Genomic DNA, 72,089 nt, shown 5'->3' with positions numbered 1-72,089 from the left:
TTTGCTCATATTTCATCTTCTTAAGTATGCATATCTTTTAAAGATTTATTTATTTATTTATTTTTAGGGAAGGGAAATGGAGAGAAAAAGAGAGGGAGAGAAACATCAATGTGTGGTTGCCTCTTGAGTTCCCCCTACTGGGGATAGAGGACCTGGCCCACAACCCAGGCATGTGCACTAGACTGGGAATCGAACCAGTGACCCTTTGTTTCACAGGCTGGAGCTCAGTCTGCTGAGCCACACCAGCCAGGGCAAGGCTCTATTTATAAATAAAGTCACATTTACGTTCTGAGTGGATGTAAATTACGGAGACAACATTTTATCCCACTGTGATGTCTAAAATCTACATGGATAAAAATTGTAAACCATGTCTGTTGTATTATCCCTCATGATTTGTGTCTCTTGAATGTTCAATTTTGAAATTTTGCAGCCTTTGAATTGTTTGCCTGCTTTCTTATTTGTCTTTCTCTTTTTACTGGGAGATGCACCAAGCATACCACTTATAAAACTACCCTAAAAAAATAGTTCCCAAAGGTATGAAGATATATGGCAAATAGATATTTTTGTTCTGACTGATACAAAAGCACGTAAATTTTCACAAATGATCAATTGCACAAAGAGATATGAGACCCGAGTTGACACAGACACCGTCATATAACTGCAGGTAGAATGTTTGGATAATTTGACCCTCTCTAGGTAACCTTTGTTCAAGAGGTTATGTACTATGTGGGCACATAATTTTGCAATTTCCAGGGTTTACAAGTTACACATTTGTGGAGCCCTTCCCTGACTTTCCACAATGACAAACACCTGTTCAATACTGAGCTTTGCTAATGCTGTGTCTGGGGCTGAGTGACAAACAGAACCCTCCCACAGAAAGGGCCAGTCACAGACCCCGACAGGGAACTGGAGTTAAAACCTCACTCACATACCCTGCAAAGCAAACCAGTGGGGATGGGTTTTGTGAATATGCAAATCAATAGGGACATATCCATAGGATAATGAATATATACACTTGAATGATTATGTCACAGATGTGTAACATTTTCTTGTGTAGAGATTCAGAATAGGCCTCCCCAAAATGTACTACTTTGGTGTGTAAATTATTCTGAGCTGAAGGCAATTCAAATTCTATGTGTCCATGAGAAACTTTAAGCCCTCCTAGGAAATATTTAAATTAGGGGCCTTGCCTATAATAAGAGTAGTCACCAAAAAACAACACTTTATGACCCTTCTATAGAGCAGGGCAAACTTCTAATTACTGAATATCTGCTCTTATCATCCTGAAACAATCTGCCTCCTCTCTGAAGGCCCAAAGCACCTCACCTCATTCTCAGCTCAGAATGTCATCAAAATCCATTATTTGCCTGTTCTCTCGCTGGACCTCTCGTGTGTGGAGAGTTTCCATAACATATGCATGTCATTAAATTTGGTCATTTTCTCTTGTTAACCTGTTTCATGACTATTTGACAATGACACCAGCTGAGGGAATCTTGAGGGAAAAGGGACATGGTTTTCTCCCTGCAGTGGGTGCTGTGAGCAGGCTATGTTACCAATGGGCACTGCTTCTGCAGTGAAAAGACCCCTAGCACGAGCTGGCAAAAGCAGAAATTCTTGCCAAGACAGACTCTGGATCTCTGCTTGCAGAATCCGGTGGAAGCAGAGTGGCGAGTCTCCCCCACCCCCAACTTTTCTCAATTTAGATTAGAAGGAGAAAATATTTATAAAACTAGTTACTTGGGCTTAGCAACTTTTGGGTATTTGTTATGGGTACTCATGGGTTTTGTTAATTCTGTGGTTCCCTCTCTGTCTGGTGTCTCTTCAACTTGTAATATGTCCTGAGAGCTTGGCCTTACGACCAGTGAGAATATTTTCTCTCCTGCTTTCATCATCCGGACGATGCACTTACCAGGATGCACTTTGCTCTCTGCCTGCCTGTGCCAAGCCCTCAAAGGAGTTTCCTGTGTCTATCCATTTCCTCTTGAAGATGGTGAAAACAGGGCCTTCTGTTGTCGTTTTCCACCTATCAGAGGATGCATATGCGTATGTATCTTGCAGGCGTCCAAGTGGGCTGTAGACCTAAGCTTAAGGAATCTAAACGGCTCATTCAAAAGGTAGGAAAACATGCTTTTCCTGCGTTTTGGAATGGCTCTTTTTAACTCTGGGAGTGAACTTTTTTTTCACGAGGGTTGTGCCTTTTAGCACTCTCTTTTGGGAATGCCTCTGGCTTCCAGAGTTAAGTCATAAAAAGGCTTATTGGTTTGAGTCAATATTAAGATTCTACTCGTTAAGGCCGGATGATGCGTCCTTTGAACCTGAAAGACTTCTAAATTGAAAAGAAAGTAAAGAAAGAAAAGAAAGAGAGAGAGAGGAAAGAAAGAGAGAGAGAGGGAGGGAGGGAGGGAGGGAGAGAAGGAAGGAAGGAAGGAAGGAAGGAAGGAAGGAAGGAAGGAAGGAAGGAAGGAAGGAAGGAAGGAAAGAAAGAAAGAAAGAAAGAAAGAAAGAAAGAAAGAAAGAAAGAAAGAAAGAAAGAAAGAAAGAAAGAAAGAAAAGAAAGGAAGAAAGGAAAGAAAGGAAGAAAGGAAGGAAAGAAAGAAAGGAGGTCTGGCTTTCGCATTGTTATAATAGCTAGTCATTAAGATTCCCTTAAAAAATGGAAGGATAGAAATTAGAAGAAAAATCAAAGTCCACTCAGACCCCTTCCTATTTTCCTTCAAACATTTGGAGAATTATAAAAGATCAGGACATCAGAAGTACAATTGTCTTGCACTTAAGGAGAAAAAGGGGAAAATAAAAAAGAATGGTGAAATCTTACTAAAAGACAACCTAAATTTTCAAGTCCTAAGAACTGAACACAGTAACTGTCAGGTTGGAAGTTCCACAATATGACCAGACAGAAATATGGGCTAAATTCCATTTATGGCTAGTGTCCTGCTAATGCGTTGCCAGTCCTCAAGGAAACTATAATGTTTATTACAAGCAATGTTTCCAGTTAGACTTGATCACTGAAAGTTCACTCAAAAGCAAGGGCTTCTAAATCAAATACAATAGAATGGTATACCTTGTTCTAAATATCGGTGAGGGCAAAACAAAGAAAAGAATCACAGTACTCATCCCAACAGGGTGAAAATATGTAAATGGTTGTTCAAAAAACAGGGGCAGGTGGACAAATAAAAGGGGCATTTTTGCAGTTAAAACAAAATTTTAACAGCACTGCTGAAGGCTGTATGAGCCAAAATGACCCCTTGTGAGTCTGCCAACATTGAAGGGCCCCAAGCTCGGCTCACACTGGCTTGGAGAAATTTAAAAAGCTGAAAGGCAGAGCTTACTATGAGAAAACTGATCAGCAGGCTCTTAGGTCAGTGGGCAGGCCAGTTTATTAAATTAAAGGTTAACCAAAGGCTATGTCCCTTGACTTGAAGCCTGAGCCCTGGCTGGAGACCTGGAGCCTTTTGTTTGTTCATTTGTCCACACAAAAGTGGTAAAATGGTCAGGCAATAAGAAAGAGAAAGAAAGAAAAATGTCCAGAACTCGATGTGGGCATTCTGTGAACTGAGGTGCCAAAACCCTTTGGTGAATAACTGACTCAGGCTATAATTTGAAAAAAAAATCTTAATAATTCAAAATAATCTTATAATTCAAAAAAATCTTTACAAGTAAAGATTGATAAAATTATAAAAATTGGAAAGTTTATGCAAACTTTATGTTAAGATGTCATGTTGCCTTTTCCTGAATGTTTTATAGGAATGTATGTTAAGTCTGGCCAAGAACAGTTTTTTACCCAGCATTGTAAAACCAGCAAAATGGAGGCTATAGATAGAAACGTAAGAGTTGTTGGAATTAAGGTAAAAGTTTATGGGCAAAGTAGTACATTCGGAATAGGCTTCGTATGAAGTGACCAAGTTTCTTTTAGCTGATTTACCTGACTGTATTGTACATGTGTCACTGGGGAGCGTTCCCTACCTACTATTATAAAACAGAATGCATATATATCCATCCTTAATGGATTTATTAATTAGATATACTCAAGAAAATAATTTTTATAGCATTGTGAAAAGATTTGTTGCAAAAGCCTAAAGAAAATGTAAGAAAATAAGAGGTACCTAAAATAAAACTATTTTATTTGTAACTATTTTATTTATTAAGACTAGGTATGCAGAGGGAAGGAAACAAATTGAGGTTGGGTGTAGCTGGGCAAGTAGGTCAGGGTATGACATCATTTGGGAAATTTGTAGAACTTGTCTTTATCTTTCAAATCTTTGCAAAACCAGAAATGCAGCTCTCAAAGACACCCTCGATCCCTGGGACCGAAGGGGGAAAAAAGAATAAAGAAGTATTTTTAGAAAGTACAAACAACTGTGGAAGCGCTCTTACCCGAAATCTGCAACATCTCCCATAATAGTGTCTTCTCTGTAAATATTAAGGAAAAGCTTTAGCCATCTAAGCAGGTAACATTAACTTACTCCACCTGCCAGAAACACCGTTTGGATCTGACTGTTCTTTATTTAAATCCTTGAAATATCTTAGTTTGCTTCCATATGAGATTAGTTTCAATTTAGAACACTGAATGACCAAGTAACCACACGTAAAAAATACATATGAAGGGTTAGTGGTTATATACTTACAAAACCACCCTGGTAACTCTTAAGCTGAAATAGGAATGCATGCAATTCCTGACTTTGGCCAGGAGATGGTATTGTTAATACACAATAAGGCAGATTCTCCACTTTGTAATTTAATATAAAAATTCTAGTAATTCCTCAAAAAAAGTGTCAGTATGAACACATGCTTGGCCTTTGTGTTTTATTGAATTTATATGCAGTTATCAATCATCTCTTCTTGTGGAGTTATTTTCTGGTGTGTTTTTTGGGTCCTTTTTATTGATTACTATTTCTGTTTTGAAACTGCTTCCTGTTAGTAAAAAACCTTCACTGGGAAGACATCTTTACACTCAAGATTTCATTTCAACTGCATTTGGATTTGAACTTGTGTACAGAGAGTTAGAATAAAAGCCTAGGAGACTGCCAAGTGGGTCCATTAGTGTCTGCTAGCCAGGTCAGGGATACTTGAAAACCACGGATAAATATCTGTGGTTTGTCTCTAATTCTGTGAAAATGGTTCCCTAATTCTATGTCGGAGGGTTGTACTGTATAATAGTCGATCCTCCGTTCATAAACGCATATAGCTGGCTCTGCCAGTATTCTTGGTTTGCCGATTATATGTTTTCTGAGGCAAAACATAGCAACACAAACATTTAAATTGCCCCCACGTGTTCACAGCCTCAACCGCTATATTTAATACAAAGCCCACAAAAGGGACACGGTTACCGATGAGACCTGGACATACCCCAAGGACTCCTGCTCACTGAAATCACAGATGGAGCAGACCAGAGAAATCTAAAGTCCATGCTGAGAAAGGTGGGTCAAGGGTGAACTCCTCAGAACAGTTACGATGTTCATTTCCAAAGGTTAAAAATTCACAAAGGGAATGAGGGATTTTTTAAAATTTGGGAAATGTGCTTTCTGATATTTACTTGAGTATAACCCAAGTAATAGAGTTTTGATTTTTTAGAAATAATGTACATGAGGGCATCAAAAATAATTGTAAAAATATTACTGTATACTAGGATCTTTTTGTAGTCATTTTATTTTGATAGTGGTTGTATTTTTTGAAAGGGGTTTCTTTTTATCAAGTACCTACCAGTTTTATTTTTAAAATACAGCAAGATTTATTTGATGTTCCCTGAACTGTTTCTGTAAAGACCAGCGTTCAACGCAAGGGCCATTTGCCCTAATCCCATGGTGTGTACTGCTGTCAGGGAAACAAGAAGTTTCCTGATTCTTCGGCAGATGGGCTGTTTACTAAACCAATCCTAACCTTTTTCCCAGGAGTACATCATCTTGCTTCTTCTCTATTTACCTCAACATTTTTAAAAGTTCTTTAAAAACCCTAGCCAAGAACGGAGGATACTCTAGTACAGCTGAAGCAATGGTCAAAACGCAGATCTATAATGAAGGAGCTAATTTTTGACAGAGGAAGTTGAGACACATGTATTTTTCAGGGTAATGCTTGCAGCCACCTGTGGACCAGTTGCTGGTTCCCACCTCACTCTTCCCTTTCTAACAGCTTCGCTCCCTGTGGTAGGGGGACTGCCAGGCACCTGGGGACTAAGTTGTCCTTCTACTCTCTGTATGTGTGTGCAACAATGCACAAAAGGCCATTATTACACTTATTTTGCTAATGAATAATAATAATAATGTTTTGGATATTTCTGATTTTTGCCCTGGAACTATGCCAATTATACTATGTATGTATCTATATGTGTGTATATACATAGATGTATATGCATATACATATGTGCATGTGTGTATGCATACATATATTATATATAAATATACTCTATATATCCACATGTATATGTATATATATCCTAATTTGATATAAAAACATAAGTGAGGATACTCTAAAGTTTAGTCAAAATTCAAACTGCTCAGAGTTCCTTAGAAAATATTCATTTATGTATTATCATATATCCATGGCTTAAGCTTAACTAATTGATTGGAGACCACGAAGTATTAATAATGATTTAATGATGAGTAACAGTTGAAACCTATTAGTAGTTTATTAGTGCTGATCAGTTGACAGAAATAATACTTGCTGAATTAAAACAAAAGATATAAAAGTTAATTCAATGTAATTATAAGCAATTGTGAGACCATTAAGAACTAATTTTTTTTAATTTTTAAAGATTTTATTCATTTATCTTTGGAGGGGGAGGAAAGGAGAGAGGGAGAGAAATAATGAATGCATGGTTGCCTCTCGTGTGTCCTCCGCTGGGAACTGGCCTGCAACCCAGGCATGTGCCCTGACTGGGAATTGAACCTCTGATCCTCTGATTGAGGCCCGCACTCAATCTACTGAGCTACACCAACCAGGGCAAGAACTCATTTCTTAAATAAAAATTTTAGTGGTTGAGAATCCCTGAATATGTTATCGTTTACCACATCACAACTAAATTTACAGAATGACAAAAATAGCTAGTATCAAGGGCTTGCCATACATGGTCCAGGTAATGTGCCACGTCGTTCTCAGGTGTTAGTTAGCGCTCACAACACGCTCATGTGGCAGGGACTCTGCTCCCATGGGGCAGTCAGGGACAAAGTATTGGAAAGTCCAAGAAACTTGAGGAAAGTCCCACAGATGACCAGAGGTGAGGCCTGGACCAGAAACCAGATCTTTCCATTCCTAAGGCCATCTCATCCTCTGAACCATATTGAAGCTTTCTCTTAGCAAAAGAATTCTGTACATCTTCTACAGAAAAAATAAAATCAAATTAAACCAAAAGAGAATTTTCAACATGTTATACATTGTCGTAAAATGTTTAGGGCCACCTTTACTGGGTTCTTCTCAATCAATATCAATAAGCATGATTTGATTGGTTATTGGTAAGCTGGAAAGGATTAATTCTCTTTCTAAAGAGGTAGAAAATAGATTGCTTAACTAATAGTACAACTTCAAAGATTCTAGCTGAATAAACCACTGAAATAAAATAGGTGGGTCCCAAAGCACGTGAATCTATGGATGCTTCATCCAATCATACGATACACCACCGTGGGACACAGATTGCGTTTTAGCTCCACTTACAACTCTCAGAAGAATCAGCCTGGTTTTGTTCATGGCATCCAAGGGACTTTGTGATTCTTCCGAAAGAGTATTTTAAAAATTAAGCTACTTTCTGAAAGATCATGTGTTGTAAGCAACCTAGAGAAGGTGGGTTGATTTAGAAATATTGAGGAGCCTGGAAATAGTATGATGGCACTTGAACATTTGCATTAAGGAGAAGTATTCCAGGAGCAGCTTTAGTATATTCCCCTTCCACCCACGCAGTCAGCACTGCTATCTCCTGATTCCTGAATAGACCATGCAACTCAGGACGAAATTTATGTATTATAACTAAAAAGAGTGACCAGTTTAAATTTATGTGAATTGCCTTTTTTTTACAGAGACTATTAAGGTTTCCTAACCCATTACTTTTTTATTTTATTTTATGGACAAAATCTTAAGGACTCTTGGGAAGGATAAAGCTCTGCCTTTCAAAGAAACCACTGCCATCTCCCACTGACCGAAAGAAGTTTGACCATGACTTTGCCATCTCTACTTCCTTCCATGGGGTTCATAATATTGTTCGGAACCAGAGCAAAATCCGCAAGGTGATCTGGCTGGTGGTGGTCTTGAGCTCAGTCTCAGTGGTGGTGTGGCAGGTCTACAGTCGCTTGGTCAACTACTTCTCCTGGCCGACCACAACGTCTGTAGAGGTTCAGTATGTGGAAAGGATAGAGTTCCCAGCTGTGACGTTTTGTAATTTGAACAGGTAAAAATTACTTTTTTAATAATAATAAGTCTCTACAACTTTAGTAGGGCAACCTTTCTTGGATGACTGAAATCAAGTTTTATTAAGCATTATTTAACATGGGAAACAATCTAAGTTCTTAAATTGTACTTACAGAAATTTAGGGAGCAAAAAAAGCTTATTGGTTTTTTCTTTCATTTATTTTTCTTCTTTTCTTTCTTCCATATTTACATGTTATGCATTGCAAAAAAAAACCCCCTATCTTTAAATAGATGTAAACATCTTGATTCTTGTACTTTAAAAGTTTAATTAGTAAAAAAGAGAGAAACATGCAATCGCAATGTATGTATGTATGGTGATTGTACAATTCACTAAAGGTATTCTGAGGGCACAGCAGACACCAGTCTCCTTCTAGGATGTTATGAAGTCTGACTATTAAAGGATGACCAGGCATTTTCTAGGTCGAGATGAGGATAACTTGAAGAGAGAACTACTATGCAAAAGTTGAGACATATGACATGCCCTAATGTGTATATGACAAGATATTTAATGAAATGGAGGCAGGGCTATCTTCATGGATGAGTAATCTGTTCAGCCACACGAGGCTCTGACACTTGGCTTAATAGTGTGCTGTCACTGTCTTAAGTCCTTGAGTACAACTTCTTCCAGAAAACTGCAATCCCCCAACTGTGTACCAAGTCTGCTGTAGAAGGGTATCTCCCCAGGAGGCCTTCCAGGCAACGCCCTGCTTCTGGCCATGGTCAAGCCTGAAAGATCACACATAAAATTTTCACCTGGCAGGGGGTGTGGAGGTGGGAGAGGGTGGGGATTCTTTAAGATTAACCCCCCTACCTATCAGCTGTTTGACCATGGACAAATCACTTAACTTCTTAGCTTCAATTTTTGTATGTATAAAACGATAATATATTATCTACTTCACATGTTTGCCGTTATATTAGATGAGGTAACATGTATCACTTGGTCTCATTCCTGAAGCATTCTTCGGACAGGTACTCAATATAAAGTAGATAGATATTATAGCAAGTTTTATAAGAATTCAAGACATATATCAAGGTCCCCAAAAGTTAAAACAAATCAAGCCCCTCCAAAAGATTTCAATACTATTGCCTCATACTGCTTTAAATTGTGTGTGTTCTAACAAAAGTAAAGATTGGTGCAGGTACCTAAGAATTAATAAGGTTTCCCTGAGTCAAGCTACAGTTTAATTATGCCTCTGTTAAGGGCCCTGAGATTGTTACACACCAGCATGCATTATATGCTAAGCTTTGTAGGAGGCAAAAGGTAAAAAACTATCTCATAAATTGTAGGATAAATCCTGTGAATGCAGGTGCTTTATTAAGAGTAGAGGATCTAGAAACATATTCCCTTCAAATTCTTTGTTTGTGGGTACTCGCAGGCACATGCCCATTTCAGTCTGAAGACCATTGCTCTAAGGGGCATTGCCTTCAATTCACAGAGATCAAGTAAGGTTTAATTGACACTGCAATTTGCTTAAAGTTACCATCTAGGGACTGGACAGACTGTTTACAGACCCCTATCATCACACTCCTTGTGCTGATGTGTCTCGACAGCAGGAATAGATCCCCAAGACGAGAAAATTTTGCCAAGGGACTTCTCATCATTAGGAAGAGTTCACCTTTTACCAAGGACCTATCCGGTGTACATGAAACTCAGAGTGGACCGTTTGTTAATAGCGCCTTATTCTCTATGACAAAATTATTTTCAGTAACAATCATGAAAATAAATAATAATAATAACCTCTATATTAATTCCAATAGGAATGAATGATAAGAATTAATAAATATAAGAGAAAATACCAATGCAAAATAAAATTGAAAGAAAAAGTTTAACACTTGGCGTGATTTTCAAATGTCTGTGTCAAAAATTTCCACTAAAATATCTTTACCATAAAATTCAACATGCATTTCCAGTATATGTACTAAAAACTACTCCTGTTTTTAAAGAAAACAACAACCTGTTTTCTTCCACTAATATCAGAGAAAATGACGAGATGTAGTCACTACTGATTTTATTTTATCCATTATTTTAAAACAAGTAACTCACTGTTAGGGGTGGGCTGGGATGGAAGTAAAACACAGAAAACTGTGCTTGAACAACCATTAAAATAAAATAAAAAGAACCCCCCCCCCAAAAGTAATAAGCATGTATTTTTATCTTGCCCACAATACAACTTATTTGTAAAATCACTAATATTTACTTGATGATCATTTAAAAAATTAAATAAAATATTTAAAAAACCCAAGTAACTTAAGTTCTGTTTCTTCATTTTTACAATAATCACTGTACTTATTTGTTTATTACAAATCTGCATTTAAATGCAAAAATGTATTAAAAGATTTTAAATAAATGACAAAATCATGACTCTCTTACAAATACAAAATAATTATGTCAAAGTTTTCATTGATGAGTGAGAGAACTATAAGGTGTTAGAATTAGTTCATAGGAGAGTGCAAGAAGCAGACATTCTTTCATATTTTCCTCTCAATAAAAGTATTTTTAAAAATATAAATTTCTTGTTAATACATGCAAGATTTAGGTTTGTTTTAGTGGAACTCAGTGAAGGACTGAATTAGGCATCAGCTTGGACTTAATATTCATTTGGTTCATATAATTTGGGGAAGTGTAGTTAGGGACATTAATATATATAAAAAAGACTGCTTTACCAAATAGTTATTGGTTATTCAGTTGTTCAAATAAGTCAATGTACTTTTATTATTTTCTGCTACTAGCTTCTTACCAGTATGCTAAACAAAAGAGTAAAGCAAACTATAACTAAGTGAGATTTCTAAAAGAATATTCTTGGAAGAATTTCGAAGCTTGAGTTAAAGTTGAATATAAACTCAGAAGCAAAACATCTTGGTTTTACGCTGAACAATACACCTCACAAAAGTTTTCATTTCCTTTGTTCCAAATATTCTTACATTTTATTTATTAAGTTGAAATCATCTACTTAAATTACCATCATGGTCTCAACTATTACTAGTGTGATAAAAAACATTTTAAAGACATTTAAAATTGCATCCCCCTCTAACCTTTTTATCCATCATAATTGTACCTCCTACATGTGTGGCAATTCCTTTATTTCTCTGCACAATCATCTTGAAAAGAATCTAATGAATGTAGCATGAGGTGGTATTGACTCAGCTTGTGTGGGATTCCAAAGTCACAGGAATTTGGAGCAGATTCTGTGAGTCAACGAGACTGAGAAAACCAAAGTAGACTAAAGGTCCACAGCTCAGTTTATGGCTAACACCATTGTTCACGTCAACATCTGCAGCTAATGGCTACCTCCTCAAAAAGTCACTAGGAACGCTTTTGAATAGGAAAGCAATGTTTTTGGATACACTGTAATTAGGTAGAAAACCCCCATGATGGAGGCTTGAGAGTCTCTCTAAAAAAAAAAGGCAAAGTCAGAGGACGGTATTTATAAAGGTCTTAGGACCTGGGCTGGTGGTTTTCAGACAGGTCTTGCAAAAGTGTTATATGAGAATCTGGTTAGCTAAAGTGTTATATTAGAGATTGTTCACAAAAGTAGTTTGTCTTTTTAATCTCTAAAAGTCTATACGATGTTTGCTTTTTTTCCCATTTTTGGTTTGGTTTTGCGTATGCCCTACTTTGACTGAGAAAGGATCTAATGTGGATTGTCTGAGAAAGGAAAAATTACATAAAGGATAATATAAAAGAAAGCAAAAATAAAATATAAAATCTGGGACAGGAGTGAGGTTATACACTAGTCACATGGCCCTGTACACTTATTAAGAGTAACACATTTCATTCCATGCCTTCTAGCAGTCAATTTGAAAAAGGTTTGTTCAGCTTCAAGATTTATAGCACCAAAACACTAATCACATTTTGAAAGGAATATAAGGCATGCAATTAAAGAACCACACATTACACAAGGCAGAAATTTCTCAGCAAAATAGGAGAATTACAAATTACTTATAGTAGAGCAAATAGATTACTTCTGCTTTGATTGTCAGGAAACCACTTTGCAATAATGAAGTATTTATTTAGTGACTATTTACCTGACATTGACTACATTTCAGGTGCTTTACTCGATGGTTGAGGAAAGATAATTTGTTCATGAAAATAACCTTCTGAACTAGGTGATACTAACATATATCAACTTTAGAAAAGCCACAGGGACTTGAAACTTGCCTACGTCACATCGTTAAGTGGCTACAACAATCATGGCTACACCACAGAAACAGAATCAGCCCGAGTGACATAAAACATGAGTGACAAAAAGGTAGTAGTATAGGGATTAAGGCCCACTGAATCACAGGGGCAGGGCCTGAAGTCAGCAACCAGAAAGAAAGATAAATAGGAAAGACATGGATGCCAGCTGGAGATGTGGTTCTCTCTTTTTCACTACCACCCATCTTGTTGGTGATCTACCAGATAAGTTGACACATTTTCCAAGTTGCACTGTCACTGACCCAAGATTTGAAGAAACCAGAGGAAGAAACTGAACAAGAGCGGAAGGAAATGTCATCCTGGCTGTTGTCCCATGTCACGAGTTGAGTGAGTGCGAGTGGCCATGGCTTCTGGCCAACGGTGAGCTTCAGGCTGTAACCAGCCACACACAAGGAAGGGGATGTTGGGAAATACAGCTCCAGCATAGCCGTGCAAACACGGCACAAAGCCACCACGGTGGCAAAGGAAATCTGGCGTCAAAGTCTATCTTCCTAACAACTACACATTTCTACCTCTCCTTGCATATTAGGTTGTGAATATCTATCAAGATGATCCACATCAAGGCCTGGAAGGTATTCTAGGTAAACGAAACTATATGTACAAATACAAGGTAATACAGGATGTGACAAAGACCTCTTAGGACTGCAATTTTGTTTGGCTGTATTATGAATGAGGGGAAGTATAGGAGAGAAGCTGGAGAAGCTGAGAGGGTCCAGATGTTTTGTCTGTGTCCTCTAGATAATAACAAGTTATCATTATTCTAAACATTGTCTTTATTTCTACTGATAGGTTCCAAACTGATGCCGTGGCCAAATTTGGTTTTATTTTTTTCTTATGGCATATTGTATCCAAAGTCCTCCATCTCCAGGAAATCAATGCCAATTCCACTGGTTTCAAAGAGGCTATTGATTTTCTTGAAGGTCAACAAAACTTCAGCATTACAGAGTTTGTCAAGAAAAATGGCTTTTCTCTCAACAATAGCACTTTTTTGGCATGTGACTTCTTTGGAAAGCCATGTAGCCCCCAGGTAATGGTTGTTTCTTTGAAAATCACCCATAGTACAAGCTACTTTACTATACTGTTCCACACTGAGATGAAGCTTACTCCCATGGGCAATCTACTTTTCTAAAAAAGAACTTGTTATTAAGTTTATTACTTTTCATTAAGTTGGCCTTATGATAACTGGGGGTGTAGAATATATATAAGACATATTTTCTTTGTAAAATAATTAGGTAAGAAAAGATAAAGAACAGAAATCTTTGGTTACTTTTCTTGCAGGATAGTCCTTTCAAAAGAAAAACACATTTGACATAAAAGGATATTTAAGTTTTTCCCATTTATCACCAAACAAGGTCTTCCAAGATCACATTTTTATTATCACTAAGCAATGAACATTCGGTTTTTATGCTTGTGGAATTGCATTAGAGGTTATAGAAAATGAGAAGACCCCAGCAGTTAACTATAAAAATTATATGTATTTCTCTAATCACTCACAACATCTCGTTTTTGTTTGTATAGCTACTCTACATTTAAGATAAAGTGATTGACATATCTGGAATCCGTTAGCAAAAGGAGATGCAGGCAATTTGACGCTTTACTTCCTGCATCAGCAATTCCGTGTCATGTGTTGTTAGGGGAGTCACAAATTCATGGTTCTGGCACACAAGTCCTTATCTTCGTGATAGACTTCCTTAGCTCCCGGGAAGCAGAAAAGCAGTGCCTGACGGACTGCTGACAGAGATGAAGCCCTGCTCTGAATTCAGCTTAGGCAAGAAGCTCTTCTGTGTTGCTTTTTATTTACAAATACATTGAAACTTATCACCAAGGAATTTTGTATTAGACATGACTTTTTCAGTTACAAATTATAGAAACCCATCTCCGATAAGTTAAGGAGTGAAAGGAGTGAACTGAGTTAATCGAGTGGGAGCTAGCTCTCAGAGTGGAACTAGCTTCAGAAAGGCTCAGCAAGGGCCTCTGGGGCTACCACTAACGTTCTGTTTCAGTTTCCATCTAATGACTCGGCCTGGCTTCTTTCTGCACCAGCCCTCCTCCCACAGAGCCAGGATGGCTGCTGACAGCTCTGTCCCTGATTATCATAGTTACCTAGGTCATCCAGTCCTGTATCCACTTACTAATCCCATGGGAGACTCGAGTTAGTTCTACTTGGGAAACATATTAATTCCTGAATCAATCCCTGACACGAGGCAGTGGGGTATTAAGATTGACCCATCTGCTTGGGCTGGGGTAGCTCCGTTGGTTGGAGCATCGTCCTGTAGACCTCAGGGTAAGAGGGTTTGATTCTGGTCAGGGCACACAACAGGGTAGTGAGTTTGGTCCCAGGTCAGACCAAAAGGGTATACCAAATGGTTGAGCCAGAGGCAGCCAATGGGTATTTCTCTCTCCTGTCTATGTTTATTTCCCTCTCTCTCTCCCTCCTTTCCCCTCTCTAAGCATGCCCTCCAGTGAGGATTAAAAAAAATATTGGCCCAGTTTGGGTCATATGTGCACCTCCACAGTGGAGGTGGTGGTGGGAGGAGGGTCAGAGGAGCAGAGCCATGTGGTAACTGCCCCACTGTGACCATGCATGGTGGGAGAGGGGTGGCCCCTTAAAAAAGGATGCTGCAGGGGTTTCCCATAGGTAAAATATATTTTCATGAATAATTAGTAAATATAAAACAAATAATTTTTAAATGTTTTAACATATGCTAAATTATATACAAATCTGTCTTAATTAGATAACCACATACAAATTGACTAGTGCGTAGTACAAATTAATGAAAACATAGAATATGAGCATAAATCATTTGACTGTTTATTCTTTCTGGTATTTCTGCTTTCTCATTTAGACATCTGTGATTTAAGAAAAAAAGTTATAGCAATTTAAACTTTAGAAATTATCCTAATACCCAACTGATTGTGTTTTATTTGGTTCATTTTCATATTGAAGGATTTTGCACATGTCTTCACAGAATATGGAAATTGCTTTACTTTTAATCATGGTGAAAATATCAAAGCAAGAAGAAGAGTGAGTGTCTCTGGCAGAGGTTTAAACTTGCTCTTCAATGTCAATCAGGTATTGCATTCCCTTAAACCCAGCCCAAGCTGAAGACACACAGTAACAAACATGGGTTTCTAAGGGTTTGATTAGGGTATTCTGCCCTGTCAAATTGTGCCTACCAGCTGAATATAATTTTTAATTAACTTTGGTTTAGAGGCCTATGGGTACAACTATTGACTTAGAGATGTAATGACAAAATTTAGAGGCATAACCTGGACATTTTTAGCTATACCACTGACTACTCTTACCATGACTCCAGGAAATAGTCATGCCACAAAACTTTAAAAAATTATAACTCAAAATATATAGCTAATTAAAGATGATGCTATGAATTTAAAAGCACTTAGACTTACACATAATTAAGCCTACTTTCTGTAACTGTGTAAATTGTCTAAAAAATTCTAAGTATTTAGGTTTTAAGTGTCCAGAGCCCTAAGAAATGCAGTGTTGCTACCTTCAAGAGTACCTGATGGAGCTCTTGCCCAAGTTAATTCCTCACCTTCTTACCTTGCCCAACAAATTTAGTATTAAACACTTAGAGGTATTTGACTCCATTATTATGGTTTTATAAATGCTATGATGGAATGCTGATGAATTAACTATCCAAAATCACATAACTAATGACAAGGAGGAGAAGTAAACTTACTCTCTCCCAAACAGCATTAAATTACCCCACCTCCCAATCCAAGTGAATGAGACCATTGGCTACTTTCAATTTGAGACGTACTCTTCAAGGACGTCTCATAACTTCTTCTTGTATTGCATTCAAAGGACTTTATGTCTAAACACAGCAGTGGACAGCACAATGCATATATCCCTACTTGTATATCTATTTGGTTAACAATTTCAAATAATTCAAATACTAACCATACGGTCATTTCAAATATAGTATAAATTTTATGAGCTAGAATTTCCTAAATACTATTAGAATACAATTAAAACATGCAAATTCAATACAACATTCCATAAGTAAATGATGCTGAAAGATTTCTCCGTGATTCTTACAGTGTCATCACAGTCCCTGGAGAAATAGTGTTCTGAGTTACAAATGGAAGACTAAGCATGTTTATTAAGTGTAATTCCATAATGCAGTTGACCCATTCAAAAGAAAAATTATCATGTTTCTAAATCCATTCCTTCACCTTATAGCCTGAAATTAAAACTAACAGTCTCCAGACCTTTAGTCTTAAATTTCTTCCTCTGACATAAGATTGATAAAAGAAGAGCACTGGGTTAGACAACGTGGTGTATCTTCCCTCTTCTGGGAAAACGAATTTGAAATAAGGCAAAGATTTTCATTAGAACAAGAAAAAGAATGCCAAAAAATTTTCTAAGACAAATGAAGCAAAGAGAAGAGCCAAGGAGAGAGCAACTAAGAGGCCGGTAGGTAAAGGGAGAGCCAGAGGAAATCAGGTGACGAAAATTTGTGCAATATATGGTCTCCATCTTAGGTGAAAATGGTCCACACGAAGCCAACAAAGACTTAAAATGTCACTCGACTCTAAAAAGTATGCCTGAGGTTTTTCATTTTCACATCTTGTCTATCAAAAGAGGTTAAAGAGTGCTAAGAAATATTTGATTTCCAGTAAGTCAAATTCTATCATGTGATAAAACCAAATCTCAAACTTGTGTGGAATTGATATAAATATGTAAACGAGAGGGGTGGATTTTTGTTTCAGGCGGAATTCACTGATGACCCAACCCTAGGTTTTGTTGACGCTGGGATCATCTTTGTCATCCATTCGCCAAAGAAGGTGCTACAGTTTGATGGTTTAGGCTTGTCATCACCTGTGGGGACGCACGCACGGGTAACAATCTGCCAGGTGAAGGTAAATATTATCAAAATGTGTATTCTGAGGGAACTCGAGGGGGTAGTGAATGCATATATGCGGACATAATATTTTTCACTAGAAATCCCTTTATTTCATTTCTTTAGAACATCTCTGAAATTCCACAGTTTCATTTCAGATACTTTCCTTTGTTAATAGGCACACATTTCGTAACAACAGTGAATTTGCATGTTCAATGTAACCGAAAGCTGGCAAGCCTGGCAAATCCAAGGTAGCTTTAAAACTCAACCGAGTGGGAAAGGCTCAGTGAGCATGAGGAGACACCTACTGAACTGTGCATTTTCTTAATGGGACATCCTGTGAAGGAGAAAAATAAGTGGGGAAAGCAGAAATGTTGGAGTCAGACACGTTTGCCAGGTTTCCATTTGCCAGCCACTTGCTCTGTGACTTCTTTAGTTAGCTCCCTGAATTTCCTTCTCTTTATATACTGCGAGAAGAGGGTGTCTAGGAGGAGGTAACGTTTCCTTTTTCACAGTTATTATGAAGTTTAAGTGAACTCACATATAGAAGCACTTACCTTATTGCCTGGGACCTAATAGGTGCTCAATAAAAAATTTTGGTATGAGTTTGGTAAACTTTGTGGGTAAGTTGATTAATATACTAACACTATTTCCATACATGATAATATATTTTTATGTGAATCCATGTTTACACCAATCAGTCTGTCTGATTTTATCAACTGACTACAGGTACAGAACATTTGGGATACGCACTGAAAGACCACTATTATTCTTACCTTCAGAGATTTTTCAGGTCGATAGAGTAGCCCAAAGAGGCTGACGTGGTCAAGTGAAAATAAAATCGAAATGGTCTGAGAGAAAAGTAAAAATGTGCATCAACCTCTCGGAGTGTAAAGGGGTGGATTGCCTCGGAAAAATATCCTGAACCAGGTGTTTACATTATCTCAAGACAGTTCATCAAGAATACCCTTGGGGGGAATGCAACCCTAACACCAAGCTGCAGAATTTTGCCCTGTACAGCACTGCTGGTTGCTTGAGGGAGTGTAAAGTGCAGCACATAAAGAAGCAGTGTGGATGTCTGCCTTTTCTGCTTCCTGGTGAGTGAGGGACGGCAACCTTCCCCTTGTCTGTCTGATTCTATTTACTTCCACTTGACAAATACAACCTCAACTAACAGGTTTTAATTCAAGGAGTCACAGAGATGTGTGGAAATTTTTTTAAAAAATCTGTTATTGGGGCCAGTGGCCAATTCTTATTTTCAAAATACAAAATTGGGTAGTGTCATACATCTGGAATTGTTCATTAGAGTTTTCTCAATTTGAGGGAAAATTAGACCATCTATATAAATTTTATTGACCCTGAAAACGTCACTATGAGTGTCACTGATTGTCACTTTGTGGCTAGAAAAGAGATTCCATGCTGTCTCTGCACACAATATGAAACATTTCCAGAGTCCTGGTAATTTGAGGTAAGTGTTGCAGGAGACAGAGAGCAGGGTGGATAAGGGCCGCCTCTGACCGAAGCTGCTCATCTCAGCTGCACAACTCCTCATCTATGTGACCTTGGCACTTAACCTTCATGTATTCCCTGTGCAATGGAGAAAATAATAACGCCTTACCTTATAGAGTTGTGATAAGGACATAAGTGGTTTTTAAAAGCCCTTGGGACAGTCCCCAACCTGTATGTGAGTGGTTTTAAAAAGCCCCTGCGACAGTCCCCAACCTGTATGACGGTGGGGTGTAGTTCTGCAAAACCAAAGGTCACTGGTTCCATTCCATGCCTCCATCATGGGCACGTACCAGAGGCAACCGATGGATATTTCTCACTCACACCAATGCTTCTCTCCCTCCCCGTTTCCATCCCTATCCCTCTCCATACAATAACTAACTAATTAATTAAGTAGAATAAATTAATTAGTGGCAGGCACACAATACATTCTATAGAAGGCTATTGTATAGAAGGCTATTGGCTATTCTTATTCAGATGTCCTTCATTCTTGTTCTCCAGCACATTTATAAAGAAAATGTAGTGTGCATCAAAAGCACAAGAACTTTGGCTGTATAAGTTTGCCACTGTGGCCTGTCACACACACACACACACACACACACACACACACTCTCCACACTACACTACCCCCCACACAGAGGTATACTAATGCTGTCTCTCCTCTTGTAACAGCAGTCTCTACTTGGCAAACCACTTCTTAAAATGTTTAAGAATCATTACTTCCTTGTTTCTAAAATTCTGATGAATGGTTTCTGAGCTCTCCAAAAACTGTTATAGAACTCTTAGTTCCGGTTCTAATCTTTTCAAAGCTACTGGGAAAAAGTCTGAATTGATAGGTGGAAAATAATGTTTATATTAAAAAGTATTACTTCTTACAAACAGAATAACTGGTATAAACCAGAATCTAGACAAGGTGAAATGTAAAACACAAAGCATGGGATATGCACAAACTTTAGGATATACCAACTGCTTTCAGGATAATATTTTTATTTGGTTTTATCTTCATACATTCTTTTAAGTGTGTGTATAGATGAGGAAAATTTGAGACTTAGAGACTTTAAACAAAATAGCTAAAATAATTCCACTAACAGTTGGTTGAGGTTGTCCCTGAAACCCACTTTACAGATATGGGTTGTTTCTAGAATTTTATTGTTCTTTGTAATGGGAGAAATATCACTGTAAGAAGTAAGGCACACTTTGGAAAGTGGTTTGTTCCCTAATATTGGAGGTAGTTTCTTTCTCTTTTGTTTGGAATTCTCTCAATTCCTTCACAAAGAGAACTTCCTAATGATTAGCCCTGAATTTATCCCCAAATTTTTAGTGTACAATCTCTTTTGCTTATTATCAGGACTACTGACTAAATGTTGAGGCTAACCCCAGAGACCACACGGTTATAGCAATAAACAGGGTGCCCAGACGCAAAGATGAAGGCTGGAGAATCAGCCTGAGATTACACCAGCTCTGATGCATGCAGATTTTACAATCTGGCTCAAGGCCTACAGCACATGCTTAACAAATATTGGCACTTACCTGTCCCATCTTACTACTTGAAAGTCAGCCTGCCAGGTGAGGGGTGTGGGTATGTGTGGCTACACACACACACACACACGCATACATACATGAATCAACGGGTAGAGAGAGCAAGAGAGAAAGTGAAGAGCGGGAGCCATGAATCCCCCTCCTCCAATGGCTCAGGCAAGCCACATTCTGAACCTTAGTGTCTTCTTTGGTGAAACGATGATTCCCAAATCACAGGATTAGAGTGAAAGATTAGGAAGAAATGAGATGACAAATGTGAAAACAATTTTAAATTTAAAAGCCACCAACATTTTCAAATTATTATCCACTTCAGTACATTTAGAATGATAGACACAGATGGAGTGAAACATGGAAAGAACCAAAAACATTCTTCTTCTCCTTACCGATGTATATTTTCATAGAGTATTAGCATGTTTCATACTTTTTTGCAAAAGAATAAATGTACAGATGGATAGATTGGTGGATGCATGGATGGATGGATGGAAGGAAGGTATTTTTTGTCATCATGTCATTTATTTTATAAAATGTGAAATCTCTGTATTTATGCCTATTCTTTTTAAGGAAATGGGATAGAGTGTGACCTACAAAAGTTTTACAACTGCGTTTCTCCTGCACTTGGTATGTGACTTAACATATTTTTTTCTTTTTAAGATTTACATGAAAGCTGTTCACAGTAACACAAGACATTCAATTATACTATGAATAGCCCATAAAAGAAAGAAAAGAAAGACTATAAGAGGGCGTTTCTAATGTTCTTGAAATTAAGAACATTAGTATCTTACACAGGCTTAGTGAAATAAAACAATGTCTAATATTTTATAAAAATAAGCACAGATACTTTCTGGAAAGAATTTCCTTTTTTTTTCCTAACAAGTATCTGAATCCAGTGACTCAACTAATTTAAGAATAACAAATTCCTATGTTTCATGTTTTGTTTCCTTTGCTGTATATATACTAAAAATAAATAAAATATAAATATTTTTGTTAAGAAAGTAGTGATAAAATTTGCTAACCATTTTTTTTAGCATTAAAAGTAAAATAATAAAAGTTTTAAAGCTCTGCCTTCCCCCCGTGAAATAGTCCTCTTCTCTGAATGTTCTGGTTTTCATTTTAGACCACATCGAAGTTGAGGGATTATGTACGGTGGGAACACACAATTCTAGCTGCCCTGTTCCTTGTGAAGAAACAGAATACCCAGCTACTATTTCTTATTCCACTTTTCCAAGTCAAAAAGCTTTGAAATACCTTTCTAAGAAGTTGAATCAAAGCCAAAAATACATCAGGTAACCTTTTTAATCTTGTCAATTATTTGTTATTGACATGAATAGTTTCTTTATTCAAAACTTGCAAAGTCTCAGGAAATGAATTCTCCTCCATCAGAGGTAATAGTTTCCATCACTGAATTAACAATGAAACGCTAGAATTTTAAGAGTAAATATGATCACATCTTTCAATTCTTTAAGTTAATTGTATGAAAAGTAAAATAAGGCCAACTTGAGTAATTTGTTCACGATCTTACTGACTCAACTTGGAAAACTAATACTGTTTTAATATCAGTTAATCTTTAAATGCTTTAAAATACCAAAATTCTTTACCTGAATATTATGTAGTTTGAGTCTCCTAATGACTGTACAAGGTAGATGGAGCTCAAATCATAATTCTTGTTTTCTAGATGAAAAAACTGAAGTACTGTATTTCAAGTAATGCTTTTCTGAAGGTGCTTAGTGGCACAGAAAGAAGTTATGCCCAAGACCTTGAGAGCTTGTTTGGAGGTTCTAGCAGGGGAGCGCAGCTACTCCTATACCCTTGACCAAAGACCGGTCCTCTCCTCTAGTTGGGAAGGTCGTCCTCTTCGACGGAGCGCGCAGCTTCGGGAGGGACGCACATGGATCGGTGAGGGAGGAAGGGGACACCCGCCTAGCCAGCCAGATCAGCCGAATCAACCCTGGCGATCAATGGGGTGACAGATGTCGCAGCCAGATCGCCCTCACATCCATGCCCAAGACCTAATAGGGTTTGGGACTTTATATATTTTCCACAGAGATATATAATTCTAATTTCATTAACTGTGGATTAAATTAGGTCTCTTTATGTTACCCCATGCTGCCTCGTAGAAATTACAAGTCAAACTTCATAAAGAATGCCTTTTTTAAAAAAATCAGGAAGCAGACTTAATATTTGTCTGCTTTTTATTTATATTTTTAAACAGAGGACTTAAAATAGTAATATAGTACATTAGTGTTTATACTTACATTTGTTATAATAAAAATAAGCTGATATACTTTTGCACAGCCTAGTACCAAACTTTGGAAACATTTAAATTCTAATTTTAGCCTGGAATTTATTTTAATCTAATAAGAAATGCTCTTTCTCTGTAAATATTTAGATAGTAAAGTGATCTTTGCAAATCAGGAAGAAAAATTGTTTTCATCTAGACAGGGTCAATAGGGTATGATTTCGAACGTGTAGCAGAGAAAAAGAAGCCAAGCTAGAAAATGTGCATTTATATTTTTAACACTGTTTCTCCTGTTTATATCCAATTTTAATATGGGGAACTGATTTGCTTAAAGTGTTGTTTCTATTATATACTTACATATGAACTAGGAAGAGCATTTTGTTGGACTTTTGGCTGATAGAGATCTGAGTTTCAAAATTATTGAATATTGCAGAGAATGTAGGTGTGATTTTGGAAGCACATTGGTGAGTAAGAAAAGAAACTCATGCATAAACAAGAAGGTCCTAGAAGACATCATTTTCTTTTCTCTTGTTTTTTCTAAAACTTACGTTACTGTTGTAGGTGAAAAAAACTTCTCCCTTCTTCTTTGAGGTTCTTCGGCTAGTCTAACAATTACATTGGTATAAGACAGATTAAAAGGAGAAAACAAATTTAATATCATATATTTAGGAGCCCATAAAAACTATGAGACTCAAAGAAGTGACCAATGAAGGCAACTCCTATACCTTTTAGACAAAGAAACAATACATTTGTTAAAATTGACGAGACAAAGAGTTTGGAGCTTGGAGTCGTATTAGTAAAGAAGTGACAAGGTTTATTTATACAGCCTTCTTGCCCCAAATTCCGTCTTTGGTACAGGAAGAGCACATTTCATACGGGATTTAGTTTTACTTTCAGGAGGGCAAACAAAGGTTACAATGTCCTCTTTCATGGGCTCTTTGTAAATTAAGTAATTTTAATTTAAAATAATCAGTATTCCAAAACAGTATTCTGCTCCCCTTCTTGATAAATTGTTCTGCAATTAATCTTATCACATAATTGACATGTAGTCACTCTACATTGTTGTGAATATTGGAGATCATTACCATGAAAACTAAGGCGAGTAGCTGAACAAATACAGCTGAACTCTACAAATCCTACATAGAGTTGGTGGATAGTAGTCACACATATAACTAAGAAACTGGTTTGTGAACAGGTACCAGAAATCAAAGAGTAATAAATCAGAAACCAGAAATGTAGTTTGGAGAGAAGATGTGAAACCTGAGCAGCAATAAGATTGTTTTTTAAAGCAATCTGTAACTTAATCATGAACCCCATACGTGTTTCTTCCTAGAGCACAAAGCTATTCCATACTTTGACCAGTCTTGGGCCTTCTTGTGGAAGCTGATGAACCCCGTTGAGAAGGTGATAAAAAGCTTCCCTTTACTGAAGCAGACAGCACGAAAGTGAATATAAGGGCAGGCAAATGTTGGCTGAATTTAAGCCAACTCTATTAGCAAAAACAAACAAACAAACAAAAAACAACAAAAACTTTGTAAATGTTTTGTTTTAGTTTGATACATTTTCAAGTAAAAATGTATAAAATCATCTACTTTGTTCAAAACCTTTAAAACAGCGTCATCCTCAAGCACCTGGATCATTTCTTTAGTGTTTTTATATATACAAAATCACTCAATTTTTCATTAATATCATAACCCTTATTAAAGTACAGATTTTATTTTATAAGCATGCATTTCCTGATACAAACAAATATTCTTTGACTTAAATCCTCAACAATTTTATGGTCATTGAGACGCATAGATTCAATGAGAGCCAAATCACTGGGCATCTCACCTCCCTCAGAGAAGCTGAGTAAATATCACAATATTTTTGTAGGGGATAGATTTATCTTCTCTCAAAAACACAGAGGAGTAATGTTTGAAAATGATTATGAGTTTTGTGTTTGGGAAGTTAAACATTATTATCAGTGTGCACACAAATTAGGAACACAATGAATGATAAGAAGATTGCACTATTACTAAAATTTCTAGACTTCCAAGACAACTTTATTATTTCCATCAATTTTTAAATTGTTTTATTATTTGCAAATATTATAATACCCCCTTCATTATCGATTTAAATATAGTACATTGTCTTGTTACCCAGGGCTAAACCAATGAAAATTAAGTAAATATATTAATGATATATTTTGAATTAAGTATATTTGGGAACATTGATTTCTAAGACTGTAAACAATAAGGAGAGTGATTCATAGTTGTCTTGCTTAGATATTTTAAAGAACAGCATGTAATTCCAGGAAACAATGCTAACAGAATCTATTCTTAATGACAATTATTATTGCTAACTAAAAATCACCAGGTGGTTAGTTCCCACCTTATAAGGCAGACAAGTTAATATTTATCCATTTATTCATTGGTTTCATCTGCAGTTTTTCCCCTTATTTGTCCATATCATAGCTCCTATTAAGTGTCAAGATTCAGGAATGTTGTCGGCTTTAGGGATACCCTGTGTACAAAAGACAAAAGCCCTGCATTATTTCATTTATTTCCATTGGGGTGGAGATGGGCAATAAACACAAACAGCCATCTCAGATAATGCTAAGTGCGGTGGAAGGAAAAGAAGCAGAAAAAGAGGCTGACGGAGCCAGCGTAACGGAGGGTTATTCTCAGGGTTGAAGACTGTGATCAAATAAGATCACCCTGGGAAAGTGACAAATGAACAAAGACCTAAAGCAGTGGGGCTGCACTTTCGGTTTTAAGTCCCTTTGTAGTCTTAAGACTTTGCCTTATGGGGTAGGACTTGCATGAGAGATTCCAAAGGTGGGCTAGAGGTTGTGTGGTTTAACCTTCCCTGGTGCCAGTGGAGAAAGTGTGCATGGGCTTTCTTACCAGCTTATGTCTCCTGGGACAAGAAGAGGAAATGGTGACATTTCAAAGCTGTCAGAGGTGAAATGTCAAAACATATCAATGAATTTTTCATTCTCTATCATATTAATATCCTTTGATACTGAACTTTCAATGGCTCTTTTAACCATGCATATTTTAACATCATTTATTGGTCATTAAAAAAATTCTCCGAGTTAGGTGGATCTCCCAAATATTGATTCATTTTATTATATAATACACATTTAATTTTAGTATCATTTAATATTATTGCTTAGTAAAAGTTTAAAAAAATTTGATGTTGTCAAGCTCAATAGCAGACAGAAATTTTTCAAAATTTTAACTTTAGCATAAAAGCTCAGCTTAAAATTTATCCTTAATCATTCAAATCTTATTAATTATTTTTCCTGAAGGGACAGGCCCGTTTTGTTCACTTTTGTGAAAATGTCTGCAAATGTCAGAGTCTGAGTAAGCAAAGTTTGTGTTATATTTTTAAATAAAAATGATGTTTCCTGTCAAAAGTGGCAACTGCCGCTCTCTTGAAATACTAATCACAATGAAAATGTCAAATAATATGTTAGTATACTATGAAAATAAATTTAACCCCATGAGCCTTCAAAAAAGATACTGGGTACCCCTAGGGGTCTGTGACCAAACCTTGGAAATGGCTAACCTAAAAGAGATATAAGAGCTGGTCTTGATATTCTTTGAAGGAATTACATCCCAAAAGGAGGGAAAATGAAATGCAGAGGAAAACGCTAGGCCAACAGCATGCTTGCTGGATGGATAGATTAGAATGGAGGTTAATGTGGCAGGAAGCAGAGTATGTGGATGTGCTAAGAGGTGGTTGGATTCTGGGTATATGTGTATGTTAATGGTAAAACAAATGTTTACTGCTGGATTGGCTTGCAATGGTATTAAATTATAAGTGGAAAAAAATTAAGAGTTTAATCTGGACTATGTTGAACTTGTAATATGAATTACACATCCAAGTAGCAATACCAGGAGGCAGTTGGATATGTTATAGAAGTTTGAGATAGAAGCGGCAGCTTTTCATGCACTGTGTCTTGTGCAGAGATTTCTGGTGAAACATCAAATCACCCAGGTGACTCAACGACACTACAGCCCATATTTGGCTCCCTGCAATTTCTGGCTTTTCCCAAAACTAGAATCACCTTTGAAGGGAAGGTGATTTCAGACCATCAATAAGATTCAGGAAAATACGACAGGGCAGTTGATGGCAACTGGCAGAACTGTGTGAGGTCCCGAGGTGCCTACTTTGAAGGGGACTCAGGTGTCCTTGTCCTATGTACAATGTTGCTTGTATCTTCTTCAATAATGTCTCTATGTTTCATATTACATGGCTGGATAATTTCTGGAAATTTAAATGATGTACTTTTCCATATTCTAAGGAAAGAGGCATAGAAAAATTAGTGGGTAGGAAAAAAATTATTTTCCCTATATATCAACATGATGAGAGCAGCCTCCGAATGAAGGTGTCGTGATAAGTATTAAATACAATGACCATGGGTCTCATTTCATGTTAAATAACTTCTGAACCAAAAATGGGCTTTACTTTTGTCAAATAGGAATTAAGAGGAGCATTGACAATCTTGATTAAGCTGAATTCTGTTTTTATCCCCAGGGATAATCTTGTAAACATTGAAATAAACTATCGTGACCTAAACTATAATATAACCCAAGAGCAAAAAGCAGTGAGTGTGTCTGAATTACTTGGTAAGTGTTATCTAATTACTCCTCAATTTAACAAAATATTTCTATCAGATTTTTTTTCCCTCTGTATGTAAAGGTTGGCATATTAATGGAGGAAAAGAAGCAATGGTGCTTGTCATTCCCCTGGCATTTAAATCTGACACTTTTCTACTCCCTGGACACACCTCCAGCAAACCTCACCTGGGCTTTCACACACAGCATCTCGCTTTCCCTTCGGATAGCCCCTCGCCCCTCAGCAACAGAGTGTTCAGCAATCTGACGTCGGGGTAGAATGTTGGGCATCTCAGCCCTTCCCATAAAACTACCCAGAATGAGTTGAGAAGAAGATCCTGGGGAAGCACAATTTAGCATTTGAGTTGCGACCACTCTGTACTCACTCTCCTTCATCGTACGTCCTTAATAAACCGAGTCACTGATTTCCTAGATCTCCCTGGACGTCCGAGGGGAGTCCCGTAAGAGATAGCAGAACGTATGAGAGTCAGGCACAATAACAGTCGTCAGACACTGGCAGCCAAGCCCCTGGATGAGGAGGAACTTCCTCGGAGCTCCTGCGCTAGCCTATACTGTCATTATCACACTTTACAAAAATTGTGTGGTCCTGAGTATGGCCACACGGCAATGCGTAAAAGATAAATGATGTGATTTATTTTAAAAGACAGTGCGAAGTAGTCAGATTCATGAAGACAAAAAAAAAAAAGAATGATGGTTGCCGAGGCCTGGGGGAAGGAAGAAGAACGAGGATTTTATTGTTTAACGGATGCCGAGTTTCCGTCGGACAGATGGAAACACTACAGAGGTGGATGGTGAGGACGGTCGCACAACAGTGTTGATGCGCTCAGTGACACAGAGCTGTACACTTAAACCCAGACAAAACAGAAAAATGCATGTTATGCAGATTTGATCACATTTATAAAGCACGTACCATAAAGATAGATATGGATTTACAAAACTTCTCAAGAAAATGGAAGTGCTGTGTTAATATATCTTAATGAAATATTACAAATGCTTAAGAAGAAATAGTTGGGACACTTGAAGTCACAAATTGCTTAGAAATGTATGTTGATGGAAAAAATCATCACCTAATAATGACATCTGAATGTCCCATTGCTACCCTTCATTCAGCATATGGAAATGAACTTGTAATTGTCAAAGAGATTTTATGAAAGAATTAACAGTCTCCAAAGTCTCTGAGTTCTATTTGGGATATGAATTTATGTTCACCTTTTCTCTCTCCTTTTTGAGATGATTTATATGAATATCATTCTTAATACACCACTACTTGCTATTACTTTATACCAAACTCAAAGTAATACAATCAACTCATCTTCCTATACCAGTTTAGGAAGAATGATAGTTCTAATTAACTTATTAGCTTTGAATCACTTAAATTCTAGTATTACTTAATTTCCTTTTTATGAAAAAAGCATGCTTTATTCAATGTATCGGTTTCATCACAGCAGATGTCGGAGGCCAACTAGGCCTGTTTTGTGGAGCCAGCATGATTACAGTGATAGAAGTTATGGAGTACCTATTCACCAATTTCTACTGGATATGCATTTTGGTTTTGCTGAAGATACCTGCAATGAGCCCAGGGGCGCATTCCCCTCAGGACCACCTGGGGAATAAAAATAACGTAGAAGAGTGCTGATGTTCACTTAGGATGAAGACTTTTGCTCTTGTTCTCCAATGTATTTTTCTTATTCATTCATGACTAACTCAATGTTATGTAATTTCACATTATAGTTTTGGGGAGTCAATAAAACCCATTGTACATATCTACCTCCCTACACATATTTTTATCTCAGTCTGTATTTATATATATGTAAATTTATGCATAAAAGAAAACCACCGTCTTGTCTTATATATACCATTGAATTCATAGCACCTGGAACAGTGGAGATTATGTAAGCATTTCACAAATTTTCTTTAAATGAATGGATGTTTTTATAATGGAAAAAGACATTCTTTATAATGAAATATGTAAATTAGACCTAATTGAAAGAAAACTGAGTATGAGACAAGATCCTTCTTTATTCAGGAAATAATATACACAATTTGTGAATTATAAAATTTCAGAGATTTTTATTTTCACTAAAATTCAACATTTTATTTATAATTTTGTCCTGAGAGTTCTATTATATAATAGAACTCCCTGAGCTTTTACTTTCTGTTAGGTTTGGTTTTTTTTGTCTAACCATAGTAAGGCATTTAATTAGTACAACATTTTTTCTTGAGTTCCTTAAATATTGTAATAAAGCAGTACTTAAACAAAACAATTGAACACTATATGTGGGTATTAAAATACAAAATTAGATATATGCAATTGATACTTTTTCTTTTTGATTAGTGATAAAAAATTGGAGAATTTGAGAAAATAACAGAATAATGTACCTCCCATTCAGATTTACCATAACTATTAAATTTTGCCATATTTCTCTCAGATTTTACATATTTTGAAACATGCTGTATGTATTAGTCTGAAACTTGCTTTTTCACTTCATATGTTTACTGTGTATTCACACTAACACACACACGCGAAGATACAGTTTATTTGAGTGCTGCACAAAACACTGAATAGATCATGGTTTATTTACTCATTTTCCCCCAAATACTGCATATTTACATTATTCCAATAGCATATCTACAGCAAAGATATTACAGTGAAACTGTACACAGATTCTTTTGGTTTTGTTCCTAGAAGTGACATTGCTGGATTTTTTTAATGTATGCATTTTCACCTTGCCTATATACTGCCAAATCGCTCTCTGGTATAACTGTACCCATTTATACAGCCAATGGTAGCATATGAGAATTTGTATTTCCCCATTATATTTTCTACTAGATTACAATTGAGACTTTCCCCTAATCTGATGTATATGCTTAGGTATTTTATTTTTGCTGTAAGAATTCTGTGGACAGGAAGCATCAGGGTGGAAGTTAACGTGCCCTAGACAACAAGAAACATCAGAAAAGTAAGGAGAAGCTACAGCAGAATCATAACCAAGTATGTGCGTAGCTTTGATTGGACTCAGAAAACACTAAAGCTGCCAGGGACATTGAGATGCCAAAAGTCAATAGAGTGGGCCAGAGCCCTGCTTAAACTCTGTCCCTTTTGACATGATGGAGCTTGTATGACATGGCTCATAGGTAGACTTAAGTACATACAAATGTCAGCCAACTTTGGGGGTTATTAGTTGTGGTGTGAGAAGAGTTGTTAAAGAAAATGTGACACTTACTGGGGGAAGTGTTCTAAGTCAGAATATACCCCAGGAAGCTGAATTTATTCAGCTTTATTAGATGAACTAATAAATTCATTTATTCAGCAAGAAATGAAGCGTTGGCTTAGGAAAAGATATCTGATGTAGGGACTGTTTGGTAACGTATTTTACTAAGTCATCTCACTACTAAAATTCTGAAAATCCACAGAAGCATCACTCTTCCTCTGAAGGCACAGTGAATGCTAACATGTGAGTAATTACTTTCAGATTTAAGGTGATAGAAAATTTACTACCAAAACTTAACAAGAATAGAAATGACCTCATTACAATGTGTATATCCAAAATTGAAATAGAGGTTGAGTAATAGCAGAAACACAAGTTTGAAGAGAAGGGATTTAAATTTCCAAGTCCAATTATTATCAGTTGAGACATTTTTCTAGAATTAGGGGGTATGAGTAAATAAGAAAGAAGACTAAGCACCTTAAAAATTTTCAACAGTCCTGGCTGTTGTAGCTCAGTGGACTGAACGTGGGACTGTGAACCAGAGGATGATGGTTCGATCCCCAGTCAGGGCACATGCCTGGGTTGCAGGCCAGTTCCCAGCAGGGGATGCATGAGAGGCAACTATACATTGGTATTTCTCTCCTTCTCTTTTTCCCTTCCCCTCTAAAGATAAATAAATAAAATCTTTTAAAAAATTGTTCAACAATTTCCACAATGCCCTCAGTTATTCTCCCCATGGTAGTATCTGGCAAATTTTATGCAAATTCATTATTTCATCAGGTCTTACACATCTGCATTAATTAAAACATATAGAAAGGAGACTGAAGCACACAAAGGATTAGCTCAGATGACTCAAACATTCACTTTAAAGCATAGTTAAAATTTGCATATGCTGACACACCAGAATTTACTGTTTAATTAAATATTATTTCTATCAGAGACCATTCAAATGTCCTGAATGTATTTGTGTATCTTTCTAGTGCACGGGTAAAATGTCTGTCCATATTTCAAGCATGAAAGAACGTGCAGTCTCTGCTGTGAGGTTTTCACAGTTCCTTGAACAAAAAGACAAGTCATCAAAATTGTATCAGGTAGAAGAATACCAACTGGTTATGGCAGCACAGACATAACTTAAAACGGGAAATCAGGGATATTTCTTCGGTATTTCTGGGACACCTTGCTAGAAGTCTTAGAAAAACCATTTTTAAGTTCCCCTGATTAGTAGCCTCCATAAATAAGTGAAAATGCTAGCCACTGCAGGCAGGGTGCAACAAAGAGACACGGACCCAAGGGCTCTCTCCACATCCAGAGAGCCAGAACATTTAGCCGATGACTTAATGGAAGGAGACAGTCCGTGGCATTCTTTCCCTGTTTCTGCAGCCCATCAGCGCTCACTATTGGAATCAATCAGTCCCACACCTGAATCTACATTGTAGAGACAACCTAGTTTTTAGGCAGCCTATAACCATTTCATACTTAGACATCTCTCCACTGCAATACCGTATGGCTTCCCTTGTTCTGTCCTTATGATTGCTGCCACCACAGAAAGTTTTATTATGTTCCCTTGGCCAGAGCTGTTTTGGCTCTCTATCTGTGCCCGAGGCCTCCAATCTTGGTCAGTGTTTGTCATGAGAATTAGGGCCCAACCCGCCTCTCATATCTTCTTCATAATTTTGGTCATTTGTCTAACTAGAATTTTGTTACCTGGCGCTCCATCATCTTCTGTCAAAACACTCACCAGAAGTTCATTTTTCCAAGCGCTTTGCTTGCATGGATTTTGAGAAATCAGAACACACTGTCTGGGAGCCTAGGCTCTGGCATTCATTGAATGTATAGTGAGTTCCTGGCTCTTGGACTCATCCTCTGACTTTTGACGAGTCACCCAAACTTTTTGTGCTATAGTTGACCTTTCATGTAAAATGGAGGAGATAATGACAGTATTTACTCAGTGGGTTGCTGCAAGGGTTAAGTACATGCAAAATGTTCCAAACAATGTTGGGCACATCGGGGCGCTGGGTGGCTTTAGTATTGTTCCCCGATTGCCATCTGGTAGTACAGATTTTGTTGTGAGTTTGAGAGGCAGTAGGGGTTCCTACCACCTCTGATCTCAAGTTTTCCATGCCCACAAAGTTTGATTAGCAGTTACAATGCAACACAACATTTCAAGAGATGTACATTTTAAAATGGAGTTTGAAACTTTCATAGTAGTGTCAACACAATTTTTAAAATAACTCTTTTGTAGAAGGCCTTTACATGTTAAGAAATACAAAGGGGCCCCAGCTGGTGTAGCTCAGTGGATTGAGTGCAGGCCTGTGAACCAAAGGGTCACCGGTTTCATTCCCAGTCCAGCCACATGCCCAGGGTTGTGGGCCAGGTCCCCGGTAGGTGGCGCACGAGAAGCAAGCACACATTGATATTATGTTTCCCTCTCTTTCTTCTTCCCTTCCTCTCTCTCTAAAAATAAATAAATAAAATCTTAGAAATGCAAAGAAGTTTATTAAAGAGTTTTAAATCTCAAGAGTTCATAAATTAGAAGTAACTTTTGGTAACCTGACAGAGAAGGGCATGTAATCTGTACAATAGAAACATCTCTTTCCACCAACTTCTGGGACATTCTGTTAAGCACAAATCAAGTAAAAATCACTCATGAGTTCACAAGTGTATAGCAACTCCAAACAATCACCTTTTGCGTAATTCTTTTTTAGTTAATATTTTTCTGATATTCTTGTCAAGGGTAGACATAGTAGGTTGAGTGAACAGAGAAAGAACAATGTTTAACAAATTTACAAATGACAAAGAAAAATGGAATGTGGGTGGTAACTGAATGATGCATTAGAGCTTTTTTATAAAGAGTTTTAGATTTGTCAAAAGATAATAAGTGCTGCTTAAGGCTTTATAATTGCTTCTTATGTAAAATTTGCAAAAGAATTGTCAAGTGGAAATGCAAGGTCTTTTTTTATCTCAAAACTTCAAGTTGGTAATATTAGTTACTTATTAAAAAGGCCCACTTTCTTTTTCTTAAATATATTGTTATAAATCCCTGAAAACTCATTTTCTTTATTACTCTTCTTATCACCATCTATATATAGGTACACAGTGTTTCAGTTCAAAAGAAATGCTTTATTCAAAACTATATATTATCCACTAAAATAAAAAGTATAAGCATATACTTTCTGTTTTTTTATTGAATGACCATTTTTCCTTTGTACTATTGAGATACTTGTTTTGTGTTTGGAAATAACAAGGCATGATTCAACGTACTGACAGGAGGAAACAAAACAATAAGGAGTCTAAGATGATGACGCACTTTTAGGTAAGATCTACTCAGCTTCCTGTATATCTAGACGTGGACTATCCAATGACAGCCACCAGCCTCATGTGACCACTGAGCACTAGTAAAGGAGCCAATGTCAAATTAATTAAACAAGGAGGCCACTAGACTGATGTGGCTCTAATGCCTCAATGGCTTACACCCACTACCCCGAACCTATACACGTAAATGCCTCTGGATTAGGAAATAGACACATAAGAAGAACCAATCACAAACAGCCTAGGTTTTTATTTAATTTTTTTAGAGGAATAGTTTTTTTTATTGTTTCTGCTCTTATAATTGTCCTAATTTTCTTCCCTTCAATGCCTCCACCCAGTGCCCCCACCTCCACAGGCATTCTCCACATGGTTGTCCACGTCCAGGGGTCCTTCATACGTGTTCTTTGACTAATCTCTTCCCCTTCTTTCAAATAGTCTCCATCTCCCTCCTTTCCTCTTATAGTCATCAGTCTGTTCCAGGTTTCCATGCCTCGGGTTCTATTTTGCTCATTAGTGTATTGTGTTCATAAGACTCCAGTTACAAGTGAGGTCACATGGTATCTATCTTTTACTTACTGGCTTATTTCCCTTAGCATAATATTCTCCAGTTCCACCCATGCTGTTGAAAAATGTAGGAGCTCCTTCTTTTTTCCTGCTGTGTAGTATTCCCTTGTATCAATATACCAGTTTTTTAATCCACTCATCTACTGATGGGCACTTAGAACAGACTAGGTTTTTAAACTATAACCAATCAGTACTTTCCTAATTCTAGAAAAGTCTTTCCCTGCACTCCTGTTGGTAGAACCACTTCCTATATGGTGCTGCCCAATTGGAATGGATTTTCGCTCAAATAAACTCATTTTTAAAAATATTTATTTATCAGTGGTAGAAAGAGAAGAACGGGGAAGACAAAGAAAGAGAGAGAAACATCAATTTATTGATTTGTTGCTCCATTCACCAATGTATATGCCCACAACCTTGGCATATCAGGGTGATGCTCTAACCAACTGACCTACCTGGCCAGGGCTCAAATAAACTCTTAAATTATTTAACATGCCTCATTTTATCTTTTAACACTTGTCTGAACTGAGATGTATATTAGATATTAAATACACACTGGATTCCCAAGTCTTAGTATAAAATAAAAATGTAAAATGATTCGTTCATTAATAATGTTTTATGTCAATTGCATGTGGAAAAATAGTATTTTAGATATATTAGGTTAAATAAAATATATTTTTTAAATCAATTTCACCTGTTTCTTTGCGGCTCCTAGATGTTTTTAAACTCAAAACTTTATGCCATATGTGACTTGCATTTATGTCCGACATTGTATTTCTAGTCAACCATGGTGTAAAACCATCTTGCAATTTTCTAAATAGCCTTAAAAATATCATGCTTTAAATGAAAGCATAGTTATCCCAATGCATCAAGGAATTACAACCACCCCATTACTTAATATCCTTTCCGATACTTAAGATTGAGGATATAAAATCATTAAACAGATATGTTCCAAGAACACCTTTGCACACACAAACCAGCATCCTGCAAAAGATTTTGAACCTGGGACATGTCACTCCCAAATCTTTCCCTAATTCTCTAAGTGACTGGCTTGTTTTGACAGACATCTAGGTTTTCTTGGCAGGTTGTAGATTTAATTCTATGCACTTCCTAAGACTAGTGATACTTCCTTCAGACCTTGCATTTACCTTGTCTCAGTTCCCAGAGTATGATTGCCTCACTCCTTGTGGACCACCTTGCCACTCTGATTCAGAGTCCCAATGACCTAGGAGCAGAACAATCAGTAGCTGTCTTAGCCTGTGCCATATCTCAGGTTTTTTTTATTTCTTAGAGGTTAGCTTTAAATTCCTCATTTGATCTACCCCGTGTTCCTGGACTATTACACAGAGTACAGTTAAGAGGTCAAATTGTGTTTCTAAGTATAACCAGAAAGGCCAGGCCAAAGTCATAGCATCAATGCACTGGAATTTTTACCAAAGAAATAATGCAATTTTGAAGCAAAAATTAACTTTAGATAACATCTTGTCCAGCTCGTTTTTTACAGATTAAGAAACTGAATTTTAAGAAAGTAAATGACTTGTCAAAACTTCAGGACTAGCCTTACAGGAACTAGACTCATGCCCTTGGCTCTCTGTCCAGTGTTTTTTGTTTTGTTTTGTTTTTAAATCTACGCTATGCTATTTCCTCTCTCTAATATGGTAGAAGTAGCAAGGAAAAATCATTTAAATGCATTTTTTACTTTTTGTATATTTTTTTATTGTTGTTCAAGGACAGTTGTCTCCATTTTCCTCCCACCACTCCCCCAACCCCAGCCATCCCCACCTCCCACACTTGACCCCACCCCCCCTTGGTTTCATCCATGTGTCCTTTATACATGTTCCTGAAGACCCTTCCCTCTTTTCCCCTATTCTCCCCTCTCACCTCCCCTCTGGTTACTGTCAGTTTGTTCTTAATTTCAATGTCTCTGGTTATATTTTGCTTGCTTGTTTAAGTGCATTTTTAGTAATGCAAAATAAGGGGTTTTTCCATTTTTTCCTTGTAAATAAACAATACTTTCTTCCTTGTATTTCATAGCTTTGAACATGAACTAGCTACAACTTTGTTTGCCTGCAATAATTCTGGACAATTAGCTTTTGTCACAATTTGACTCTTTTAACCAATTTCCGTAGCTTCCTACAGATTTTACAGGAAATATTTGAGTGAAATTCCAAAGAAGATAGGTGCAAACAAATTTCATGTAACACAAATGGTCATAATGAGGTAGAAATAATTATCTTTATGACATTCCTTAGAGCCAAGGGGCTGGTGAAAGAGGTGACCTCAAGGCTGCACACAGGAAGTGGTGGTCGATTGGGAACCAAGAAGGTGAAACGCACATCTCTGAGACATCTTGTGTGTTTTTCAGACTGGCATTCTGAGCAGCATTCTCTGCTGTCATCCAGAGGTTCGAAGAGCCTTAGAGAGGGTGACAAAAAGAGGAACATACTTGCGGGTAAGCAGCTAAGTCATTATGCTTCCCTCCCTAAGAATTCTGCACCCATTTACAGTGTGGGTGTCCCCGCTGACCCACACCACAAAACAATTCTCTGGACACCAGCTGAGTTCACTACAGTTCAACTCGATTCTGACACCATTTTCCAGGGCAATAATGTTCAACCTTTTCATCTCCTGGCCGACATAGGCTGATCACTAAAATTCTACAGCATGCCAAAAGTATATTGTTTGCTGATCTGACAAAAATAGGTGTAATTTTAATTCATTCACACTAGACAGCTACTGGTGTGTTGGTTGTTGTCATTTTTTTACCTGACAGACAGAGGCAAAAGAAGGCAGAGGCCCTGACGAAATAGTCAGGTATTGCATGTCTTAAAAATTCTCGCAGCATTCTGGTTGAAAAATCACTCTTCTAGGAGATAGAATCAGATTCCGCGGGTTTGAAGCTGTCACGTATGACTGTCCCCTCTCGGAGTGACTGCAAATCCAGGTCACCACCTGTGCTCTGACCCACTAGGTGTAGACACAAGAGTCCCACAGCCCCCGATTTGGGATGGATTATGTGCTAGATTGGCACACAAACTCAGAAATATTTTACTTTCCTAAGAGGATGTAACTCAGGAACAGCCAGAGGGAAGAGATGCGTGGGACAAGGCATGTAGACAGGGCACAGAGCTTCTGCACCTTCTCCAGCCTTCCCTCTCTCTAGGCACACTTCTCTGGGCATGTCAAACTGAAAGCTCTCCAACTTGGTCTTTTAGATTTTTTTATGAATATATCATTGCAGAGATGTGGCTGATCAGATCACTGGTCATTGGTCATGGTTCTAACCTCCAGCTTTTCTCTCTTCCCTGGAGGTTGGAGGTGGGGGATGGAGGGACTAAAAGTTCCGACCGTCTCTACTCAGGTTGACTTCACAGGAAACCAGGCCCCATCCTTAGGTTTATGATATATTCCTAAAGTCATCATTAACATAACAAAGAAATCTTTGTCATTTTCATCACTTAAGAAATTCCAGAAATTTGTGCCAGAAACTGGGACCAAAAGGAAGACCAAATCTAGAGTAATTCTTTAGTATAAATCACAATATCACTATAGAAAGTGTTCAGAACAGGTAAATCTTTAGGGACAGAAAGTGGATTAATGGGTGTCAGGGGCTGAGAGAAGCAGTTAATTTGGAGTAACTGCCAATGGTAGTTAACTGCCAATGGTAGTTATAGGATGTCTTTCTGAAGTAATGAAAATATTCTGCAATTAGGTGATTGTACAATCTTGTGAATATGCTAAAACCATTGCATTGGATACCTTAAACAAGTTAATTTTTTAGTATGTGAATTGCATCTCAAAAAATTCAATCCTGCAGAGTACAGAGTGCTAGAAAATGAATTTGTCAGAATACAGTACATTTTTAATCATTATAAAATCTAGGTGTAGATGTATGGTTATACCCTGTACAATTCCGTCAACATTTCTTTATTTTTTTAAAAACCAAAAAATGTTGGGGAAATTCACATAAGCAATAACAAGAGAATAACAATAATAATTTTGTAAAGCCTACATAAAGCAGTCATCAGGGCCAATAAAAGAGAATGATGAATGTTCACTAAATTTAGAAATGAGAAGGATAACTTCATGCCAAGCAGACCTGATGCACACAACACATGCCGCCTACGAGGGTTAAACAAGAGAGAAACTAGAGACACTGCGTGCAGGCTGCAGGGACGAAAGAATGCCCAGCCCAAGGAAAAGTCTTCTAAGAGTTTATTAGAGTCCAAACGACCATAAGTGCCGAGAAGTGAAATCTCAGCAAATGGAGAAAATACTCTAGCGAATGGCAGTTTGTAGTTCATTTTTACATGAGAGTCCAAGGAGGAGACTCAAGAGAGTTACCTGAAATCCGTTGGTGGGAGATTACAGGGGTGAGAAGAAGCAAAGCAGGGATACTCTGGGGTTGAATAAAAAGTAAAATGGAGAGACAGTTCTTTTACCTCCGTGGGTACAGGGTAGTTAATAATTAACATTCACATCAATTCTGTGGCCTCTTGGATAGATGGGAGTGCCCTGGGGATCTGGAAGAGGAGATCACTCTGACATTTGAGAGGTTTGTTATCTCAGAGGCAAAACACACAACTGGCTCTCTGAAGGTAGAGAGTGACCTTTGTCCAAGAAGCCACTGGCCTAGGACGTGACTACTTGCCATCACCCGCTTTTAGTTAGGAATTTTTATGTTCCGACCACTCTAAGTGGCCAGTTTCTGTCTCTGAGTTTAGGAAGCCATAGCCACGCCTCCCCTGGACTTGGTAGGTTTGGGCTGCAGCCCCTTTCTTGTCCACAGCTACTAGAGCAGATGCAGATCCTTGCTTCCATGGTATTAATTCATATTTAAACTAGATCATCGTAAAATCCGACTGGTCTCCCTGTCTCCTCCGTTTCTCACCCCACGTTGTGCTCCTTCTCATGTCTCATTTTATAAGTGGCCGTTCTGTCATGTTGAATACATTTTGTCACTACGAATGTCATATAAATTTTTATTATTTGTGTATGTTCTTTCATGTCTGAAAGACTGGGAGCACTTCAAGAGCTGATGCTATTGCTTGTTTATCCGTGTATTCCTTCCCCACACTCTTCACCTTGTCTAGTCTTATCTCTCTCATTTTGTTGGTCTAAAGAAAAATAGCATTTGAGACTATGTCTGAGAGGAGCCATTAAACTTTCTAACAGCAATGAGTCTAAATTAATTTAAAGCTCATAATAGGTAAAATCCTAAAATGCATTTATAAAAATAGCATTAATAAAATGACAAATAACATATCATTTTTATGTAAGTAAAAAATGTCAAGAGGCAAGTGGAAAAAATAATTTATTGCAGATTCTTTTACACATTAACATAGAACATTTATACATATATCGATGTGTTAATATGAAATACTAAATTGGCAAACATTTTTACACAAAAGTAGCTGCATATTTTATAAAGATAGATATTAATAAATTATTGAGACATTTAAGAACAACAGGTCAATTATTCCAATAGGAATGCATTCTATGTTGTAATTAAACTAAGTTTTCTGAACATGATGCCCTGGATATAATCCCATTCTTCTAAGTTAAGAAAAAAAGCTCATTTCTGGGAATAAAAGGCCAGGGATGGCTCTGATTAACAGTGTCCCAGCTTTACTCTTGGAAGCGGTTAGACACCCTAACACATATCCAACACTAATGTAGTAGTTTAATGACTGCAGCTTTCCAGAACAGCTGAATGTAGTTAATGAGATTCAATACAAAGGACACACTGCAAATGATAGCATTTTAGAGGAATTATAATTTGCCACATGATTTGAATGAGCAACCAAATATTTTACTAACAGAAATGCGTGCTCTATATTTCTTCAGAGAAATTGACATACCTCAAAATAGTCACTATTTTCCTAGCGTAGTAAGTTAATTCTTACTTTGGGAGTCTGAAAATAAATCCCTTTTTTTCCCTCTAAAACTTACAGTTCACTCCTTTAGAAAATGAATTCTACAACGATATACACCAACATGATATAAAGTTTGTTATATGTTATAGTCATTAAAATATACATATATATATATACATATATGTGGAATGCGAAACAGATTTGGGACACCATGGTCTGTATATACAATGCCAAATACTGTTCAGTTTCATTTAATTAAATTCAACAGATATCTTTTGGGTGCCTACTGCATACGAATTACCATGTTTGGTAATGCTTGTAGTCGATTTTACGACAAATGAAGCGCATATCATCCACCTCTAAAGCCGAACTTTAGATAATATATTAAACCTGGAAAAGAATCAAAAGCAGAGCTCAAGTTGAATAATGAATAAAGATATGCCTAGGAGAAAGGTCTGGGGGAACTGAGAAAGACAAAGCAAGGATCTGGATCCGTAGGGCACAGCTGCTGCTAGGCTCGCCGCATGTTAGAGGGTAACTGGAACTGATCACGCCCGGCCTTCTTCCTCTCACAGCTCATGATTCAGTTATCATCCTGCTTTGTTTCCTTAGCAAAGTGTAAGGAAAAAATGGGTTAGTTTTCAGTAATAATAAATCTCACAGTAGTCCAGAGTTAAATCGCTTTCGGTAAGAGTGTGACCTGCATTCATACCTTCAGTTTTTCGAAGGCATTCCCCCGTAACTCCGCCTGAAAGAGGGCCAACCCAACCCCAGGGACAACACTGGAGGTAAAGTTGAACTTCTCAGAAAACATCGCTAAGCGTACCAACCCCAGGAGTAAATTATTTAGTGAAAACAGCTGAAAGAGGATAAAAGTCAATATTTTAAAACTTGACGTTCCATTCCTTTTAGGACTCGGGGCACTTTAAAAGCATTTTTAGGGAGCGTACACATACGGGGAAACAAATGGAACCAAGTAGTCTCACCCTCTTTAGAGAACAAATGCATCAATAAGGGAACAAGGTGGCAAACTTGTCTCGGCCGCAGTGCACTGGGAGTGGGAGAGGGCGGGGCCTGACCTTCGTGTGTACCGCCCACTGGCAGTCACAGGACTCCTCTGCGGGGGCCAGTGTCGTGAGAGCCCCTCAGGCCCATGGGTTCCGGCTGGAACACAACCACAGCTCTGCCATGAACCCAGAGCTTCCCGATAAAACCACTCATAATAGACTCTGGAAAACTATAAGTCACTCTTCTTCTCCCCAGGACAAACACACGAAGGATCAGGATTTCCGAAGATTCTCGAACGACTACAGTTGGAGATAGCTCGGCCCTTCCGAAGATCTGAAACCTCGTAGTTAAGAAACTCTGATGCTGTTCTCACGATAACTAGGGGCTGGGGGAACAAGGTCGGGGGCTCCCCTCACAGCCCACCGCCTCAGTCACGTCTGAACCAGACTGCAGAGGAAGAATAAAAGAACAGGTCTTCTCCATCTAGTGCTTTCGGTTTTAGATTCCAAAGCCAGCAACCAAAAGTATCCCCTAAGAAGTATTTATTATTCTAACTGGCTCTTGAATGGCACAATATTTCTGCTGCTTTACTTGAAAGCTCATTTCTGTAACTAATAATTCTTTTCAAATGACGTGTATTCTTGGTGATTATGATTCAACTTGCCATATGTAGAGACTGCCTTGGAAAAAAAACAAAAACAAACAGGGCTCTGACTAGTCATACCTCTGTTCCTGTATTTTTTCTTGAGAGAAACCAAACTTGCATTGGTTCTTTTTTGCCCTTCATGGACACGGGGCCCCTGTGCTCCAAGTGGAACTGTGGATCTGAGTTGTCTGGGGTCATGAGGCATCTGAAAGACGGGGCGGGGAGCAAGGAGAGAATTATGGAACACGGTTGCCCTGAGACAGCGACATGTACCACGGTTAGGAATAAAGACAGGGCAAGGACACTCACTAAAGTCGTACATAAAGGTAACTCAAGGTTTTCAGAACAATGACCACATCAGGGATTTCCGAGAGGGTATGAAATGACTTAAAGTGGAAATAATGACACAATCTGTTCAAGTACAAAATAAACGATCCTGAGAGTGACTGCTTAAAAGGAAACAAAATCCCTCGGAGAGTTAAACCACATGCAGGTGGACATTTTCCTTTCGAATCCATAAACGCCAAGGCACGTTCTCTTACCTGTACGTATATTCAGACACATTTATTTTCCCCTTTTCTCCAGTGGTTTCTGTTCTGCTTGTGAGGTTGACAGTATTTCCAAAAAGACAGTAACGAGGCATCCTCTGTCCTATGACACCTGTGACGACCTCTCCAGTGTGTATCCCTATTGTTATCTGCAGAAATCAAAACTTTGCTTCAACAACTTCAACCGCTAACACACTAATATTTGCTCATTTTATATTACAGAATAATGAGGAGTCCTTGTACAAAAAAGTGTGAGAATTCCCTAGAAAACTCAAATGTGTGACAGGCAAAATCAAAATCCTCACAAAATCTGGCTGCCATTCCTTTTCTAAAGTCTGAAGATTTCAAAGATGTGAACCTGGCAAATTACATGGGATACAGGAAACAGTTTGAAAAAAAAACACAAGACATTAAACCCAGAAGGGACAGAAGGTTTTTCCAGTACCCGGGGTTGACTAAGTGGCTTTAGACAGGGGAAGAGACTTGCCATCTCTGAACGAATGTAATGCCGTGGAATCTTTGAAATATTTCAGTCTTTGTTGTGAAGATGCCTTTCCTTATAAGTAGTTACTGACTGCCTGGTCAAGCATGTGAATTATCTGTCTACAAGGGTCTATGACTACTCTTTTGATATCTATCTTATTTACTAACCTGAACAGATTCGCCATCAACTTGAACCTGGCCAGCAATCTCCAACATGTCCAAGGCCAGGTGGCAAATGGATCGTGCGTGGTGGATGCAGGGCTCTGGTAAACCACTCACTGTCATGTACTTATCACCAACAGTCTCCACCTAATGTAACACCCGTGGTGAGATGTTGACTGGTTAGCATAAACATGACTGTTTTATTTGCTCCTCCTGTACAAAAAATACTTGCCAAGGCTATCGGTAACTTCAAACTTTCCTCCACCTTAGTTCTTTAAAAATTCTAACAACTCCAACAACATAAAACTTTGTAGTTATTTGAAATGTCCACACATAGCATTTGAGGTGTCTGATTACGGGAAGGTGTAGTCTCAGCATTATTTTTCCACTTGTAAGTTTTGGTTTCTCACCTCAGACACCCTTAGAATTCAGTAGAACAATGTACTGCCTTATTTTTCCTAAAATGGTGACGGTTTGATGGCATAAGACCTGAAATTCAATGATTTATCATAGTCATTGCCTATTTATTTTTATGATATGCTCACTGAGTGTCACACTATACCTCAGAAAACAACTATAAAATAAATAGTTCTGGTGGCACTTATATTACCCCAGATGCCTGGGGATAATGTAGTTACCATTCTTTCCTTTATGAAGCAATGTTCCACTGACTCCATTTTTCCAATACTATACTTGTTTGTCATTGAAACCAAGGGCAGAAATGCTTTATGCCCCTTTATCTTCTCATGCTCCATGACTTCTTTACCATACAAAGCATTTACACATTTCAATAACAATGTCTCTTATAAACTGCTAATATAAAAGCTATGCTTATACTGTGTGTGATAAATAACATGCACAGATCTGTTAATGCAAATGCAAAAAAGCTGCTGAACATTTCATTTTAACTATGGAATCACCCACTCCATTTATTTCAGTTACAAGAAAGAGAGTGGTAGCAAAAGGCGACTAAATTGATAATACTGGCCACACGGAGGCTTAATTCGTACCATGGCTCTGTACCAGAGAACTGACCACAGTGCTTCTGCAGGGATGGTCTGAGCAGCACTGAGTCACAATGTGGTCAGGACTTGCCTTATACACAAATGGATTTTTCCGGGAGTCGGTCAGTGTGTCAAATCTGGTATAGAGATCGTTGAGAAGGTTGACAATCTTCATGGCCCCTTCGCCAGATGCATGTTTGCTACAGAAAGCGTTGAAGCCCACAATGCCACTGAAGAGGATTGTCACATTGTCATATCTCTTAGCAGGCACGGGACGCTTGTGTCTCAGCTCATTGGCAACAGATGGAGGAAGAACAGAGTATAGCAACCTGTTTAGCGGAATTAGGAAACAGCCACGGTAAGAAATGCTGGGCTAGGTTTTGTGCATCTATAGGCCATTTCATAGAATGTCAAGGCCATTTGCACTGTAAAGGCCTAGATTCTTGTAGGACAACCTCTAAAACTAGTTTCAAATATTACTCATATTTATAGGTAAAAACAGAATGCCCCCGAGGCAAAACCAAGTCAAACCAAATCAAAACAGCCAAACATTAGACAAAACAAAAAAAATCAAAGTTTTCATTTGTAGCCCTGTACTCTGACCCTGCCGTTGTAATAGTCACAGTAGGGAAGTTGTCATTACCGCTCTGAGACACTATGAATAGCATGCTTACATCTGTGGAACAAGGAACTGATCTCAATGATTGCCAAGTAATATTGAAAGAAGCAGATTTCTCTCCAGTCTCATTCCTGCCTCACTCTCCTGTGGAAGAAACCAGTAAGACAGGTGGACAGTGGTTTAGAGGACGTGTTGTTTCTCCAGTCAATACTGAGACTGCAATAGCATCAGAGACCATGGTGAGGGGACAAGTAAGGTAAACACAACAGGGGAAGGATCACTGCTGATGGATTTACGTGGAGGGAAGCAGGAACCAGGGAGATGTTGGGGCTCTCGGCACAAGGGCTCAGAGGAACAAACGAAGGCTCCTCCCTTTTCCTTCTCCTTAGTCAGAGGGCATTCTGTGCTAAATTCAATGTACAACGTGGAACTGAGCGCTCCTCATTTTTCCTAACTTTAGTGGGATTTCCCTGGTCTTTCATTTTAACTTTGAAACAGAAAATTTTCTGAAATATTTTAAAGCTGTAGTTGAATATTAAATGTGAACAGAACTACTGAGTTTCCAAGGAAACAGAGTCTACGGCCATACCACCCTGAACGCGCCCGATCTCGTCTGATCTTGGAAGCTAAGCAGGGTCGGGCCTGGTTAGTACTTGGATGGGAAGAAACAGATAGTAAAGGGTTTATAATTACATCACCTTGAGAAATAAATATCTACAAAACATAAAACAAAACTTGAACCTAGTTGTTGTTTTGTTATAAATGTTAGAGCAGAATACTAGTCAAACTTACAAACCCATATGACTTTGAACCTCAGTTATTAGACGTGTATTATAAGCCCCACAAAATGTGATATTTTTCATGGAAGTTGTACCACATACCAATAAAACATATTGAGTTGTTTGTCAAGCAGTGGAAGGTATTCTAGCTGCCTGTCCCATATACTTTCTGAAATTTTCAAAATATCTGAATGCAATTAAGGAGTTCAATAGGACTATAGGAAATGTTAAGTGGTCTCGAAAAAAAACGAAACACGGCTTTCACCTTCATTATACAAAGGCCAAGATAGTGAATTAGGAAGCTATGGATAGAGACAGGCATTGAATGGCATTCTCTACTTCATCCATGCCTCCATAAACAGTTAACTGATGCATTTATGTGTGACCACAGCATCCATCCTTGGGTAACTCCAAATGTATCAATGAAAAAAAAGTATGGAGAGTGATGTTGTTCCCAAGATTTTGGGTGTTCAAGCTGAGTGAAATAGTTCTCATGGACATAAGACAGACTATTTCAATTCTCCAGCAAGATATCTTCTTCTTATACATGTGCAAACACTAAAATTGAACACACAAGGCCCTGGGTAAAATATCTTGTGAACATCAGTGACTTAGTGCTGTTAATGAATGCAGCAAGAAAGTCTAAGTAGTATGCATGACGTGTATTTGTTTAAATGAATTACTTGAAAATGAACTATTATTTTAATGTCACTTGCCCAGTATTTCCTAATTTAATCTATCATTCATAGAAAAATAATAATAGCTTTATATTTTGATTTTTTGTTAATGTGTGTCTTCACAGATAGAATTGTTGTCATTACAACATAACATTCAATCTGTCAGATTCATATCAGCCAAGTTTTAAGACAATTCAGTCCAAGAAAAGACATCTTTTAATCTTTTAAAAGATTGGTCATTATCTTAATGACCAATGAGTCAGTGCTGGGTGTAACCCTCAGAATTTACTCAGCCTCTGGTGCATAAAGGATATACTGAACATATTTCTTCCATAAAGGAAAGAATGGATAGTTGAATTTTATGCATTTGAATTTTTCTAATAATTTTCAGAGAAATGAATTGGCATTTATTCTTCTAGCTTAGTTTGTAAAACTAGAAGACATATTCCCCCCACCACTAAGACCGATTTATCTCTGTTTACACAATTTCATCTTAAGTGACATGGAAGAGTGTATTTACTACTCCAGAGCTCCATGGCCCCCATGCCTTTCCAGTGTGAGTATTAGTCTTTACTGTAGTAAAGTCACAATCCGTGATGCCTAACAACCGTGCCCTTCTTTACACACAAGGTTACAGACTTACGTGTCTGTCTTTTTCTTTTCATCTTCTAGGGCTCTTAACGTGAGCTGCAGCCTGTCTGTTAGAATTTCCAGTTCCTGGGTCAGTTTGTATTCCTCTCTGAATTGCTCACCCAGAAGAACGAGATCACGTGTGGCATCGTGCAGAGGGATGTCACTCAGATACAGACCTCTCCTGGTCAAATCGTCCAGATTCATCACACTGTTATACAGGGAAAGGAGGGAAAGGCATGCCCAGTCATCACAAGACAATACCAACCCGTGATTACTGTCAGTGAGTATCACCTTGCCATCTCCTAGCATTCTAACTCTGCTGGGGCTGAGGAAGGAAACCTCAGAGAATCATGTAAAGAATAAGACTTCAGTCTTCTAGAGAATTCAAAATCTACCGAAGAACAATGAACTTAAAATGCATCTTGCCCAAATTGCACTTTTTGATGCTATCAACCTAAACTGGAAAATAATGATGAAAACTGCCCGATGAAATCTGCTCGGTTACTTAGCACAAGGCTGTGATTTATTATTACACATTTTTTCTGGTTATCAAGAGATGAAAGAACAATTTATCTTTACTCTTTTTAGCAGGGATATTGTGCTTCTTTTGAGAAACTAGTTCATTTCTTCCTTTGGGAGTCGGTGACTCTTGTAACTTATGGACATTTTAAATATGAAGATTAAAAGTTTACAACCAGACAAATGACTCATCTTCAACAAATATTCTATAGTGTATGACTTTCTGAGATGTATTTTATATGCTACTCTTACTTCTGATTTTAATTTCTTGTACTCTTATTTTCTTTAACTAATTTTTCTCAGTTATTTGCAATAGCACTTACATTTGCTGTTTCTTTGCAACTTAAAGTATTTTTAGGACAATAATATTTATTGATTCAGTGAAGATCTGGTAAGTGAAAAGCAGCTTCTTAAAAATTTACTCTTTGATTTTAATGTCTTAAGGATTTGTTATTAGTTTGAAATCTTTAAATGCAAAGTAATTCTGAGCATTCACAATAATAATTTCTCTAAAATTGCATAACTGAGTAGAGCTTTTACTAAAGAATTATGGATTACTAAAATGTCCCCCTATAATAGATTCTCAGAGAAGTATCTATAAATCAAAGCAAAAATTAGCATCCCAATTTAGAAACAAAAATGATGAAATAGTTTACTAGTGAAGTCCTTGGTCTCTTTAGATTTTGTTAAAATGGATATGTAAGTTAAAGCTCACTTGCAGAAATACACCCTTCTGGAAAGAGACCAGATTATCTGCTAAAAACTATATGCAGAGGGAAAAAATATTATAAGATTAAAATAAAAATAATTGAGTTGGAAAATGTAATTAAATTGTGTCTTTTTTAACATTTATTTTAATACACTACAAACATTGGTTCTAAATTTAATTTAACCATCTTGAAATTATATATTTTAGAAGTAGAATTGCCCTTAGTTGACTTTTTTAATAAAAAAGTGGACCATGAGTGTTGTAAACTCAAATTACACTTCAGAATAACTGCAGATTATCTGTAGGATGATCTAAAGGCATAAACATTCAGCCGATTAAGACATGGCAAATAAAATAGAATTCATGACTTCTTCTGAATTTATTAACTGTTAAGTGACATTATCTTTGTCATAAAGAGGAATACTAATAAGGGTTGTAAAATCTAATTACACTTCAGAATATGCAGACATGATGAGTAACATGATATTAAATTCTTTTGGTAGTTAAAATGGCTACTTATATCCATTATAATTCATCTAAAATGTATTACCTTGGTGAGCACAGAAAAAGTATGCTATCTGCTTCAGGTAAGTAGATCATTTGACCCTTGAGACGTAAGCAGCTGATCTCAGTCCCAGTCAGCTCATCCTCACATTCTAATTTCTCCACATCCAACAATCCTTCCTGGAAAAGGCAAGACATCGCCATTAACTTTCTCCCTGCTTCAAAATTCATCACAAAAAAGGACACACAAACCTTATTTCCCACCCAACCACAAGGGAGAATAAGTGCACCAGTTAGAAGAGGGGAAGGCATTCCACCAGAGTCCTGCCAAGGCATAAGCCTAGTGGCTCCCTTACAAACACAGCAAACAAGTGAACTGACTGTCTCCTCAAAGGCAATAGTTTCTCAAAGTTTCTAAGATTATTTCTGATTTTCCATTATGGTTACAAGATATAACACTAGGTCTTATTAAAGAATAAATCAAGCTTCTCCACTCCCCACCCCTGTGTTCACAGAGAAACTGGAAATACTTCCAAACACGTAACGTGTGTGTATGTAGGACTTTTGGGAGGGCTGCAGGAAGGATGAAGTGTGCACTCGAAGACATGTTCGCTCTGCCAGTCCCACAGACAGAAACTGTGAGAGCTGTTACCAATTATCAGCTGAACGAATGCTTTACCACTCGTTTTTTTCCCTACAAAAAAAAATGGAACCATGAAGAAGAGACGCTTTAAGGAAATGGATGAGGTTTTTATTTTAAAAATCTTTATCAGCTTTTCTGCCTCTAAAATAGGACATGGTAGCTATATATAGGGAGTAAAAGATAGAAAGTGGGTTGTCCTAGCAAGGCATTCTCCACACTTACTTTTACTAATTCGGATCAGATGACAGAGTCCCATTGATTCTCAGGCAAAGCAAAAATCAATAACATTGCCTTTGAAATAGGACTCCCTTTGAGGTTTGCTTTCAATCTCACTATACCCCATCTATCTTGTAGAATGACATAGCAGCTACTTTTCCCGCCAGAACACTTCTAGTATGTGACACATCTTACTTACTCAGGTTTAATAAAATAATATCTTAGTTACCTTGCTTCTCAATACGAAAACCGTATTGATGTGTGAAAGGATCCCATGGAAACTAATGTCGATGTGAGGACGGACCAGAGAGAAGACAGACAAAAGGCTGCAAGTGCCAGGTTGGAGCTAAATGTAGACCAAAAGAACACAGTCATCTAAAACAATTTCTATTTAATATTAGGCTAAACCAGCTCCATTACATATAAGTACAGAAATACATTAATTGGCAGGAAAGCTTCCTCAGCTACGGACTCATATCTTGACCCATGAAACTCAGTGATTAGACAGATATCAAATAGTTTCATGAACATAAAACCTCACATGGATTCAGATGACTGGGATTCAATTATAAGCTATTACAAATTAAAGAAGCATTTTCAAAGTATAAAAAAGTGGAAATTTATCTCTTAAAATGTAGCATGAGGTGTTAGCTGCCAATGGCTTAAAATGAAGCTTAAATATCAAGAGCACCGGCAAACACAGTTTATCAAGGGGTGTTAACAGTAACAATAATAACAACAGTTATTGATTGCTCATAATGGACAAGTGGTCCAACTAAATGTTCTTTTTTGTCCTCTCTCTTTGTGCTGGAACAAGGGGAAGCCAACAGAGAAAGGCCAAGTTACATACTTCACGTCACACTATGAGGGAAAGGCAAAACCAGCGTAAGAGCCCAGGCTTCCGGATTCATAGGTTTATGCCTGATCCCATTTAGACTAATACCGAATTATCAAGTCTCTTTAACTACAAGCGAAAGGTATCTCTAGATACATGGCATGTACAACTCCCAAAACTGGAGAGTAGAAAGGAATAATTTTACAAATGGATCGGAATAATGCAAATGGAATGTACACTCGAATCATCGTCCTTTGATGCTTTTTCTACTGACTCCCATGTTAATAATCTCTGTCATTTTCCCCTCTAGTGTTTTTTTTAATTCTCTCTTTTCACTGCAAATATCAAAGGTTGATTTTGAAAGCTATTTTCAAATAGTATAGAACCAATGAATAAAATAGGTGAAAATTGGTTGTTACTAGAAAGTTACCCATTTTCTCATTTTAAAAGGGTATAGCATCCTCACTATCTCTGTTAAGAAAAAAATATATATATACACCCATTGTAGGAAAAGTAGCATTATGGTTAAACACACTAGCTCACATTTAAACAACTTCTGTAATATGCCATGTGCTAACCATCCACTAATACACAGTAAAAAGGTTAAATAAATGAGTGGTCACATGTAACAATAGAGCCTTTATGGCCCTTTGTCTCAGGCCGCAGGGAAGCATGGCATCATTTACCTGGGGAAGCACTCTGTATATGGCATTGCCACACTGAGTGACCACTAGGTCCCGGTCAAATATTATGTGAAAAGGAAACGCTTTGCAGAAGGTATAGGGGCTGATGCGTGATTCCTGGGTACCATTTTCTTCAAATCTGTCAAGATCTTCATAAAAGTCCTCTTCTTTAGATTCTTTTTCTTCAATTAAAAATTGAGTGTGATCACATTCTTCATTTCTTTGCTGAATAACCTGGATGTCAAAGGGGTAAATGGTGTTGATGGTCTGCATTTCAATTTACTTAAAAGAACCTAAATGCCTAAGAAACTGGTTTGGAAAATTGCATTTAGAGGGTTAATATTAAAATTTTAACATATGCAAATACTACACATGCCTAAAATAAAAGAACAATCGTTGTAGTAATACCTTGGAATTACCACTTAAAATGAGCTGTCTGTATCATTAACCTTTTTCAAGTTTGAGTTCTGGCTTCTTTCTCCAAGTAATCTAATTTTTTTTAAGCAAAACTTTTAGTTCACAATATGAGATATTCCAGTGATAGTTCAGGGGCCAGACAAAATCCACAAAAAGAAAAAAAATAATGAACAGTAAAATAATATCTAATTTTATATTTTAGAATTTATCCATTTATGTGGTTTTTTTGTATTCTGAAGGGCACAGCTTAGCCACTCGCACATCCTCCCGCTTTCCAGCCAGTGTGTGCTCTCAGAGAATGCAAACTAAATTTCATGTGACCTTAACCAGGCATTAAAAAAAAAAATCTGCGGCCGCAAGGAAAAAAGTAGCCCGTATTCCTTTAGATCCTTGCATTCCAAGGCCAAATCTAGAAGATTTCTACAGCTGTCACTCCTATGGTTTATATATGTCTCTGGTGAGGCCCACTAGCTGCAATAACTAAAGGTAAATTCACTGAGTGTCATTTTTAAGTTTCTACGGTTTGGAAGTGTCTCCATGACTGATCATTACCTTCATGTCAATTTCCGTGCCATGTATTTGCTGAGCTACCGTTTTAATGATTCCGATGACAATATCCTGAAGTCCTTCTCTCTCTGAGTAGTAGTGCAGAATGAGGCCTTTGCCCTTTTCTGCATCAGTGCACCTGAAGGAAGGTGCGCGCATACCTGGGTAGATAGTAGCCAGGTGGTCATGCAGAGCATCCAGGTTCTGCAATAGAGAAGAAATGGTGATGGATAAATAATGCTTCCACCTGACATGACTTCCAGAAAGCAAGATAAAGACAGAAGGCTCGATCTGAGCTTAGTGAACGGATCAGCTGACCAAACACTCACAGGGCTCATCCTTCCCTTGCCGCACTGAGAGGCATCTGTAAGGCAAGAACCACAGAGAACTTGAAACTCTAGTGGAGTAATCAAGAAAAACATCTGTGGCTGTTAACAGTTAATACATGTTAAGAAATAATAAATAACCAGTGATAATAAATAATAAAGAGAATTCCATGAAGCAGAAAAAAGAAGTCGTTAGGGGCTCAAGCAGACATAAACATATCTATAGAAGTTTGTGGCAGCTATATATATGAATGACAGTCATTTCATGGTAACATAGGTACTTTATCCAATCTTTCTAAGACTTCACTTCTAATAAAATCATGGTAACCAAAATGATCTATACAAAACACTTAGCACATCCAGGTGCAGTAAGCAAAATAATTTCCACACCCCAGTCCTTTTGAATACGATACCTCACTTGGCAAAAGGTATCTTGCAGACGGGGTTGAAGTAATGAATCTAGAGTTGGGAAGAGTGTTCTGGATGACCCTGTTGCACTCAGCTAATCACATGAATGATGACTGACTCCTGAAAAGCTAAGACTGTTTCCTGGGTACAGGGAGAGAAAAGTACAATGACAAAAGGTGGAAGAGATGGTGGCATGAAAAGGAAATGACACTTTGTTCCAGGGTCTGAGATGTAGGAGACTTATGTGCAAGGATGGAGAGAGGCCTCCTGGACCTTAGGGCAGCCCGAGCCGACGGCCAGCGAAGAAACTGGGTCTTCAGCCCTATAACACATTAAATTGAATTCTATCAACACCTGAAGGAGCAAGGAAACAATTATGCTCTAGATCTTATGTAAAGAAACACAGCCCTACTGGCTCTTTGATTACAGTCCAGTGAGACTTGCTATGGACGTCCAACCTACAAAACTGAAGGTTGATAGGTTTGTGTTGTTTTAAGCACTTATATTAGTGATAGCAATAAAAAAAACTAATACACTAAGCAAATACTAACCTACCAATAACAGGTGACTATGGATAAAGAGAATGTGAAAAACGAAATAATTTCAGAATGCCATGGGCCTAAAAGAATGTCTCTAAAAAGAAGGTGCTAGAGATGAACCAACATTGAACTGGGGTTCATGTTACAAATGTCTCAAAGAGGCTAATTTAGAGAAACAGAAATAGCCAGTAAGAAACCAGGAGGAAAATGGAGTGAATATGAGGCCTCTCCACGGGGGCCCAGATTTGTGAAATTCTCCCCCAGGGCACCTACGGCACTGTGGTTTAATTTTCTGTTCCCTCCATTCAAGCATTCATTCATTCCATAAAGTTATCCCATGACCATTATGAAACATGCCTGTCCATGGTGTAGGCTGGGGGAAGGGTAGAAGGCTGGCTGTGAATCTGCATGACAAGGACCCCGACTTTAAGCAGCTCATAGTTTATTCCACAAACAAATGTGCAGAATGGCTTCTGAGGCACAAATAGAGGACCCAACAACTCAGACTGGAAGAACGGGATCTGAAAATTTCAAAGTAAAGATGAGGCCTGAGTTAGGTCATAAATGTTGACATTCTGATTCGAACACACGATTTAATAGTCTTCTCAGTTGGGTGAATCGGGTTTCACCCAATTGCCTTTATGCAAAGTGCTTTTAATTTTCTTCCCCTAAACAACATCTGTTATCATCAAGTCAGTCCATTTCTTAACAGAAACGTCAGTTCATCCCCATTGCCTCTAGAGGCTGCTATTGGCATGTAAAAGGAATCCAATATGGCAGACACTAAGAACTGGAAGTTTTTATGTATATATACACATAAATTGTGCTTACACACACACACATGTGTGTGTGTACTTGTAATATACATAGTACAAGTCCCAAAACTATTTTTCTTGGTTGAGTAGTACGAAGAGTTCTTTCTACCACAAGTTTTTCTCAGGGGAATTCTTTTCTGAGAAGGGAAGACGTGAAGACTGATCTTCATAACCCTCCCAGATCCCTTACCCTTCGGCTGACGTTGCAAAAATATTACAAGAGAAAATCAGGTGAAAAAAATGACCAAAGAGTTTTATACTTATTTCCATTTGCCACCAAGTTGAAAATGAGCTAGTTGCTGCATTTAGGTAACTACCTAATATCATCAGGCCCAGCTACTGTGTTGTGGCTCATTTTAAAGAAAAAAAAATGAGTCAATCATTTGAAATATGCACTTTGATATTAGTTTTTTTAATTTTCTTCCACTAAGTACTTAAATATAAGTCAAAATGCCTGTATCACTCTCATACTCACCTACTTTCATGTTGTGTTATATTACATTAGCACATTTCTTCACCATGAGTCTCAAAGAAATAAGGCACTTCCACCCTAAATGCTAAGCAGTTTTAATTTCAATAAAGGTACTAATGTGGCTAATAACATGTTGCTTAAAGGTATCACTTCAAAGCAAGTAGGAAAGCAAAATATTTGAAGTCGGAATGTGTCGTTTTTGTCTTTGTGGTAACCAACTCTCCAGAGATTTACTGTTTTATTGAATTTACTATTAATTACATGGACAAGTAAAATGCTTTCCCGAAGCATGAAAGCTTTAATGCCACTTAATGTAGTATTGATTTTCTTTAGATAGTATCCACCATAAAAATACTCTCAGGATTTCTTAAGTTACAGCTTTCCAGACTGGGTTTTACTCTTTCAAAATCACAGTGATTACCTCAGGTTGTCTATTATGAGAAGTGGTGTTTGCAATTAAAAATTAAATTATTTTTATTTGAGTATATTTATATTCCTAAATATGTGCCTTCTTTGTAGTTAGACTATAATCGTTTGTAACCACATCAAAGGTCACAAAAAAGATTCTCAGATCAGCCAAGAGAAAATCTTGACTGCATTTTATCATACTATCTATGCAAAGCTAATTTTTCTTCCATAAGGCTATAGCAGTGTATTCAGGGAAACAAGAGTTATATATTAAAACTGATATTCTCTTTATTTCTAATTGTACCCATGGAAGCAGTTATACAAAGAAAAAGTATATCTATTACAAAGGGAAACTTAGGGACCAACATAGGGAAGAAAAAGAAAATGCATATATTCCAGCACAAATAGATTCCCAAGAATCAATAAAGAAAATCTCATCAATAAAATCTCATCAATAAATCAATAAAGAAAACTGTGATTTCCCTTCATTCTTATCAGCTTTATCAAATTTGGAAACAGGAAAGGGATAGTGAGCAGGTCCACTATCTATGTTGCCTCAGGTGCCAAAAAGTTACTCTGAGGTTTTCATTTCCTTTTTTGATGTTCTGATACAATTTCACTGTTTTTTCTACAGGCAGAATGAATGCACTGTTTCTCAGGAGCCCTGCGACCCATAAGCCCAGTTCACCTTGTCACCTAGCACTCATCATTTACAGAAGAAAAATCGTGCTGGCATCCTGGGAAGCTGGGCCGGAGTTCTAGATTTAGCATACTCCACAGATTTAGGAAGCAAAAGAGAATTTATTACTTGTCTGAGGAACACACTGAAGTTCTATATTTTTAAAGAGCTTGGAATGATTTTAAATAAACGCAAATTTTAATGAGCTCATGCATAACTAACAGAGGCAAGATTTCTAGAAGTTAGCTACTTCCTTTTCCTGCTTCCAGGGCATTTAATTAAAAATCCCTAAAGGAGCCATGTAAGTGGGTGGAAACAAGTTTTGAGACAAAGAAATGTTTCAGCCTCTAAGAATCCTATCTGAGAGGATGAGGAAGAGGAAGTTGTCATTTGAGAACATTACTGAGGTTTAGGTCTGAAAGTAATCTTAAAAATCAGCCATTGCAAACCTCTTTTTTAAGGCAAGAGAATAAGGCACATTTCCTTTCTTAAACAAGTAAAGCTTTTAAACTCATGTTTTTAAAAAGTCCCACTTACATAATACTGTATTTGGCAATCAATATATTGTAAAATTGCAAAAATATATACCAGTTATCCAAAGAGAAAGGAGTTATAATCCTAAAATACTTATCTTCCTTTAAAAGTCCTCATTTGTCAACTTTAAAACTGCAGATTACGGAAATTGACATTCTGGGTGTTGAGAAAACAGGTCCTTTGGAAATTAAAAAGTTAAAAATGAAATGAGGGGTGCATTGTTTCTAAGCAATATGACAAATAATTTGGGGAAGTATTAGAATTTCACAGCTGTTCAGGAAAAACCTCACGTTTCCTAAAATAACACTTTGCACAAACATTTAAGGATTTTAGTCTGTCATCCATCCCCGATTGCTCATGGGGCCGGGGGAGTGGCCAAACCGCAGTGTTGTGTTCTGGGGGCCAGAACCTCGACCTGCTGTGAACTGGAGCCCCCAGGGCAGGCAGAACGCAGGCTCTGCCTGAGAATCCTCCCAGGTCAATGAACTGAGGGGACTGGGAAACCGCCACCGCTCCAAAAGCCAACGTTTCCTGCAAGCTATGAAAGAATATGTGCAATATTATTCAGCTGAGATTCCTACGCATATCTAAACAGGCCCGTCGTTTACATCTTGACTCATCTCCAAGATTGTGTGTTGCTCCTTTATTTTTCAATAGTCAACCTTTGATGGCCATTTCAATTTCACTGTACCTCTGTAAAATCATTGGGGAGGTAAAGGATATATAATGTGATAACCATGGAATGCCACTAAAAATTAATTGGTAACCCTGCTGTGGCTTGACATGGATGACAGTCCCAGAGGTCACGTATTATCAAACATGACTGATTTTCAAAGCTCCTGACTCAAGGAAATTAGTCTAGTGTGTGGCTGTCTATTCCTCTTTATTCAATCTATGGTTCATCTGTAAATAAAGTTATAAAGTTTCACTGAAAAGGGTTGTTTGTTATTCTTAATAAAAGTTGATCTTGAGCTATTGGTGTATTTGCTTCCTGTATTTACACAAAGGACAAATTTTCATTAAAAAAAAAGATATTCATTCATTCCCAGATATACAGATTGTATCTGTGAAGATACCATCATTAGGAGATTATACATGGTCTCTGGCTTCCTGAAGTTTACATTCCAGCCCAACAAACAGGAAACGATAAGCAGTGGGAGACAACTATGCCTGGGAAAATAAATGTGCTATGAAAGCATGAGAAATGTCAATGACCCTGACTGAGCTGGCATAGAGACTGAAAAGAGGAGTAAAGTCTTTCCAGAAGAAATAACTTGACCAGTAGGGTGAAGAGAATTTATGTAGACGAAAAGAAGCATGAACAGTGTTTCAGACAAAGGAAAGAGCAGATGCAAAAGCTCAGAAGATAATAATTTTTTTTCTTGAAGTTTTGTTTGGCCGGGCTAGGAGAAAGGAAGAAGCAGAATGGATAGGGAAAGCAAGTAGTTTCAATCATTTTAACTATTTTTGACATTTCCCAGTGAACAATGGGGAATCACTGAAGGGTTTAAGCAAAAAATTAAAAAATTAAAAAAAAATAAAGAATAAATGAACGTGTGTGTATATATGGTGATGATATATATTTGCATTTGAGAAAAATCACTAGTCACACAACGGAGAAGACATGGGGGGAGTCAGAAGACAGACAGGGAGATTACCCAATCTCTAGATAAAGGTAAAGTCTCCAGGGAAAGTAGGGGGAGGAAGGAGAGTGATAGAGCACTCAAAATTCAGCCACAGGTGACGGGTGGCCATCCTATTGGCCAGCACAACTCTCAACACTGAGAAACACCCAGAGGCTGCCGGACCTCTTACTGAAGCACTACAAACTTAGCAGCAGATCAGTCATAATGAGATGAAGTAAAACGAAAATAATTTGTAAAAATATTTGAGTATTTGTTTTGTTATGTAAATGTGGCCATTGGGAGAAAGATAAAACTAAGGCAGAAAAGGCAAGTTTCAACTTTGTTGATAAGGTGACATATTCCACCTTTAAATACAAAAAAAATTGAATATGTATTTAAAAATCCAAAGTCTCAAAAATACTTTTCAATGTCTCACTTTAATCCATTTAACATAATTAATTTAAATACAGCCTGTTAAAGTTTAATTTACATATCCCCTGACAGCTGCTTCTTTTGGAAGTGGCAGCTTTTTTAGACACCAGTAGTTTAGTAAATCCATGGCAGTGGATTGCAAACCAGTTTCCATCTTGATTTAGTGCTGTTTTAAGTTTATAAGAAAAACGTCACTGTGTACACAACAGACATTTTGATTAAACACTCAAGTTCTTATTTTGGCTGTTAAATCAATAATGCAGCTGGATTGAAAGTCGTTTACATTCCCTCAAAACTGGGCTTTGGTTCAGCTGGTATTGCACTGACATCATTTTCCAGCGCGATCTGGCGGCTCAAAGCACAGATCCTTTACAATCACAACGTTTTCAACTGTTAACACATTTCAGGAAGATCTCACAAATGGCCTGTGCTTAAAATAGGACAGACAATCCAAAAATAGTCTTTCATCTAACATGTACTGTGCTAGTACAAAACGTTTAAGGTAATTAGCACGAATCTAAGACAAAGGCCTTTCATGCTCTTTGTTATCTTTCCCTCCGCCTGAAACTGGCTTTGCAAGGTCTCTCATTTTCCTTTCTGTAGTAGGTCAATTAATATGTAACTCCCGAAGTAATGGTTCTCAAATTTGTTTTGGTAGCAGAGCACCTGAAAGCCAGGGTGCTTTTTCCTAAACAATAAGCTCCAGGTAGAACATCATAGAGACTGAGATAGTATTTGACGAACCTATACAAACTAGGAATACCTTACAAAAAAATGATAACACCGCATTGTAGAACCACAACATAAAACCACAACTAGTAGCCAATACGACCCTTAGAAAAAAGGCAGTGGAACAATCTCGATAGGCCATGATGAGTGTTTCAAAGAACATTAATTGAAAGCCTGCATATTTACTGTCAGTGACCACAAGTTAAAGAAAAATTATGAAGCAAAAACATTAAAATGTATCTGAGACCTTCTAATAACTATTATTTTTATGTGAATTAGAAAGAATGTCACCTTGATTCCATTTCAGCAGCAAGACATGTGCAACCTACTGGCTGAACAAAAGGATGCTAGGTGGAGCCTAGGTTCAAGAATCACGAATTCAGAGCTCTCAACAGCAAGACCTCAACTTGCTTACCTGCAGAAATTCTCTGACATTAGATCCCAGGACACGCAAGATCGTATCGTAACCAGATTCTTGACAAAAGACGAAGAACATCTTCCCAAACATTTGGAGGATTTCTCCAGCATTGAGATCTATTTTATAGGTTTGAGAGAATAGCAGAAACAGACCATGTTATAGGTAGAACATTATTAATGGGAAGAATGAAGATACATGCATAATAAAAAATTAAATATCCTCAATTTTTGTGCATAGTGAATATACATCATATAAACAATTTCTGGCGAGGGCAATACAATGAAATCTGAGAAGACAATATATTACCATGTTAACAGTGTAGATTTGTACTTAATAGCAAAGTAATCGGTTTCTCACCTTCTATGACAAACTAGTTATTTAAGTTTAAGCTTTTTAAAAACATATATTTAATGTACAACTCATTTTTTCTGGAAAATACAGAGAGATTTTGAAAATCATCCAGAATGCACCTGATAATATTTTGGTGCAAAATGATTCCTCTTTACCTAAGTATACATATTAATAAGTCAGATGCATATAGTATATACCCTAACATCCTGCATTTTTGTTTATATCCAATTATTATTATTTCTTAAAACTTTAAGATGTTTTTGTAAAATCTATCTTAGTCACTATCTGACTCAACATAGAGATGCAACAATTTAATCAATACCCTTATTGAAAATACAGGCTTTTCCTTTTTTTTTTTAAACCACTCGGACTGCGTTCTCTGCCTCTGACTCGTCCAAAGGAAGAGAAGGATGACCATCAATAGCTATTGGCAGTTGCAAAAGCAACACCAGGAGCCGGCTTCATGCTGAGGCTTTCCCAATGTTTGGTCATATAAGTAACTTTGAAGTGAAAGCACACATAAACATTAATGCAAATGAATCTAATAATTTCCTCTTTTTAACAATATTTTATTTATTTACAGAGAGAAGGGAAGGAAGGGATAAAGAGAGGGAGAGAAACATCAATGTGGTTGCTTCTTGCACACCCCCTCCTGGGGACCTGGCCCACAGCCCGGGAATGTGCCCTGACTGGGAATCGAACGTGCGACCCTTTGGTTCCCAGGCAGGCGGTCAGTCTACTGAGCCACACCAGCCAGGGCTAAATCTAATAATTTCTTTAGAAAATATTTCTAAAAGATTTGAACATGTTTTTAAAAAGTGTATGATTTATTTTTAAACTCTGTCCTCGACCACACGAGGTATTTAATTTTGAAAAATTGACAAATGCATATGAAAATATTTTCTATTCATTTCAATTTTGATTACCAATGAGATTGTATCTTTTTCTTCTTATTGGTAATAATTTGACATTTTTCCTAATTCTTTCATTCCACAGTAGGTAGTATTTGCTTTTCTAGTTACATTTGGCAAAGTTAAAAAACTTCTTTCTGCTATATCCAAACTGTAGCCTGGTTACAATTTAAGCCCTTCTGAGAACAAGACAGTACTTAGAGAGACTTTTTATCCATGAAGATTTCTCTTTGAATTTTGCTTTCTCTGCATGAGTTTTGTCTGGTACAGAGCTGTTCCCTATTTCTTTTACCAATAGCTCTCAAAACTGGTCATTACAAAAGAGATTTGGGAATATTATCTTTTGCATACTACACTTGTGTAATTACTGTGCCGTTGACATCATAGCATAAGTTCTTACATTATTAACTTATTACATTAAGAATCAATATTTTTTTTCTTCCCCAACACATGGTTTTTTGTGGGGAGGGCACAGGGCAGAGAGTTCCTCTAGTCCCTGAAGAGTCTGTAAAAGAAAAAATAGGACTCAGAATTGCCTGAGCCTAACATTACGTGTAAACATCTTCCCCACCAGGGCTGGGCAATGTACAATCTGCATAATTATACAACATGATCTTGGACTGTACGTTCCTTTGGGCTTCTGTGTGTAACTTAGCCAAAGAAGGGAAGTCATATGCAACTTACTGAGGACTTTGCTTGCAGCAGCAACCAAATCGTAAGTTTTAGAATCATCATATATTATTCTGACAAGAAATTGCCCTTCTTCATCTAACTGTGCCTCTTTTCTGGAAAACAAAAATGAGAGAGAGAAATGGAAAAAGTTGGAATAAGAGAACAAGTTCTGTAGTTAACCATGATTGTATAAACAATGGTTTTATATCTAAAACGAAATTTGTTGTTGGCAAGTTTGTTTAAATCAGTGTGTTGTACTTAGAAGTCTAATGATTGAGAGGAGATGATTTCACATTCCCCTCCCCAAATTAAAAAGATGCAGGTAAGTTCATTTTAGCAGGGCTAACTTTTATAAAGTACTTTCACACCCAATACAACATCTGATATTAAATATAATCAAGAACTAACTTTGGGTTTAATAAAGTTAGCAAATACTATTTGTTTAGTCCCTATACATGCCAGGCATTGTTCTAGGCTGTGGGAACACAATATTCAGTCACACAAACAAAAGTACCTGACCTCTTGGAACGTACATATTCCATGAGGGGAGACAAAAGAGACATGAAACTAACTAGTAACACATATAATGATAAGTTGCTTGGAGAAAAATAAAGCCAGGTAGTTCAAGTTCAGTAGCTGGAAGCCTCACTGAGTAGCTGGCCATTGAGTGAAGTCTGAAGGAGCTCTAGGAGGTGCCATGAGCCACCTGGGGAAGCGTGTTCTGGGCAGAGGAAGAGCGTGAGCCAAGGGCTAGGTGAAAGCAGCCTGGGAAGGTGGACGAATGGCAGAGGTCACAGTGGCTGGAACAGAAGGGAGGCAGAGTAGCTGTAATCTAGAGAGCTATAGAAAAGATGTGAAATTCTTCTCCCTTTGGCTGAACAGGCACAGCTATTAAATGAAAGGAACACACCTTCAATACCTCAAGTCTTTTTAATACTCAAAGTCAGTGAAATATTCCTAAATTATGACAATATAATCTACAAACACTGACATATCTTTCCTTTTTGATATATTTTATTGATTATGTCATTACAGTTGTCCCATTGCCCCCTTCACTCCCCTCCACCCTGCACACTCCTCCCCCACCATTCCCCCCTTTCGTTCATGTCTATGTATCACAAGTTCTTTAGATTCTGTATTTCCCATACTATTCTTGCCCTCCCCCCTGTCTATTTTCTAACCACCATCTATGCTACTTATTCTCTGTACCTTCTCCCCCCTTCTCCTCCTCCCACTCCCCTGTTGCTAACCCTCCATGTGATCTCCATTTCTATGTTTCTGCCCCTGATCTAACTGTCCTCTTAGTTTGCTTTTGTTTTAGGTGTGGTTGTTAATAACTGTGAGTTTGCTATCCTTTCACTGACATATCTTTCAATAAATGCTATTATATATCATATGCATTCTAATTGCTATTTGTACAAAAATATAAAATACAGATACCCCTTGACTTATCATGGGGCTATGTCCCAATAAACTTCCCATAGTTGGACACGTAAGTCAAAAATAAGGTAAGTCAAAATGCACTTAATACACCTAATCTAGCCTACCTAAAAGGTGCTCAGAGCACTTACATTAGCCTACAGTGGGACAAAACCACCTGACACAAAGCCTGTTTTCTAATGAAGTGTTGATGGCTTATGTAATTTGTGAACTACAGTATCTAAAAAAAGGCTGGCAACACAAGACACTGTGGAGTGTCAGTTGTTCACCCTCGTCTGGGGTGTGGCTGGCCCGGGCTCACTGCCACCGCCCGGCCTCATGTGAGAGCATCATACTGCTCATCACTAGCCCAGGGAAAGGGTAAAAATCCTAAAGTTGAAATATGGTTGCTACTGAATGCGTATCGCTTTCCCACCATTGCAAAGTCAATAAATCCTAAGTCAAAGCATACTAAGTCAAGATCATTTGTATGAGAAAGAAAAAACTTTAAAAAATCCTCTACTATTTCAAGATAACAGCTGCTAATATTATATTCAAGTTGTCCATGTTGGAATACACTTGTGTAAATAACACACATGAGATTATACTGCTTTAAAACCTCCTTTTCGACTTTTTATTTGATGGACATCTCTTCATGTTATTAAATATATTTCTATACCTTGACTGCATAAAACTACATTCTATAGACATATTAAAGTTTTAGCAGATATGTAGATTGCTTTGATTTTCTCGAAACTATAAACAATGTTGTGATGAATATTTTGTAACTAACAAATATACTTCTGCCCTGGCAGGTGTGGCTCAGTGCATTGAGTGCCAGCCTGCAAACCAAAGGGTCACAGGTTCAATTCCCAGTCAGGGAACATGCCTGAGTTGCAGGCCTGGTCCCCAGTGGGATGCATGAGAGGCAACCACACATTGATGTTTCTCTCCCTCTCTTTCTCCCTCCCTTCCTCTCTCTAAAAATAAATAAATAAAATATTTAAAATATATTTCTGCATAAAATAGAATAAGTGTCTGAAAATGGAATTGTTGATTTGAAGAACACGGATAACCTAATTTTTCTCATTTTGTCACTAACATTTTATTAGGAAAAAGCATTGGTCTACAGATCGGCGTTCTGAAGTTTCTGATTTAGGGCATTCCCACAAAATGTTAATCAAATATATATTAAAGTACAAATTAGTTCATGCTCCTACTGTGTCCTATTCTGTTTCTTCCAGCTGGGATAAATCACATGGTATATCTTTCCATAATAAACTCGGTTTCTCGGAAACACCAATCCATTAGAACCATTAACAGAATGAGATACAAACAGATGGCAGAGTTCCTCTAAATAAAATAGAGGATGGCCATGTCCCTAAAATTGCCCTAACCAAGAGTCAAAGCATCCTTTCTTTCCTATCTTTCATTTTAATAAAATAAGCCCCCTTATCTTTTAAGCTTTACTTCCTGAACTGATCAGCCCTGCATGATCCCTGGAGAGAGGCTGAAATATAAATTAAACAGTAGGACATGAAAAGAAATAATCATTTCTATTAAAAATTTCACACTGAATGCCAATGAATTATTCAGAATATTTAGGGTTCCTTATTTATAGTTATCTGAAGAATCTTTGGGGATTCGGGTTTACTTTTCATTCTTTCTCACCAATGCCCTCCATGCCCCACCCAGGGAAAGGAGCTTTGCTACTAATATTTGAGCAACTATTATGCCCTAGACACTTTGCTAAGCACTTTTTAATATATCAATGAACAAAAGAGATAAATTTTTCTGCTCCCATAGAACTTACATTCTAGCTGGCAGAAACAAGCAATAAGCAATAAATATAATGTATGCTCACATTTTATAACCTGTTATGAGGTGCTACACACTACAAAATAAAGTAGATCGGGATCTACTTTTAGGTTATTCGGTAAAGAAGTTTCCTGTAGAGGTGTGAAAAAAATGAGTATTCTGAAGTGGGAGACCTTGAATACGGACGGGTACCTAGAAAAGGAGTCTCAAAACAAGGTACGATCTGAAGCAGAAGAGGTCAAGATACATCAAACAATTGACCTGACCAATGATAGTTCAGAGGGGCCCTCATCCCATAAAACCCGTTATCACCCCACATGCCATACCCTAGATGATATATTAGTGTGGTCTCGTCAGTAAACCCTGGGATGGTCCATCGTCGTGAGCTGTAAGGACATCATGAATGCTGGCTAGTGTCCAACCATTATTAAAATTAAAATCTCTCATGTAAAACATAGATAATAACTGTATATAACGTCTTAAAACTTAAAAAATGTAAATTTTCCTGGCTGGGTGTCTCAGTTGGTTGAGTGTTATCCCGGACACCAAAAGGTTGCAGGTTCAATTCCTGGTCAGGGCACATTCCTAAGTTGCAGGTTCAGTCCCTGGTTGGGGCATGTACAAGAGGCACCCAATCAACTTTTATCTAATATCACTGTTTCTCTCTCTCTCTCTCTCTCTCTCACCCTTCCTCTCATTCTAAAATCAATAAGCATATCTTCAGGTGAATTTTTTAAAATGCATGTTCTATCAATTTTCGAAAACTTGATTCAATGATTCCCAATGAGTCTTAATCCATGGAATCCAAACTGTAGTCTGAGAGAGCCACCAAGGAGTGAGTATCTTCAAATGCAGTGAAGGGTTCCTGCTTGGACTCACTTTTAGTTGGTAAAGGACAGTCTTTTCAATTCCTTATATTCACTCGTCCCAGAACTGTAAACAGGAACAGTAAATGCTCTCATAAGGGACATGGATTTCTGCAAGATAACATGACTCGATATATAATTGTACTTTTCTCCAATGTGTTCCAGAAAAAGAAAACTGTCCCATGAGGCTGGAGTACTGAAAGCAACTGGGACATGAGGACTGAAAGGTCCCCATGTTTGAGTGATTTGGAGATTGACCTCAAAGAATTTCAATAAAGCAACAATTTCATATTTCATGATTCAGTAACGAAGGGCAAGTAGATCAGAATACGCAACAGAAGCAAAGCCACAGTGACAAGGAGGTGCGATCAACCCTTCAGAATGTTTACCTGGAATAGAAACTTATTTAACCTCAATAACTTTTGATACAGAAAAAGATGTTTCATTTTGCTAGATGTAAACAAAGATAACATCTCTGCACTGTTTCCCTTTTGGTTCACAGGCCCGTGTTCAATCCACTGAGCTAAAAGAGAAAGGGAGAGAAATACCAATGTATGGTTGCTTCTCGTGTGTCCCCTACTGGGAACTGGCCTGCAACCCAGGTGTGTGCCCTGACTGGGAATCGAACCATGATCCTTTGGTTCACAGGCCCATGCTCAATCCACTGAGCTACACCAGCCAGGGCCCTGTACTGTTTCCCTTTTAATGAACAAAGTGGCCAAGTAGCAAATGGAAAAGCTGCACATATGGACATTTTCTGAGTCGTCACCCTCTGAACTGGGTCAGTTATCCTGTTAGTGTCTGCAGAGTATCCACCCAGAACTATCACTTTCCAACACAATGAAGAAACATATTTGCTATAGAAAGAGTCTAAAGGATAGTGTTCCTTACAAGCAGCACCAATGTCTAGTGAATATCGGTCATAACTAGGTCTGAGTATGTTAAGAAAAAGAATACAGGTTTTCTGATTTATCTTCTGGTGCTCATTTAATGTGGAATACTTCTTGACCCACCCAATAAAATGCTCCTGTGATTTTTTTTTAATTCTCAAAAATTACAGATTGGTAGGAAAACAAAGACCCAGCTTGATTTTTGTGGTTATCTCATATTGTCAGAGCAAAACCCTAAAATATTACTATGGCCTGGCTTATCTCCCAAACTCCATGCTGCTCAGCCATGGTCCAGTGAAGCTAAAAATTTGAAAAGCAAACCTAATCATTTGACCCAAAGCTCAGTTTTGCTAGGGCTGATGAGAGGGTAACAGAGTTGACAGAATCAATTGTTCAGATACTTTTTTAATCTGTATACCTTGACTTCATCTTTTTCCCCTGATAGCTGATTTTTCTCATCCCTTAGGAACCATGGCTTAAGGAAACCAACAAAAGATTTGGAGTACATTCAGAGGTCTCTTTTGCTTTTTTTTTTAACACGTATTTATGGTCTAGATCAGAGGTAGGCAAACTACAGACAGTTGGTCAAATACAGCCTACAGCCTGTTTTGGTCTTGTCCAGGAACAAAGAATGGTTTTTAGACTTTCAAATGGATAGACTTTAATAGTTACATAGGCACCTGTATAATAGCCTCAATATTGACTCCTGGTCTGCAGCACCTAAAATATTTACTATCTGGTTAAAAGAAAATTTACCTACCCTCCAACATTTTTTCTTTTTCTTAAAAAAAAGCAATTCAAAGTTCTTGGGAAATGGTTACAGTGTTGGGAGTGTAAGTAGATACTGAGTTTACAATGAAGCACTCTTGGCTCTTATCCACTTAGAACTTTCTGTCTGGAATCTGTTACTTAGGATTTTATTTGTCATTAAATGCTTGGCATCCTTTCTCACGAAGGATGGATGGCATTTCCTACCAAATCAAAACAGCATTATGGAAATTTTATAAAATCAATTTAGATAGTTTCTCACAAGCCAAAAATAAAGATAGTGGTGTTTGGTACTTATGGAGACAAAATAATTTTTTCACGTATTCTGTTTTTTATGAAAAGTTAAAACTGAAAATATCTTGGACTGCTGACTGTGGTCCAAGTGATCTTCCCTGGAGCAGAGGGTGAGGTCGGGAGAAGGGATCAGGATTCCCCAAGGAGCACTGCTATCAAACCCCTCCAACCTCTCCTCACCTGCCTGTAGGCAGTGAGAATCTCTCTGTTGGACAACCATAGGCCCTTCCACAGAGCCCTTCGTAATAATCCCGCAGGGGCACCAAATGGGTGGGAAACCAATGTCCTGCTGTTTTAACCCGCTCAGTACAATACGCTTTATCTCGTGCTCTAGTCTAGATGCTCAACTGTGTCCCAGACCAGATGAGCTCCCCCAGAGGGGATGTGGGCGGGGGGGGGGGGGGGGGGGGGGNTGGGGGGGGGGGGGGGGGGGGGGGGGGGGGGGGGGGGGGCAGGGATAAAAGTGAACACCTGGATTGCAAATCCTAGGTTAACTAAGAGTATTTTCCTTTCAGAGGCACGTAATTCTTGAGATAATTTTATTTTAAAAATAGGATTTGTTTTTATTTTAGTGGAAAAATTATTTGAATGGTTTACATTATGGGCATTTGAACAAATTAAAAACAATGTTCAAAGCTACTTAAAGATATATTAGTGTGTTCAAAGATAGTGATGGTTAATTAAAATTAATAATTTTTTTTAAAAGTAGAATGTAACAATATTGGCAGTGTGATTTGACAGTTAAATCCTCACATCAGTGTATTTGTATATTTTAGATATTTTTATTTTATCTGGGGAAAAACATGGCCAATACAGACATATCACTTGATCATTTAATTTTAAGAATTTCTGATAAATGTCTCTACAATGTATAATTTTTCATCTTTGTATTTAACAGTGACCTAAATTGATAATGGGTAGGATATAAATTCTAAATCTGGTTAAAATAAACAATGACAATTTAACCATATAGCCATCTTTAATTGTGCTCTAAAAAAAAACTCATTGTCATGGCATATCCACCAGAAAAATTGGACATTTGTATCCTACATATGAGAAAATGCCTTGTGACGAATATGCTTGATGTTTTCAAAAATTCACAAAGAAAATGGCTTTAAAATCCTATAATTGTTCCAGTGTATAAAATCTTACTCTTGATGTCTGCCTTCTATGTAACTGTCCACTAAACAAAATAATAATTATGAAGGTATTAGCATAGTTCAGAGAATTTTGAAATCCCAAAGTGAGCGGTAGTACCTAGATTCTCATTTGATTCAACTGCATAATACAGTATGTAGATTTGCCCGGTGGGTAACATAAATACTGCTTACGGATCATGAAACAATGCTCATAGATCCAGACCCAAGAGAAGGAAAAGATGCATTTTAGTGCTTAGCATTTAACACTGGGCATTCCCATGGAAACATTTATAAAATATCCCTATCATGTAACTGCATAACAAGACTTGATTGCTAATAATTGTAATGTATTTTGGAAAAAGTAGCTTGAAAGTATCATCTACTTGATATAATTAAGTGTAATCAGTGAGGACAGGAAATGAGAGTTTATAATAACACTGCCCACCCAGGTACCACGCCTTCCACCTCCATTTCAACAGTTGTTCCCATTGTAAATTGCTGTTCCAATTAGAAAATCCTTAAATACGGTTTTGGTTTTAGCTGGTTTGTTATGGTCATCTATATGATAAGTTAAGTGCAAATTTCACCAGAGTGAGAGAGAAACGAAAGAAACGTGGCAGCAGAGATGACCCATCATTTCAACAGGTTTAAAGTCTCACCCAGAGTCCTGGGCCCACAGTTCTAGACTGACTGACACACTAGGATGCCCTCCTGCAATTGACAGCCTTCATCACATAGAAACCAAGAGGGTGTGGGGTGCGAGGATGATTTGGGGAAAATGAAAGAGCAAACATTCCCATTTCACTTTATTTCAGAATGAATAAATGTACCTGATTCACAGTCACTCAAGAAATAGTCTCAAGAGAAGCGAGTTTTAGCATACCGAAATGGCTTAACTATTTTTGTGTCTGCAAGGTGTGTAAATTTTAAAGGAGCCAAGGTCTTCCGTTTGTTTCTAAGGCCACTGGGAGCTCGAACGTTGCGGAGGCCTTTGTGGTCCCCCTGGCCCTTCTCTGCGTGGGAGCCGCCGGGCCTGCAAAGCCTGGGAGCCGTCAGAGCTGGCAGCGCGTTCCCACGCTCAGGCCGGGTCGGGAGGCCGCAGTGACCCAGAGGCTCCTTCCCTTGGCTCTCGCCCTCCCAGCCTCGCCCCGCCCGGGCCGCCCCTCCTCTCGGGGTCCCGCTCCGGAGCGTGGGAGCGCAGCTGCAGCCGCAGTGGCGGGCGGAGGCGTCTCCGAGATGCGCGCCCGGGACCCGAGCAGGAAGCGGAGAATGAATCAATCGAGGAGCGAGCGACAGTGTGCGAGGAAGCCTGGGGACCCTTCACACGCGTCGCCAGCGCGGGGCCTAAACTCGAGGAGCCAGTCACTTACTTGATGTCTTCCCATACCTCCAGGCCGTAATTGCGGATCACCAGCAGCTCCAGCGCGTGGTTCACAAATCCATACTGCGGGGACAGAGGAAAACCTAAGAGTCAGGGACCAGCTGTGGGTGGGAAGGGCTTGAGCGCGAGTTTGCTGTCACTGCGGGGCTTTAACCCCGTACCCCTCTCTCTGGATCCAATCTATTCGATGTATTAACTGTTAAAGAGAGGCATCAGAGGGGCGTAAGCCACAACTCAAGAAAGGGCAGATCTTTTCCATCACCGTCTACCCGACCCCCGTGCCACCTTCTTATCCCTATTCACCTGCCAGCCTGCAGCGCGAAGCGCCGCAGAGGGGACGGGAACCTGCACCTCCTACACCGAGGCGCTCAGTCTCCCACACCCGCAGGGCTGGCCAGAGCAGGGAAGCGCCCGCGCCTCGGCCGCAAGTTCTCGTCCCAAGCTCGGGAAGCCGCCGCGCGGTTCAATACAGCTGACCTTGATGGCAAAGGCATCCACCGCCCCGCCGCGACCCACGGCGTTCCCACCTCCCCAGCCCCGGCCGCAGGCCAACGGCGAGGCTGCTCTGGCGAGCAGTGGTGCGCTCGCTGTCCGAGCCCCGAGCCCAGCTCCGGGGGCACAGCCGGTCCCCTTAGGCAGCCAGACCAGTCCAGCTGGGTGTGAGTATTCAGCCTGACCCGGCTAAGAGCACTCACCATAGTGTCTGCGCTCGGAGCTGGGGAGGCAACCCTCACGGAGAGGCACGGTGGACCCTAGCGGCGGCTGCAAAGGCGACAGCGAAACAAGACCCCAGCGGCAGCACAGAGCTGGAATTAGCACAGCCTTCTTGGCTCGACTTGATTGCCATCTCTTCCCAGCCAATGGAGAGTCGAGCCGCAGGGAGGCTGACCGCTGTCTCCTAGTTTTCAACCAGTCAGAGGCAGAGGAGGGAATTCAGATGCTGTCACCACTGTTGCGCTCCAGGGCCTTCCCGCCCCCCTCTCAAGTGACAAGGCTTTCAGTCGAAGCCATAATAATGACGGTAGAGAAGCTTCAGTTCTGTTCCTTGCATGAATTTTGGGACAGAGAAAACGCAGCTATTATAGTCCTACCAAATATATTTTCAGAGGTAGGAAAACCTGAGCAGAGCTGTGTGTGTGTGTGTGACTTGCAACGCACAAGCCTTAAAAGGAATAGGCCCTTACTGTCAGCAACCTCTTCTTTATTGTCATCTTGCAGATAAATATTTCCTTTGTGGCTTGGTCCCTCAACAGTTTATGGTAAACTTAAAGCTGATAATACTGAGCTTCCCACATTTTACTTTCAGTCAATGAAACTAGCTGAAAGGGCCAGCTAAAATTTTCAACAATACAGTTTGGTGAGCATGGTGTCAAAACCAGCTCTGCTCATTACAGAACTTCTCTACAAGGTTCAGTGATGGTCTGTGTTTGATCCTGGTAGGATACCTGATCCCACACCACAGCCAGGGATCATGAATCCTAAGTTTTTCACTGCCCAGAATCTGGTCGCTGTTGTTGCTGTTTTCCTGATGAACTGGAAAAGGCGAAGTACAAAATGGACAGACTTTCAATTTACCCAAGTTCAGTCTGTAATCTACCAGGCACTTGGATTAGTTAGCACTCTGAGTCCCACCACGGGAGAAGAAGGGTCTCTTGATTAAAACGCTGTGTTTGGGTTACATGGACACAACTGACTAGGGTTCGGTCAAAAGCGAGGAAGGGAAGGCACACATTGCTTCCAGATCTACAGTGTCAAGTGGACCTGAGAAGGCAAGATGATATTTTATGATGTGAACAGTTTGCTGTGAGAGCAATTTCAAGGCGATTAGAGAAAATGTCAAAGCAATAAGACTACTGGTATTCATACCCAGAGACCTATCTTGAGGCATAACTGGTGCAGAAATAATTACATAAGAAACAAACAAAACAAAAACAAATAACTTATGAAATATTAATTTCCATCAATGGTAGAATGATAAAATAAATTATAGCTTTTCATATCATAAAACTTCATACAATTATTAAAATATTAAAACATTATTAACCATTATATAGCTCATTACTCTATATAAACACAAAAATAGATATGAAATGATGCAGAAAGTGTATTTTTAAATAAACAAATGACACATGAAAGCTATCACCTTCAATTTTTTTATCCCCGCCTGAGGACATATTTTCATTGCTTTTAGAGAGAGCGGAAGGGAGAGGGAGAAACACTGATGCGAGAGAGAGGCATGGACT

General features: G+C 38.1%; 2 protein-coding genes and 1 pseudogene across 4 annotated transcripts; 1 reads left to right on the top strand and 2 right to left on the bottom strand.

Moving 5' to 3' along the window:
• Positions 1-1,899: 1,899 nt before the first annotated feature.
• Positions 1,900-29,002, top strand: ASIC5 (acid sensing ion channel subunit family member 5). Its single transcript, XM_037058229.1, has 11 exons — positions 1,900-2,114; positions 5,377-5,417; positions 8,065-8,371; positions 13,379-13,616; positions 15,537-15,662; positions 17,327-17,476; positions 18,407-18,554; positions 21,064-21,120; positions 21,617-21,785; positions 27,266-27,357; positions 28,812-29,002. The coding sequence occupies exons 1-11, from the start codon at positions 1,900-1,902 to the stop codon at positions 29,000-29,002; spliced, it is 1,734 nt and encodes a 577-aa protein (XP_036914124.1).
• An 11,542-nt stretch (positions 29,003-40,544) lies between these two features.
• Positions 40,545-70,668, bottom strand: GUCY1B1 (guanylate cyclase 1 soluble subunit beta 1). 3 transcript variants are annotated; one of them, XM_037058270.1, is made up of 14 exons: positions 70,542-70,668; positions 69,836-69,909; positions 61,284-61,384; positions 59,335-59,453; positions 51,959-52,156; positions 50,993-51,223; positions 49,701-49,817; positions 48,659-48,792; positions 46,891-47,088; positions 44,264-44,501; positions 43,175-43,315; positions 42,518-42,672; positions 42,054-42,180; positions 40,545-40,928 (listed from the first exon to the last, which is right to left on the bottom strand). In XM_037058270.1, the coding sequence occupies exons 1-14, from the start codon at positions 70,542-70,544 to the stop codon at positions 40,905-40,907; spliced, it is 1,860 nt and encodes a 619-aa protein (XP_036914165.1). In that variant the 5' UTR covers positions 70,545-70,668; the 3' UTR covers positions 40,545-40,904. The 3 variants fall into 3 exon arrangements, with proteins under 3 accessions (XP_036914165.1, XP_036914167.1, XP_036914166.1); XM_037058272.1 differs by having other exon boundaries at positions 69,853-69,909; XM_037058271.1 differs by lacking the exon at positions 70,542-70,668 and having other exon boundaries at positions 69,832-69,909.
• On the bottom strand, positions 60,049-60,242 carry LOC118995627 (uncharacterized; annotated as a pseudogene).
• Positions 70,669-72,089: the final 1,421 nt, after the last annotated feature.

This window comes from Sturnira hondurensis, unplaced genomic scaffold, assembly GCF_014824575.4.
Source record: "Sturnira hondurensis isolate 20B ecotype Veracruz unplaced genomic scaffold, ASM1482457v3 Scaffold0010128, whole genome shotgun sequence".
Classification (NCBI taxonomy): Eukaryota; Metazoa; Chordata; class Mammalia; order Chiroptera; family Phyllostomidae; genus Sturnira; species Sturnira hondurensis.
Note: the sequence above shows the minus strand (reverse complement) of the source record. Positions and strands in the feature narration are given on the sequence as shown.

Bases quoted from the DNA above. Each gene is read 5' to 3' on its own strand.
- ASIC5 (XM_037058229.1), top strand. From the start codon at position 1,900: ATGCACTTACCAGGATGCACTTTGCTCTCTGCCTGCCTGTGCCAAGCC. The intron at 5,418-8,064 runs GTGGGTCAAGGG...CAAAATCTTAAG, and splicing joins TAAAGTCCATGCTGAGAAAG to GACTCTTGGGAAGGATAAAG. The intron at 21,121-21,616 runs GTATGTGACTTA...TTTTCATTTTAG, and splicing joins CTGCGTTTCTCCTGCACTTG to ACCACATCGAAGTTGAGGGA.
- GUCY1B1 (XM_037058270.1), bottom strand. The intron at 49,818-50,992 runs GTAAATGATGCC...GTCTACATTTAG, and splicing joins TATACAGAGTGCTTCCCCAG to CTCCAACCTGGCACTTGCAG. The intron at 43,316-44,263 runs GCAAGTCCTGAC...GTGTTACATTAG, and splicing joins AAAATCCATTTGTGTATAAG to GTGGAGACTGTTGGTGATAA.